This window comes from Sciurus carolinensis (genome assembly GCF_902686445.1).
Source record: "Sciurus carolinensis chromosome 14 unlocalized genomic scaffold, mSciCar1.2 scaffold_125_arrow_ctg1, whole genome shotgun sequence".
NCBI classification, from domain to species: Eukaryota; Metazoa; Chordata; class Mammalia; order Rodentia; family Sciuridae; genus Sciurus; species Sciurus carolinensis.
Genome location: NW_025920110.1, coordinates 1,402,719 through 1,474,807, shown reverse-complemented (window position 1 = coordinate 1,474,807; position 72,089 = coordinate 1,402,719). Strand labels below are relative to the sequence as shown.

General features: G+C 39.6%; 1 protein-coding gene and 1 pseudogene across 1 annotated transcript; both read left to right on the top strand.

Annotated features, from left to right (window-relative positions):
• The first annotated feature begins 15,605 nt into the window (after positions 1-15,605).
• LOC124973334 (WD repeat-containing protein 91-like) lies at positions 15,606-38,673 on the top strand (annotated as a pseudogene).
• A 12,990-nt stretch (positions 38,674-51,663) lies between these two features.
• Positions 51,664-52,904, top strand: LOC124973333 (cell cycle regulator of non-homologous end joining-like). The gene is made up of 2 exons (XM_047537309.1): positions 51,664-51,782; positions 52,727-52,904. Exons 1-2 carry the CDS (start codon positions 51,664-51,666, stop codon positions 52,902-52,904), a joined length of 297 nt encoding a protein of 98 aa, XP_047393265.1.
• The last annotated feature ends 19,185 nt before the right edge of the window (positions 52,905-72,089 follow it).

Here is a 72,089-nt window from a genome sequence, read left to right as displayed (position 1 = left end):
GAGTGCATTGTTGACACATTAAAAAAAAAAATCTTCACTACTCACATTGTGATCTCTACCTGCATATTTCAGAGAGAAAATCCTACATAGCTAAGTGAGTACACACCATACTCCTTTTCAAGTCCTACATACACACCTCAGCAAACCCTAAACAAACATCTCAGATCAACTTCAATGCTCACTGAAGAGCCCTCCCTACTTACTTCCAAAGTCTATACCTAGACACCTCAGAGTTCTCATGATTCTTTTTTGACTGGCCTCCCTAAACACCACAGAGATTCCCTCTACTATTCCCAAAGAAAACTCCCATCACAACTCAGTGTTCTCCTTAATCAAATTGTATGCATCTCTGTGAGCCCTTCCAACTAACAACAGTGGGCCCTCCCACATACATAAAGGAGACCTCCCACACCCTTCAGAAGGCCCTTTATACTTGCCTTAGAGAGACCTCATTGCACAATGAAAAGAAGACACTTTTCCACCTCAGGGAACCTTCCATATGACAAACACACTTCCCTACATATCACAGTAATCCATTTATAATTAAATCAAGAGACCTTTCTACACATTTGAAAGTGCTGTACTGTACATACTCACTTTAGGAACACTTTCTCCACACTTCTTTGAGAAACACCCAAACAATTCAGAAAGTCCTCCTTATCCTCTAAACCAATTGATAAATTAATCTCCTGGGTGAGTTTAACTGAGTGGTAACTTAAAGGAGGAAGGGTGTTACTCGAGGAGTTGTTTCATTGGAGGCAAGTGTTTGTGGTATATATTGTGCATCTGGTGAGTGAGTGTCTCTTTCTGTTTTGTTCATATTAGCCACTTCTCTGCACCACACACTTCTGCCATGATATTTAACCTCATCTCAATGCCCAAAGAATGGGCTAGCTTTCTATGGACTGAGATCTCTGAAACTGTGAACTCTCAAATAAAATTTTCCTCCTTTATAATTGCTCTGGTCAAGTCTTTTAGTCACAATGGAGAAAAAGTTGATGTATACACAGTCATAACCCTTTTCCTAGAATTGTTGATATAAAGTACAAAGAAGCACACTAAAAAAAACATTAAATAATGGTAAATACACATGCTCCAAATTTATTGTTTGTGACTATGTGTATATACACTGAATCAGAATGTTTCTGGCATTGATTAACCACAACATAGTGAATCCCCAGCCCTGCTACACAATAAAAGCAACATTTAGAGGATTCTTATAACATTTTCTGCCAGTTTTCTAAGCAAGGGTGTCTTGCTAAATTCATTTTGAGACTGTACCAACAGTGGGACAGAGTTTTAGTAGTAAAGTTTATAAATTCTAACAGTTGTGCTTGTCTAACAGAATTATCACTCTTCCTCTCCTGATCTCTAAGGACAGACACATAATGATCCCTTTCTTTGGATCCTATATTTCCCATAGTTTGTATCTGACTCTGACATACTCCCCTGACCTCCTTACCTTTGAGGATTTTTTTGACTTATAAGGTGCACCTCCAGTAGTGTCCCCTATTCTAATGGCTGAAGAAAGTTACCCTGTGTCTGGATCCATATGGGCCACCAACAGTCTTAACCAGTGCAACCAAAATCCCAGGTGTAGTCAGGGGGGAATGGGGATTGGGAAATATTCACAGACACAGACTTTGAAGATTGAGCTGGGATCAGATGGAGCTCTGCTCTCTGATGGAGATGCAGATCTAAAGAATTATGCCAGCAATCTTCATATCTATATATCTATATATCTATATATCTATATATCTATATATATAAAGACTATGCAACCATGATTCTTTTGTATTCAAGAAAGTTACAGAAACTAGGACATCCTATGTTGCTTTCCTTTATTTGCAAGCCACAGTTGCAAAGTGCAATGTGAGGAGATTTGTGTAGCTCTCAGGAAAGTCCATTGTTATAAATTACTATAAGTAGTCAGAAACTGGAGAAGTGGAGCTGGTGAAATATTGCACTTGTCTAGTATAAGAATTCCTTCCTTCCCAGGAGCTGTGTGCCTGAGATCAAGGTCCTAGCTGATAAAACTATTGAAGAGACCCTGCTTATAAAGGGCATTGCCACAACAGCTAAGCATCCTCTGCCCTTTCACAGAAACATTCCAAAGCACCCAGGCATGCCACAGTCATGAGGTCATCAGAGACCCTCAATCTCGATCATTGCTCTCCCATCCTCTGTCACTAATCTCCACACTCTAGTTCACAGGAGACAAGGAAAATCAGGAGACACTTCTAGTCTTCCCTCTGCCTCATACATTGGATGCAAGGTTACACTTCTCAGTAAACACCTCCCCAATTTTTAAAAAACAAATACTAGGTTTATTCTGCATCTGAACCTGGCTTGATTACCAGCAAGGGAATGGAAAATAAATCATCTCTGAAGAAAAACATAAATTATTACCCTATCTTATAGAAGAACTTGTTTTACAAAAATGGAAGAAAATGGTCAAACTGCTATGTTTAAGTTTTCTGAGTATCATGTTCAAAATGGCATATTACCTTATTTTTTGCTGCCTTCCTGATATCCACATGTAATGAAAGCTCCATCAGCTTTTGCCAAAACTGATTCAAAAGCAGAGGAAATCTTATCACTTTTAAATCAAAATTGCTGTAGGTCTTAAAAGATTGAGTTCTCTTTTTCTATACTCTGAAATTCTGTTCTTTGAGTTAGTTCCACATAAGGACTAAAGAAAAGGAGGATAAAGAAAGAAGAAAGGAAGGAAGGAAGGAAGGAAGGAAGGAAGGAAGGAAGGAAGGAAGGAAAGAAGGAAGGAAGGAAGGAAGAAAGGAAGGAAGAAATGAAGGAAGGAAGGAAGGAAGGAAGGAAGGAAGGAAGGAAGGAAGGAAGGAAGAGGGAGAGAAGGAAAGAAAAAGAAAGAAAGAAAGAAAGAAAGAAAAAGAAAGAAAGAAAGAAAGAAAGAAAGAGAAAGAAAGAGACAATGAAAGAAGAATCTGGATCAGCCAGGTGCAGCAGGCTTGAGAATGTCAGGTAATTCACTAATTTCCATGCATTTTTTATTCTTTCCAGATATTCACAGTAAGAAAAAATGAAAAGGATTCCATATGTACCTATTGTCCTTTCAAAAAGTCTCCTAAGGACTTCATGTTTTCCCAGAATTTTTTTCATATATGAGCTGACTCTAATCTGATCCAGTTGTGTAATATTTCATACTGTGTCATGTTTCAAAGCCTCTGTCTTCTGAGCTCCAAGTTGTTTTTGTGAATTCAGCTTTTGTCCTGCATCAGTTGGTCTTGTTTTGTGTCCTGGAGTTTCTTGCCTAATGTTTTCTTCTACTGTCTTTACTCAGAGTCCAATTATTCAAAAATTAACTCATAAATACACTGGAAAGGAAGAGATTCCTTTGGAAAAGATCTAAGGATGAAGAATATACAATGGTGAAAATGAGAGTAAATCCTTCACCTTGGAGAATGAGTAGCTCACATGAAACTTTGATTTTACTCTTCCCCATGACTGGTAGATTCTTGACCATATGTCTCCAACTGCACTGGTCCTATGCATGATTTGTAAATATTTGTGAGTCTTTTTTTATTTCTCAGTGGTTAAATATGATATTCTGTGCAATAAAAATCTGAAGCTATTTTGTTTCATAACTGGGAACTTAAAACTATAAATTCTTTGTTTTATATCAGTTTTGTGCATATGTGTGCATACCTGTTTATTGTATTTTGTATCTACACATATGCTTTTGTCTATATATATATTATGCATATGGTGCCAAAATTAGCATTTATATAAAAAATAAGCATTAATAAATTTACAATAAAATGAATCCAAATGCCTTTCAGTTTACATGACTAAAATTGGCTAAATAGATAAATGTAAGGATGTCTTTAAATTTACTTAACTATTCATTTCTCTAAATGGTCAAGAAATCAATATAGTGTTGATTTCTCTAAAATGGTTAAAGTTTAATATCTATTTCTTATAGAATGTATCTTCAGCAAAAATTAATGACTTAAAATATTAGGTAGATTAATCTAAAATCTTGGATGTCATGGATACCATAAGTTAAAATTAGATGAATTCGATTTAACAGAAATATAATAAGCATTTATAAAATTGCATGTTAAGGAGAAAAGTCAATACCAACAAATCTACAATGATGAATCAATATTCATGCATCTACCCTATCAAGTTAATATTAACAAATCTATATTGACAAGTTGATATTGACTAATCCATATTAATACACCTACACTGAAGTGTTGATTTTGATGAATCTACAATGAAGGGTCGATGTCAATGTATCTATCCAGAATAGTTAAAATTGATGAATCTATACAATGGGTTGATATGAATGAATTGACTTCAATGAGTCAATATTGATGAATCTTCATCAACAGATAGATAGTGATAAGTATACCCAGAAGAGTAGATATCAACAAATATAGCCCAATGGATCAATATCAATGAATCTACATTGATGAATCCTTATCAATAAATCAATATTTATGAATCTAGCCTACAAGTAGATATCTATGAATCTTCACCAATGAGTCAATAATGACAAAACAACCAAGTCAATTCTTTATCACCAAATCTACATAGGTTGATATTGATGAATCTACCCTAATGAGTTGATATTGATGAATCTACACTGAAGTACTGATATCAATGAATCTACATCAAACCATTAATATTGATGGATCTATTCTGATTGGTTGATACTGACAAGTCTGCCCTGACAGGTTGATATAAGCAAATCTACACTGGTGAGAAGGGTAGATATTAATGAATATACCCAGAAGAGTAGATATCAAAAAATATACCCCAATGGGTTGATATCAATGAATCTACATTGATGAACCTATACTAACAAATCAATATTGATGAATTTACCCCTATAATTTGATATCTACAAATCTCCATCAAAGAGTCAATATCAACAAATCTACTCAGAGACATCAATATCAACCAATGTTCATGGGTTAGTCAATATTGATCAATCTACATCATTATATTGATTTCAACAAAACAATATTGATGGATCTATGCATTTTAATTGATATAGGAGAATCTACCATGACTGGTTGATAATGATGAAGCAACCTCAACAACAGAACTGTACAGATTTGTGGATGTCAAGAATCTATCATGGTGAATCAACATTGATGAATGTACCCTGCTGAGTCAACACTGACAAATCTACATTGATGAATCAATATCAACCCATCAATATCAGCAAGTCTTCCCACTGAGTTGATATCAACAAATATACCCCAGAGTCAATATCAATGACTCTACATCAATGTGCCAGTATCAATAAATAAACCCCATAGAGTCAATATTGATGAATCTACCTCAATGTGTTGATATTAACAAATCTACCCCAGTGAATAGATTTTAATGAATCTAACCTGCTAAGTCATAATACATGAATCTACACTGATGATCCAATTCTCACAAATTTACACATGTGAGTAGATATTGACAAACATTCCCCATTAAGTCAATATTGACATATCTACTTTGAAGAGTTGATATCAGCAAATCAATATTGAACAATGTATCCCAAAAGTTGATATCAACAAAAATACACCAATGAATCGATATTGATGAATGTATGCTTATGGGTCAATATCAACAAATATATGCTGAAGAGTCCACATAGAGATTTCCTCACCAATGTGTCAATGTTGATGAATCTAAACTTTTGAGTCAATATTGATGAATCTGCAGCTTTAAGGTGACATTGATGAATTTACACCTTTGAGTCAATATCAGTGAATCTAGACCAATGGTTCAATATTAAAGAATCTACACTGATATGTTGATATTGGCAAACCTAACCAATTGAAACAATTTTGATGAATCTATCCCAATAGGTAGATATGAAAGAATCTACACCAATGATTCAATATTGATGAATCTACACCAAAAAGTCAATATCAACAAATGTACCTTTAGGTCAATAACAATGAGTCTCTCCAGAAGAGTGATATTGATGAATATACCCTCATGGTTCAATATAAATGAAGCTACATCTATGAATCAATACTGACTAATCAATATCTGATGAATCAACATGGATAGTTTAATATCAACAAATCTACACTGATGAGTCAATATAGATGAATCAATATCTACAGGTTGATGTCAATGAATCTACCCCATCAGGTTTATATTGAAGAATCTAACCCAAAGAATGGATATGGACAGATCTACACTGAAAAGTCAGTATCAATGAATCTGCTCCAACTGGTTGATATCAAAGAATCTACACCAATGAATCAATATCAATGAATCAACACCTATGATTGACATAAGTGAATATATAACATCAACTTGATATTGAAAGTTTTAACACAATGGATTGGTGTGGAGGAATCTACACAGACAAGTCAATTACAATAAATATGCACCAGTCAATATTGGCAAATATACTTCAAAGGGTCAATACAGATGAATTAACCTTCATGGATTGATATTGGTGATTGTACACCAATGGGTCAATATTGATGATCTACACTGACAAGTTGATATCCACAAATCTATCCAACAGGTTGGCATCAATGAATCTACATCATATCATTGATAATGACAAATTGATAATGAAAAATATACTGCAAAAGTCAGTATTTATGAATCTACATGCTTGTATCAATATTGACAAATCTACCCCAATGTGTTGATATGAACAAATCTAACCCATTGGGTCAATATTGACCAAACTACATTGATGGATTGATATTGTAAAATGTACCTTGACAGGTCAATATTGATGAATCTACCCCATAGGTTTAATATCAGCAAATCAACACAAATGGGTTGATATCTATAAATCTACATTGAAGAATCATATCAACAAATCTACCCTGATGAGTTGATATCTATGCATCTACAGTGATGAGTCAATAATGATGAATCTACATCAGTGAATCAATATCAACACATCGATATCAATGAATAAAACCAACAGGTTGATATGGATGAATCTATACTGATGTGTTGATATGGATAAATCTATCCCCTACAGTTGGATATTGATAAATCTACTACTGTGGGTCCATACCAATAAATCTATGCCATCAAGTCAATATTGATGAATCAACCCAAAGGGTCAAAATTGATGAGTCTATACTGGCAAGTGGATATTGATGAATCTACCCCCAATGAGTTGATTTTGACAAATCAAACCAATCAAATCAATTTTGAAAATCTAACCCATTGAGTTGATACCAACAAATCTATCCTCATTGGTAGATATTGATGAATCAACCCAAATGAGTACATTTCTGTGCAAAGTGGTGACAGGATGGGAGAGCAGTGATGAGATTGGGGGTCTCTGATGTCCTCATGACTGTGTCATGACTAACACCTGGGAATTTTTCTGTGCAAGGGCACAGGATGTTTAACTTCTGTGGTAAAACTCTGCATGAGGAGGCTCTGTGCAAGAGAACTTTCAGCTGTAACCTTGATCTCAGTCACAAATCTTCTGGGAATAGAGGAACTCTTATGCTTGACAATTGCAAAGTTTCACCAGTTCCATTACTACTGCTACTACCACAATGGGTTGATATGGATAAATGTATCATGATTATTAAATTATTAAATATCAATGAATCTTCCCCAGTGGATAGATATTATCAAATCTACAACAATGGGTTGATATTGATGAATATACCCAGAAGAGTTGATATTGAAAAATCTACATTTTCAGGTCAATGTCAAGGAAACTAAATTGACAAATCAATATTGATATATGAACATTGACAAATCCATCATGACTGGTTAATATTGACATATCTACCAATAAGGGTTGATATCAATTAATCTACGACAAGAAGATATTAATGAATTTACACTGACAGGTTGATATTGATCAATCTGCTCCTATGGGTTGATATTGGTGAATCAACAATGATGAGCAGATGTCACTGAATCAACACCAATGAGTAGATATCACCAAATCTATCCCATTGAGTCAATATTGACAAATGCACACTAACATGTTATGACAATATCAGTGTGAATCTACCCCTATGGTTGATAAAATCAAATCTACCTGACAAGTTGATATTGACAAATCTACCCTGTTGAGTTGATATTTATGAATATACCCATTGAATCTATATCTACTGATTTACACTGAAGAGTCAACATTGATGAATCCTTGCCTTCAAATCAATATCAACTAATCTATACTGATGGGTTGATATTAATGAATCTAATATTCATTTGATATCTTTAAATCTACCCTGTGTGATTGTTATTGATGAATTTACACTTGAGTCAATATCAACAAATCTATGTGAGGAATCAATATTAATGAGTCATCATCAATTTGATATCAACAAATCTTTATCATCAAGTCAATATCAATGAATCTACCCTAATGGGTCAATATTGACAAATCTACATTGATAGTTTGATATCAGTGAATCTACATCAATTAATCAATGTTGATGCATTGATATCGATGAGTCAATGTCTATAAATCTACACCAGTCTATATTGACATATCAATATCAACATATCTACACTAATGAGTTGATATCAACAACTCTACCCAGTCCAGTCAATATCAATGAATCTACCCTAATGGATCAATGTTGAGGTATCTATCTCAAAGAGTCAATATTGTCAAATCTATATTGAATAATAGAGATGAATCTGCACTGATGATTAAATATTGACAAATCTAACCTTTGAGTTGAATTTGATGAGTCTACAGTGATGTATCAAAACTGATGAATCTACACCAATTAATCTACATAGGTAATTCAATATTGATGGCTCTACCCCATAAAATCTATATCAATGAACCTACATCATCAAGTCAATGAACCCATCAATATCAAAGAATCTATGTTGAAGTGTCACTGTTGATGAATCTATGCTGAGTCCATTTTGATGAATCTACACAGATAGGTTGATATTGATGAATCTAACAAGAAAAGTCAATATTGAACAATCTATCTTGATGAGTTGATATGGACTAATCTACCCTGACAAGTCTATTTTGATGCACCACATCTACTCATTGGCATAAATTTGTAGATAACAACCATAAGAGTTACATTTGTTAATATCAACCCATCAGTGTAAACTCATAAATATCTACTAGTTAGTGTACATTCATTGATATTGACCTCTCATTGTAGATTTTTCAGTATCTTCTCTTCAGTGTAGATTCAGTGTTATTTACCAATTGGGAAAGATTGGTCTTATTGACCTATCATGAGAGATGTGATGATATCAACTCAACTGAGTGAATTCATCAATTTTGACTCATTGGTAGAGATTCATAGAAATTGACTCAACTGGTTACTTTCATTGATATTGATATGTTGATATTAATTTGTCAATGTTGATTCATTGATATTAACCCATCAGGGTAGATCCTTCAATATCAAGTCTTCTGTGCATATTCATCAATATCAACCTGTTGAAATAGATTCAGTATCAACACTTTGTTGTAGATTCATCAATATTGAATCATCATTATAGATTTGCCCATATTGACTCATAAAGCTTCATTTCTCAATATGAACTCTATTGGTTAGATTCATTAATATCAACTATCTGATTAGATTCATCAATATCAGCTTAACTGGTTCAATTTGTAAAAATGTACTCATTGAGGTAGATTTGTCTGTATCAACCAATGGGGTTAGACTTGTTGATAACACAAATTGAGTACAATTATTGTTTCTATGTTTGTACACAATGTAGACTCACACCAAGTGAGTAATCATACATGAACATAGCATAATAATGTCTCACCCACTATCTCTTTTCCCCAATCCCTCTCTTCTACATAATTCAAAGTACCTCCATTCTTCCTTTACCCCCATACTCCTCTTTTTATGTCTCATCATCCACTTATCAGATAAGACAATCAGCCATTGTTTTTTTTAGGATTGGCATATTTCACTTAGCATTATATCCTCTAACTCCATCCATTTACCAGTAAATGCCATAATTTTATTCTTTTTTATGACTGAGTAGTATTTCATTATGTATATATAACACAGTTTCTTTATCCATTCATCAATTGAAGAGAATCTACATTGGTTACTCAATCTAGCTAACATGGATTGAGCAGCTATAAACATTGATGTGACTGTGTCATTGTAGTATGCTGATTTTATGTCCTTTGGGTATAAACTGAGGAGTGTGCTGCTGAGAATAAAATGTATTTCCTCATTGATGGATAAAATATTCTATGTATGTGTGTTAGGTTAAATTATTGATTGTGTTATTGAGTTCCATGTTTTCTTCGTTCAGTTTTTGCTTGTAATATCTATCCAGTGGTGAGAGCAGTTTGTTGAAGTCACCCAGAATTATTCTGTTGTGGTCTATTTGGATCCTGGAATTGAGAAGAATTTCTTTGATATACATAGATGTTCTGTCATTTGGAACATAAATATTTACAATTGTTATGTCTTTCTGAATGACAGTTCCCTTCAGTGGTAAGAAATATTCTTCTTCATCCCTTCTGACTAACTTTGACTTGAAGTTCACTTTATGTGAGTAACCCCCACTTTTTCCTGAGTTCATGTGCATGGTATGTTTTTTCCATCCTTTCATCTTTAGTATGTGGATGTCTTTTTCTCTGAGATGAGTCTCTTGAAGGCAGCATATTGTTGAGTCTTTCTTTTTGATCCAATCTGCCAGTATATACCTTTTGATTGATGAGCTTAGCCCATTAACATTCAGGATTATTATTGAGATATGATTTGCATTTCTGAAAATTTTGGCTTATTTTTCATTTTTAATGTGGCTTGATTTTCCTTTTTTTGGCTTTACATTTAGGGTACTTTCTCCCTTTGCTGACTTAACTTGTTTTCATTTCTTACTCATGGAATATTTTGCTGAGAATGTTCTGTAGCACAGGTTTTCTATTTGCAAATTATTTTAAAATTTCTTTGTCATGGAAGGTTTTTATTTTATTATCAAATCTGAAAGTTAATTTTGCTGGGTATAATATTCTTTTTGTCAACCATGTTCTTTAAAAGCTTGAAGAAAGCTGTTCTAGGCACTTCTAGCATTTGGAGTCTGGAGTGAGAAATCTGATGATATTTGTTTTGGTTTGTATATATAATCTAATGATTTTCTCTTGGAACTTTTAAAATTCTGTCTTTATTTTAAAGTTAAGCATTTTCATTATAATATACCTTGGTGTGGATCTGTTCCAATTTTGTACATTTGGTATTCTCTAAGCCTCTTGTATTTGATTTTCCATTTCATTCTTTATGTTTGGGTAATTTTTGGATATTATTTCATTGAAAAGGTTATCCATTCCTTTGAGTTGTATCTCTGTGCCTTCCTCAATCCCAATAACTTTTAAATTTGGTGTTTTTATGGTATCTCATATTTCTTGGATATTCCATTCATGATTTCTTATCATCTTCTCTGTTTGGTCAACTTTATTTTCAAGATTAAATATTTTGTCTTCATTTTCTAAAGTTCTGTCTTCCAAGTGATCAACTCTGTTGGTGATGCTTTCCATTGAGTTTATTTGGTTTATTGTTGTCCTCATTTCAAGGATTTCTCTTTTTTTTTTCAGAAATTCTGTAAAGATTAATTGGGATCTAGCTATAAGGTTTAAGGGGAGAACTAATAATGAGGCAAACACTCCGATGGCAAAAAGAGCCAGTCCAGTTTTTTATCCATTCCAGGATCAAATTGAGTTACCTAGGTTACATAGAACAGTTAGATTTGCCCATGTGCAGATCACATAACATTCTTGCTTCTTAGGGTGCATTAGTGCCAAGGTTATTATAATAAGAAAATGATTCCAGGCCTCAAGGCAGAAAATTTGAGAGCATTTCTAAGCCATGTCAAACAGAGTGCCTTTTGTTCTGAGGATATTTCTCAACTCAAAGGACTTTTGCTCCTAGGAATATTGACTGAGCTGAAATCCCTATGACTCTGCTTTTTTAAGTGTCTTTTGAATAGACATGTCTTGTCTTCTCTTTAAGAAAGGTGGAGGGAGAAATCAAAGCAAACATTGGCAAATACACACAGCATAATAAAGCATGTATCAATAAACATTCTCCAATGAAAGCTGTTTGATCCTTTAAAAATTTGGCAGTCATCAAGTTAACCAACCAAATAAATACCAATCACCATCATCTTTTTACACCTTCATTACATTGTCTTTAAGATGATCCAATTCCTTTTGAATGTGGTTATTATTATCAGTTAAGTTAAAAACACACATATTGCTAAAATCTTGGCACCCTATATGATGTAAAAACAGCAAATAATCAATAGTAGCCCATTATCAAGAAGAGCTTGATGATACAAATTTCAGGAGAATAAACAATTTCTGCTAAGTATGGAGGCACCACCAACAGGGATACAATAACAGAGAAATAACATGATAATATCCAGCATAGAATTTTGGGTAAATTTGGCAAACAGAGCTGTTGCCAAGTTTTACAGAGTGAATTCTAAACCCATTTGGGCTAGCATTTGTTGAGCAGATATTGTTAAATGTTTTATATTTCTCCAAGTCACTATATGATTTGAAGACCAAGGGTCTCTGGGGCCTCTTGTTCTTATCAGAGGTTCCACCTTCAAATCAGGATTCTCTTCATCCAGGATCAAATGAAATTTGGGAATCAGATTGTGAAGTTTTTGATGCCAACTCTTGATGATTGTTGAGTCTCACACATCTGGCAGGAATACAGACAGGAACTGTAGGAGTAAGAACAGAAGCATATCCCCTCCCCCAAGTAATCAAAGGTGCATGGTCCCACCATATCAGGTCTTGTGAAAGTCATTGTTTTACATAAATCTTTGGTAGTGTTTCCTTAGGGGCAAGTGTCTGTCCAAGGCTGAGGACTAGCAATGTGTATTATCTTCAAAATGTATATTAAGGGCATTCATTGTGAAGACGGCAATATTGAGAGCATTCTTAACATGAGTGAGGCTAGGTCCCCCTTTTTTTACCCCAAATGTGTCAGCTTTATTCAATTTACAAGTTACACACAGAAATGCATACAAATGCACACAATTTTTCTATTTTACATAGAATCAAAATATTATAGTACTTTGTAACTTGATTTTCCCTTTGAACAATATATTACTTTTTTATTAACTATTTTTAAACTATATAATTTTAATGATTCCATAGTAAACCACTATATACTGGTATTATAATAATATTTGGTCATTCACTTATTGGTCTATTTCGGTTTCAAATTTATTACTACATAAATATGCTGCACTAAATATTCTGGTAGCTAACTCATGTGCAACTTTAATTCTTTTTTTTCTTTTGAAGATTCACAATATTTTATTAACAGCTACTATAAACAGTAAGATAACTCAATTAGATTACCAAGTACAAAATCAACATACAAAAATGAGTAGTTTACATATATTCAAACAATATTTAGAAAGATTTAATGGAAGAAAAATTTTCATGTGTAACACTAATAAAAATATATTAATATTTTTGTCAATAAAAATGTGAGACCTATTAAAATTAAAATTAAAATATCACTGAAGCCAAAAAAATAGACTTTCTACAAATAGGTGGGCCTTATTATTTTGTAAATTAAATTTTAATTCAACAAAACCTCAATGAAAGCTTCACAGTCTTAAGCTATATTGCCTGATGCTAAATTTAGTGAAAAAAATAGAAATGGGAACAACACTAAAACATATTCAGGCATTTCTTTTAAAGCTTAAATAATTTAAAAGTATCAAACTGATCTACTAGCAAAACAGAGTGCCCTTAAGTAAGTACACACAGATACACAAAGAAATTAAACTTATAAAGAGGACATCTTCTCAAATCACTGGGAAAAATAAGTATTCAATAAGTGTTATAGGGATAAATAAAATAATATCCCTGCCTCATTTTACATACCATGATAATTCCTGATATACAAAAGATATTTTTAAATAACACAATTGTTAAATATTAAGAACAAAACTGAATTTTTTTCTATACATATCTGTAATTACCATGAACTGTCTAACCTTGTGTGAGTCAAAATTCCCAAGTCATAAATTATTTCACTGTTACATTGTGTTACATAAAAATCAAATTTTTTATGGATAAAAGTGTCATAAAAAACTTTTTAAAAAGATGACTAATGGAGATATTTACAGTTCATACCACAAAGGGCTATCTTTCCTAACCTAACATGTAAATTGACAAAATCATAACCAATTTGAAATGGAAATTTTTGATTGATGAATTTAAGTCATTAAAATTCAGGATTATTATTAAGATAAGATTTCTATTTTCAGTCATTGTGGCTAATTTTGGGGTTTTAACTTGACTTCGCTTCTCCTTTGATTGACTTTTCCTTTAGGGTAGTTCTTTTCTTTGCTGAACTACATTGTTGGGTTTAATATCCTCCTTATGGAATATATTGCTGGGAATGTTCTGTAGTGCAGGCTTTCTATTTGTAAATTCTTTTAAATTTTGTTTATCATGGAAACATTTTATTTTGTCTTCAAACCTGAAAGTTACTTTTGCTGAGTATAAGATCCTTGGTTGGCAAAAATGATCTTTAAGACCTTGAAATATGTTGTTTCCAGATCTTCTAACTTTTGGGGTCTGGGCTGAGAAATCTAATGATAGGTCTTTTAAAGATATTCCATAGTCTTGGATGTTCCATTCACAATTTCTTATCATCTTTTCTGTTTGGTTAACATTATTTTCAATATTAATTTTTTATCTGTTGTTCTGTCTTCCAAGTGATTAGTTGGTCATGCTTTCCGTTCAGGTTTTTATTTGGTTTATTGTTTTCTGCATTTCAAGAATTTCTGTTTGTTTTTTTGTTGTTGTTTTTTTGAGTATCTCTATCTCTTTGTTGAAATGATTTTTTACCTCCTTCAGTTGCTTTTCCAACAGTTTATTGGAGTGATCTTTCAGTGCCCACCTTTGCTCTCTTATCTTATACTTTGCTTCACAAATCATTTTAATTAAGTGTATTCTGAACTCCTTCTCTGACATTTCTTCTACTCTGATGTCATTGGATTCTATTAATATAGAATCTTGGTTTGTTTGGAATACTTTCTTCCCTTGTTCTTTCATGTTGGTCATGTACCTTCCTCCCTAGCAGTGCAGATCTGGGATATAGAAGTTCCCCCCTATAAACTTAAAATGACCCTGAAGGTTTTCAAAACCTCTTCTTTAAGGGGGAGATAAACATTAGCAGCCCTCAGCACAGAAAATATGTAGTGCTATACCAAATACCCCCTATGAAGACATTAGCAGCATTGTCATAATAAACAGAGAAGATGAGTTTGATTATTACCTACAATATGTCAAATAGATTTGCAATGAGAGCTACAATTTCTAATGATAGAAAAAGAGGACGGGGAGGTGTGTAGGTGTAACTGTTAATGGGATAAAATAGAGGATATAGAAATACTAGATCATAGGAAGAGTGAAAGTGGAATCAAAAGAAGGTAATTGTTAGCATGAGAAAAGGAAGAAAGAGACTGAGGAAACAGGTAAACAAAAGAAAATAGAGTGAGAAAAATAAAAAAATAAAAACTTAAAATTTTTCAAAAGGAGAAAAATTCTACACTATATACTATTCATATAATATTCACACCTCCTGGTCTTCAGTAGCCTGATGAAAGATAGGTACCTGACAATGAGATTCCAGTCTCCGGCAGGTGTTCAGGGTGGTATTGCCCCACCTAAAGATGGTGGCTTCCACTTCCAGGATAATCTAAAATGCCTGCACTGGCTTCCAAATATGTTGGCAAATGAAGAGCTGCAGTGCAGGGCACAGGTGCCAAGTTTGGATTGGGCACATTCAGGTCAGTGGTCCTGGAGGTGTGGTGTGTTCAATCTGGCTGGGGGTCCTGTTGGTCCTGTTTGTTGTCCCAAAATGGTGGCATCCACATACAACCAAACCTGTGGGTACTGTGACAGTGGACTTCCAGGCAACAGTGGTCTGTGGGCAATCCTCTGGCAGTCTTCAGGCAGTCCATAGTCTAACAATGGATGATTGGCAGGTGGACATCAGGAGGTGGGTGATGGGTAGGTAAAAGGCAGTCAAGAGGCAGGCAAATAGGCAAATGGTGGGTGATAGGCAGCAGTCAGTGGGCAATCTACACTCAAAAGTAGACAATGTGCTGGCAGATATCAGGTGAAAACAGTGGACAAATGGGGTAAAGAGCAGGGGATCTATGAGCACCAGAGATTGCCTCACAGAGAAACAGATTTTCCTCTCCTTGAATCCTGAGATATGGAGCATCAAGGAATGCAACCTTCCTGTAATCCACAGTCTTGGATCTCTCAAGTCAATATTGGTGAATCTGCACCATAGAGTCAATTTCAGAAAATCTAACCAGTCAAGTTGATATTGACACATCTACCCCAATGGGTCAATTTTGACAAATAAATATTGAAGAATAAATATGGACAAACAATATCATACAATCTTCCCCAACATGGTAATATTGATGAATCTACACTGATGAGTGGATATTGATGAATCTACCCAATGTGTGGATATTGATAACTGTACCCCAACCAGTCAATATTGATTAATCTGCCCCTACAGGTCAACATTATTTAGTCTACACCTTTGAATCAATATCAATGTATCTACACTGATGGGTCAATGTTGATGAATCTAAACCTTAAAGTTGATTTTGATGAATCTACACCATTGGGTCAATATCTATGTATCTACCCTTCTGGGTTATTATTGATGAATCTTCACTAATTAGTTGATGTTGATGAATCTTCATCAATGAGTCAATATTGACATACCAAAATTGATTTACCTACAATGACAAATTCATATTGATGAATTTACCCAATCAAGTTGATATTGCCAAATCTACCCAATAGGTTATTATGGATGAATCTACACTGATGAATCAATATCAACAAACATACACAAGAGTCAATTTTGACAAATCTACTATGACTGGTCCATATTAATGATTCAACACTGATGGGTCAATGTCAATGAATATATCTCATCAAGTCGATATTGATGAATCTACCCCAATGGGTCAATATCAACAAATAAACACTGATGGGTCAATATCAGTGAATTGATACAAATTGCTTGATATTGATGAATCTTTACCAACATCAATATTGATGAATCTATACCAGCAGTTTGATATTGATGAATCTACTGTGTTGAGTTGATATCAACCAATCTATTATGAAGAATTGATATTGACAAACTGATATCAAACAATCAAACCTGATGTGTCAATACTGACAAATCTACAAAGATTAACTGATATCAATGAATACCCAGACAGGTTGATATTAACTAATGTACCCAGATCAGTTAATATCAATGAATCTACATTGTCAAATAGTTTTCAACAAGTTAATATTGATAAATATATCCCAGTGGGTCAGTATGAATGAAACTACTTGGATGGGTCCATATCAATAAATCAACCTGTACCAGTTGATACCAATGAATCTACAATGATTACTTGATTTCAACAAATCAATACTCATACATTTACACTGGGAAGTTGATATTCATGAATCTACATAGATGAGTTGACATCAATGATTCTACCCAGTTCAGTCAATAGCAGAGAATTCACAATGACTGCTTGATAAAATCTACCTCAAGGGTTGATATTGACAAATCTACATGGACTTGTGAATATTGAAGAATCTACCATGACTGCTTAATATTGGCAAATGTACACTGTTGAATTGATATTGACAAACCTATATAGATAAATTGACATCAAAACATGAAAATCAATGAACTTTTACAAGAAGTTGATATCAACTAACATACCCTGTAAAGTTGATATGGACAAAAATACCTTAACAGATTAATACCAACAAATCTACACTGGCAAGTAGATATCAAGAAATATAACCCAAAAAGTCATAATTGATGAATCTACAATGATGGGTTGACATCAACATATGTATACAGGTGAGAAGATACTGACAAATCTACCCCACCAATATTGACATATGTACATTGAAGAATTGATATTGACAAATCAACATCAATCAATCTACCCTGATGTGCATATAATGATGAATCTACACCTTCAAGATTATATCAATGAATGTACATTTTTGAGTCAATATTGACAAATCTAGACCCATGGGTCGTTACTAAAGAATCTACACTGATGAGTCAATGTTGATGGATATTCCCAATTGAGTCAATTTCAATGAATCTATCCTGATGAGTTGATATGAAAAAATCTACATCAATGATTCAACATCAGCAAATCTACAACAGAGAGTCAACATCAGGAAACCTACCCTACAGGTTGATATTAAAAAATCTGCCTGGCCGAGTCAATATTGATGAATGTATCCCAAGTGTTTGATACTGATGAAACTACATCTATTAATTGATACTGACAATTCAATATCTGATGAATCAACACTGACAGTTCAATATCAATGAATCTACACCAATAAGTTGATATGGATGAGTCAACACCTATGGGTTAATGTCAATGAATCTATGCCATCCAGTTGATATCAATGAATCTAACCCACTGAATTGATATGGACAAATCTGCACTGAAGAGTCAATATTGTTCAATCTACCCTGACAGATCAATATCAAAGGATCAAAGAATCATCAATATCAATGAATAAACACCTACAGTTGATATTGATGAATATACCTCAACAAGTCAATATCAATGAATCTAACCCAATGGATCATTATGGACAAAACTACAGAGACAAGTCAATATTGATGAATATGCACTGAAGAACCAATATTGATGAATCTATCCCAATGTGTTGATATAGACAAATCTATTCTGACCATTCAATATTGACAAATCTATATTGAAGGGCCAATATTGATGAATCTATCAAAAAGGGTAAATATCAATGAATATACTCAGAAGAGTTGATATTGAAGGATCTATCCCAATGGGTCTATATCAAAGAATCTACATTGTTGAATTGATATTGACATATCAATATTGATAAATCTATCCTGATGTATTGGTATCATTGAATATATGCCAATGAGTGAATATCAAGGAATCTTTTCTATTGAGTTTACAATGACAAATTGAAGTAACAGGTTGATATCAACAAATCTACTCTAAGCATCAATATTGTTCAATCTATCCTAATAGGTCAATATTGACAAATTTACCCTGTTGAGTCTATATCAATCAATCTATTCTGAAGACTCAATATATATTAACCTACCCCAAGAGGTCAATATTGAGGGAACTACCATGATGAATTAATATTGATGAATCTACCCCAATGTGTCATTATTGCTGAATCTATGCCAAGTAAATTTTCACAAATCTAAGCCATCAAATTTATATCAATGAATCAAACCACTCAAGTTAATATTGAGGAATCTATCAAGTTGGGTCGATAGAAACAAATCTATCTAGATGAATCATATTGATGAATCTACACCAAAGTGTCTATATCAAAAAATCTACCACAACTGGTAGATATCAATGAATCTCACCTACGGATCCATATAAATGAATCTACTCTTAAGTGTGAATATCAATGAATCTACACTGATGGTTGATATAGGTGAATCCTCACATCAAATCAAAATGGACAAATCTACCCCTTAGAGTTGATATTGAAAAATCTACCCCTTTGAATCAATATTGACCAATCTACCCTGAAGAGACAATATTGATGAATCTACCTAATAAGTGGATATGAATGAATATACCTGATGGGTGGATATCAATGAATCTACCCTGCTGAGCAGATACTGATGAATGTGCCTCTGTAGGTTGATATCTATGAATCTACCCTGATGTGTTGATATGGGCAAATCTACCCCAACTGGTCACTGTTGATGAATCTACATTGACCACTCAATATTATTGAATCTATGAATAACTCTGGATCTACATCTGAGTTCTACCTTTTGCCAGCCTGTGACCTTGTTCAGTTTCCACTACTGTCAATGGAGTAAAGAGCAGCCTCTTACATGGTTTTAGAGTGTTTAAATGAGAGAAAACCATACATCATAGTGCCTAGTACACAGTAGACTCTCATGAAACAAGGTTCATTATCCTTGACCTGGCCTGTTTCAAGGCAGATCTATGTCCTGAGTCCTGTCAGCCATGAAAAGGGTCCCTGTACCTTGGCAGGTCTTGTGAGGTGAGTGAAGTCCTCAGGAAGGGGCTGTCTAGGGAGTGGGAACCCCATTTTCCTGGGGAAAACTGAGCTCAACCCCCACAACTCAGAACTTTCCTCTGGACTATGTGACCACTGAGTCCCTTTTTGTGCTCCTGAGTGTGGGAGAGCACTTCCCAGCTGATGAATCCCCACTTGTTGACCACAGTGTTCAGAGAAGAAGCTGGAATCCAGTGACCCTGAGGCTGAGCCCTGTCCAGTTGTCCACATGGAACCAGTGGAGTCCCTGACACGGGTGTCTACAGCAGGCCCCGAGGAAGGTGACTGCCTAGAGCAGCACTTCATTGTGCTCTGGCAGGAGGAGTATGGGGAGCACCACTCTTCCATCATGCACTGCAGGTGAGGGGGCAGGGCCTCCAGGAAGTGCTGTGCAGCCTGGGTTCTCAGGCAGTGCATGTGAAGGTGTGGCAGCAGGAGGATGGCCCTTGAAGGACAGTGTTCCTCCCACAGGATCAGAGGAAGGTTGGACCACTGCCTTCTGGGGGTCCTCTTAGAGTTGCCATTGCAGTGGTAAGCCTTTCCACCCTTTCTAATAACGTTACTCTGAGGCTAGGAACAAAGTACTCTGCATTTTAGCCCCCAAGTCTCTTCAGTTATAATTTGCTTTATGTTTGTGTTTTTAGGAAAATATTTACCAAGTATACATTTTTACTTCAATATGGCTAAAAGCATGACTTTTCAAGAAAAACCCTCAGGCTGGGGAGATAGCTCAGCTGGTATAAGTGCTTGCCCCACAAGCACAAGGCCCTGAGTTTGATCCCCAGTATGGCAAAAAAAAAAAAAAAAAAAAAAAAAAAGAAAAAAGAAAAGAAAAACCCTCAAGGAGCATGATTTTCAGGGTGGAGGTGGTCTTCTTGTTTTGATAGCACTGACATTCTGGGGCTCTTGAAGAGAATGAGGCCAGGAGGTTGACATCACCCTTTCTCTCTTCCTCAGAGTGCACTGCTCAGAGAGGACGGTCTCCGGCTTAGATGTAGATGGGGTCATCAAAGTGTTGTCCTTCAACCCCATCATGCAGACCAAAGCATCTTCCTTTTCCAAGTCACTGCTGCTCTCTCTGGAATGGGTCAACAAAAGGATAGGATGGTGACACTTGACCAACAGAACCTGCTCTGCAGTCCAAGTTGAACAATTCCCCAGGACTTTTCACACTGCTGAGTTGAGGCCATCAAGCCAGATCCCCTTCCTCCTCTCCATCAAGGGGATGCAGAGACCTTACATCCATGACTGGTCTGACAGGTTTCTGTTTGCTGTGGCCAAGAAATTACTGGATTAACAATTGAAATGTGGCAAGCTGGTGGAAATGGAAGGCTTCCTCCTGTGCATGCTGGTGTGCCCCAGGAGATGATCCAGCTTCCTGTCCTCTCCCACCTTCCTTGTTTTTAACCACACTCCCAGTATGCTCCCTCCTACTGTGGAGAACCTTCCTGTCTAGGCCCCAAGGGCAGCAGTTGGTGCTGGTGAGGGGATGGTATTCATTACTGTGTCATCCACAGAAGGGTCCAAAGAGCAGTAATTTCTTTTTCTCTCTGTACATTAATATTTCAGATGAGGTTTGTAGTTAAATACAAAATTGGTTTACTATTTTTCTTTCATTCCATTTCACAGGGATCATACTATGCAGGATTCAGAGGCCTGTGCTGAGTTTGTGTAATTTTTGACAGCTGAAGGAATTATTCTCATGGGCCTAGGAACTCAGGGCTCTCCCTGAGTCATTTGCTAAGTGAATGTTGAGTTCACAATCTAGCCAGTATTTCTACAGATAACCTCAGACTTGGGCTGCTTCTGGTGCTTTCTTCTGATTGTATTTGTTATTATCATTGAAGTTCTTCAGAAACTAAGTCACATACTCAAGGAGGCAAGGATAGCCACTTTTATGTTTCTCTGGAGGTCTTTGGATACAGAATCAGAGCTCCCCTCTAAAAAGGCAAATGGGAAGTCACCCAGACCCCATGACTAGCCAGGGCCAGTACAAAGAGAGGTGACCTGTGGCCTGTGAGTGAGAAGGGACAGTAATAGCTGGGATTACAACCAGATAAAATAAGATCAGGGGTTCTGTGTAAGCAGACAGAATCTTTCCAGGCTTGTCTTAGGAGACACAACTCTCCCATTCCACAGATGCTGCATCAGTCTATTTTCTGGTGCTATAAAAACCCCCACCCCCATCCAAGCTGGATCCTTTTTAAAGGTGAATGCATCTGCTCTACTCAGGTCAGGGCCACCTTGACTGCCTCACAACATGGCAGATGGCATTGTGGTAGGAGAGTGTGCCAGAGGAAGAAATTACATGGCAAGACAGAAAGCTCAGGCTGGTTCAGGAGTCACGCCTTCTCTTTATAGCAACTCTGCAAAGGGAGATCTAACTCACTGCCCCAGTGAACTAATCAATTTCCTCTAAGCCTCACCTCTTAAAAGTCCCACCACCCCTCACATTGCCACACTGGGGACCAAGCCCCTAACACATGAGTACTCCAAAGACACAGTCAGACTATATTCAAACCATAGCAGATAACTTTTATGGATTTGCTTCTGTTCAAGGTTGGCTTTGTCATCTTAATTTGTAATTTTTCAGTGTGGTCCATTGTAGGCAGAATTCTCCCAATTGCCTGGATAAGTGCAGGAGGGTCTCATTCTGTGTAGTCCATCACCTCACAGGAGTGGGCCTGACCCCCTCTGGCAGTCTTCCCTGACTCACATACTCCTTCAAACCCCCACCTTCTCGTTCCAGCTCTTGCTGGACAGTGGTGTGGGAACCATACATCTTTATGACACAGAAGCCAAGAAGAATCTCTGTGAGATCAACATCAATGACGATATGTTCAGGTGAGCCAGAGGCTCCTTCCTCCTCACTGTCAAGGCCACGGCTTGCTGGCACATGCTCTGGGGGGCCAGGTGTTTCCTGAGACCAGTGTCCCACCTCCTGGAACAGGATTGGGCTCAGAGCGGAGGCTTGTCCTCCCGCTTGGGAAGGCAATCATCTGACCTGGCCCGCATGTATTGCAGAATTCTGTCTCTCATGTGCAGGCCCAGCGGGACCTCTTTCATCTGTTCAGCTGCAGCTCTGTGTCTCAATTCCCTGGTGGACTCCTTGGCACCAGACATTGACAGCAAGGGCATGAACCAGGTTCCAGGCAAGCTGCTACTGTGGGACACGAAGAGCATAAAGCAGCAGGTAAGGACCTGCCATGGGGCGGGTCTGTCCCCTCCCCCACACTCCCCCCCTCCGTTCTGGGCACACCAGGTGAAGGCACCCTGCCTGCGCCCCCTGTGGTGCTGGTGAGGCTCTGCCCCCCTCTTTGCTTTAGTCTCCTCAGATTGTTGATTTGTGAGAAAATATCTAAGTTTTAAGTGTTGCAAATTAAGTTACTCTGGATAGATCATTAGTGACTGAAGTTATTCAGAATTGTGCCATAGATTCAGAAGTCACCCAAAGCCAACTAGAGGACCTTGTGGTTTATATTTTAGGAGAGGATTCCTATTTCTGACTTCCTGTTAGAACTGTGTAAGAATTACACTAGCAGCTGACAGCAGTGAGGGCAGGTACATGCTCCCAAGAAGTGACGGCTGACAGCCAGGCTGAGCCAGCTCCTGGGTACTGGTACTGGCCTACCTCCCTGGAGCCAGGGGCCTGCCCACCACTGTTCCATCCTGCAGAACCAGCGCAGAGAAAGGAGACACCACTAATCTTAGTTTGACGAGATTTATTGCATCCTCCCTGTTTCTCTGTCTCCTGCCTTTTTCTTCTTCTTTCTCTCTCCCTGCCTCTCCTTCCCTCTCCCTCACTCCTAGCTTATCAGCCAATTATAGCCAAGTTTTCTCTCATGCAGGAGAGCATGAAGGGAAATGCCAGCATAACACTATATAAATCATGAGCTGTCCACGTGTGGCATGATTTTAGATAGCCAATCTTTGAGCCTGGTGTTAACACGTCATAATTGTCCAAGGAACTGGTAACAGCAAACAACCTTTAGGTACTCCCTCATTTTGGCGCCAGTGCCCCTTAGCTTCCTGCCAGGCAACATCTTGTACAAGACACACAGCCAGTGCATTTTGGCTCACTGCCAGATGCCATCTTGTCCAAGAGGGCCCTCAACAGCTCCTCCTTTATTTTTATTAAAAGAAAAAGATAGTGACTGTGCCTGTCTTACATGCCAGAGTCAGAATTTATCCTTACCTGTCATTGGGAGTCAAAGAACTGTTGGCATGCTTTGATCCCTGTCTTAGGTTGGTATAAAGTCCACCCTGTGCTTACCCATCTTTGACTACCAGTCCTGTAAGTGGGAGAGCCAAATCTGTGGATCAGAGCCTTGGTCCATGGCCATAAGGACTTGCCATACCACTAAGTCTTGCTGTCTTTGATGTCTCCTCAGAGACAACAGATATCTGAGTAGCAATAATAAAAGCAAGAACAACAATCCCATCATAGCAAAATTTCCCATCCATTATTTTCCAAATTGTAATGCTGATTGTAAAAAACTAATGGCTTCTGGCATACCCGGGACCTTGACCTGAGTACTATTTACCACAAATATAGAATTTCTTAATAGGGTAGTCAAATTAGTAAACACTTTAGTGCATGTCCCACTAAGTATGCTTCCAAACTGGGCAGATTTGCAGCAGCAATAATATTAGAATAGAGTATAGGGGTAACACATAATGCTTGGGAATGTACTAGACAGCCCATCTGTGCAGTAACAGTTAACATGTTCACTTATTCTTGTAGTAAGTCCACTCTTTGGTTTAGAATCAGGATTCCCATGGCAAGATGTGCATTGATGTTTTCCTGGACTGTCAATGCTTCGGCAGTGGCTTGTGACAGGTTGTTGAGCATGTGAGCAGTAGGAATAGCAGTTCCTAGGGCAAGTCTAGCAGCAGTGGCAGCAGCCACAGCAGCCGCTGCAGCAACAACGATGGCTATAATAGCTGAGATACCAAAATCTCTTTTGGCTCTCATGGGTAGGAAATTCCACTCACTATAATTTAAGGTCACTGGGACTAGAATAAATTTAGGAATCCTGGCAATCACAGCCAGAGGAAATAATAAAGAATTCAAACAACTAGATACATAACACTCTTGGTTAGTGCAGTTAAGGACCTCAGTATCATTTTCATTGTTATCAGTAATGTTAATATTAAACTTAGAACTCTTAGACAGAATGAACACAAATGGAGATGTGACACATACAGGAGTAGGGGAGAAAGATTGATTATAGGAAGTGAAATTGGCCTCACATCCTGTATAACTATAAACAGGTGTATTACTTCCCTCTATATAGGCTTGCTTTTGACTGCACCTTAGTTGAATGAGAGAGAGATTGCCTCCCTGTATCATACTCAGCAGACTAATGTCCATACAAGCAGATGCACCACAAAGAGACCACATGGAAAGAGGAGAATATTCATTGGTATGAAAATCAGTATTTACAATGACATACGTATATGATACCTTTGCCTTTCTCAATATTTCTTTAACAGTTCTCCAATCTATGGCAAATGGCCCAAAGGAAATTAAGGAGTCACCTTATAAACTGTAACATCCCCTTGACACCTATCACATTTAATAGGTAGAACATTGCTATAAGAAGTTGGTGTACATGTGGAACCCCATCTAGGCTGTTGTGTATAATTTGTACTACAAATGGCCTTGGTTACATTTAAATCAAGGGCATAAGGGTCCTTTCCATGCTGATATCCATAAGAAAGATTCCAATTGGAAGCAATCTGCACACAGGGCAAGGCACCATTGGTGGTTTCTGAGGTGGCTAACCAGAGGAAGCAAAGACTACCTCTTAACTTGAAGTTTAGACAAGTAATAAGTGGCTTAACAGTGGAATCAGTTTATAGGTAAGGGATACCTGGAAGTTCTGTACTAGGAAATAATTGAGGGAAAACTTGTGTGTTATGAGGAATAGGCAAAGGAATAGGGCATATTGATAGCAGTCCCCAGAATATATCCCCAAAAGTTTTAGGAAGAGTAAACAACAGTAGGCTTACCACCATCACCATCATTTTGTGTTTTGGTGCCATTTTCTTTCTTATGGATAGTTCTTACCAAGCACTACAGGACCCAGATATGTTGTTGTTGGACCTGAGGAAAAACACAAACAGATCCTCACCCCCAAATTAATACTGGATCAGGTCCTTTCCAGGACCCAGGCAAGATGTCTTTCCACATTGCTTGTGGATGTCCACCAGACTTTCAACTAAAATTCTGTTAGCTGCAACACAGCCCATAGCATCCAAATTTTAAAAATTGAGGGTGAATAAAGCAAGGTTAAGTCAGTTCTTGGGAGGGGCTAATGCCCCTATTCCACCTTTTTGTTTAGTTATGCAGACTTTCAATGTTTTATTAGCCCTTTCCATGATAGCTTGTCCTTGTGGATTGTAAGACAATCCTGTAGAATGATAGATATTAAATTTTGAGCAAAACTGTTGAAATGAAGAAGAAGTATATGCAGGCCCATTATCTGTTTTAAATGATTTTGGCCTTCCCATAGTAGCAAAGGCTTGAAGGCAATGACTGATTACATCTTTTGTCTTTTCCCCTGTATGGGCGGTAGCAAATATATATCCTGAGTAGGTATCTACAGTTACATGTACAAATCTTAAAGTACCAAATTCAGGGATATGGTTAACATCCATCTGCCATAGAAGATTTGGAAGGAGTCCTCTAGGATTGACTCCAAAGTGAGGAACAGATAAATGAGGCACACAGGCAGGACACTGTTTTACTATATTTCTGGCTTGTTCTTTCGTAATGTTATATTTTATTTTGAGAGTTGCAGCGTTGACATGAAAATCTTTATGGAAATTAATTGCTTTTTCTACAATATTAAATACATGAGGATCTCGAGTAGCTGAGTCTGCAGTAGAATTTCCTTTAGCTAAAGGCCCAGGTAAGCCTGAATGTGCTCTGATATGGCCTATATATAAAGGTTCTTTGAGAGTCCACAGAAGAGTTTGTACTTGATAAAAGCATTGTTGTAAGGTAGATTGAGCACTAATGGGTCCAGTTGTCTCAAGCTGTGGCACAAGCTGGGCAATATAGAGACTGTCAGTATAAATATTTAAAGGTTCCTCAGGAAATGTTTGTAAGGCAGCTATTACTGCTTCTAGTTCAGTTTTTTGAGCAGATTTATGAGAAGCAATAATAGTCTGTACTTTATCAGAAACTACTGTAGCTGTACTGGAGGAGGAGCCATCTGTAAAGATTGTTTTTGCTGCTGGGATAGGTTGAACCTTAACAACCTGAGGGAGAATAATAGGATGTCTTTTGAAGAAGCTGACAATAGGTGAACTTGACAAGTGATTATCAAATATGGCCATGGTGGAACAATAGACAATTACCCTATCTTCATTTTTGTTAACTAGTATTTCAATCTCTTTTGTCATATACGGGACAATAACTGAGGATGAACTCCAAAAACTCAAAGGGCTGTCTTAAGTCCTAATGCAACTATATTTGCCACCATCACATGATACAGGGAAACAACATTTTTGGGGGACACTGGCAAATGGATCCATATCAGGGGTCCAGTTTGCCACAATAGACCTGTAGGAGTATATTCAGAATCTAACACTATGAGGCTAAAAGACAATTATAGATCAACTCTATCACCATGAGCATTTTCTAAAGCTTGTTCTACTAAGTGTAAGGCTTTTCTACCTTCATGAGTTAAATTTCTGTGGGATGTAGGGTCTGAATCTCCTTGGAGAATATCAATCAAAGGCTTAAGTTGACCAGTGGTGATTCCCAAATTTGGCCTTATCCAATTTATAACACCTAATAATTTTTGGAAATCATTTATAGTCTTAAGCTTTTCCATGGCTAATTGAATTTTTTGTGGCCTAACACAGGTATCTAATTTTTGATGTCCTAGAAATGTAATAGGGCTGTGGGCTTGCACCTTTTCTGAGATCACATGTAATCCCCATTTTCCTAGGGTTTCAATAATATTGTCAAATACCCTTAATAAAGTCTCCTGTTCCCTATGAGCCAAAAGAATATCATCCATATAATGGAGACAATAAAGTTCTTTATAATTCTGTCTAATCTGTGATATAGCCTGGCCAACATATATTTGACACATAGTGGGACTATTTGTCATTCCCTGGGGAAGGACCACCCATTGGTATCTAGTATTAGGCCCTTCATTATTCAAAGAAGGAATGGAAAAGGCAAATTGAGGGCTATTCTTGGGATGCACAGGAATGGAAAAGAAACAATCTTTTATGCCTATAGAGATGATATGATAATGTTTTGGAATAGCAGCTAATGAAGGGAGACCCATTTGCACCAGGCCCATAATTTGCATACTGGAATTTATGGCTCTCAGATCTTGCAAGAGTCACCATTTTCCAGACTTCTTTTTCATGACAAAAATGGGTATATTCCAAGGGGAAGTGGAAGGAATTATATGGTTTTCCTTTAATTGTTGACTATTTCCTGGGCCGCCTCTATTTTTTCTCTAGTAATGGGCCACTGGGGGACCCAGATAGGATTATTGGTTTTCCATGTTATCTTTAATGGTTCAGTGGCCCCTCCAGAAAACCCAGTCCCTTCATCCCTGTTTGTCCTTCATCTTGAATGGGGCAGGTAACACCTTGTAAATTTTTGCCTAGTCCTTTTCCAGTCTTCCAGCACTAGATTTAGTCCCGATACTGATTCCAACATATTAATTTTAAATAGGGCTTTAGGACTGTATGTAACTAGTGCTTCCTTAAAATTTTTTACTGTTTTGAAATCTATAGGTTGGTGGAACCTTTGCCTATTTTGGTCCTTTAGCACATGGAAGAATTGTGGGACTGCTGAGATTTCCTTAATGAGGGTTTCTTCTCCCTGTGGTGAAAAACCCATCTGATTTATAGCACAAGCTAACTCCTCCCAAGGGTACTTTGGGGGATATGGGGGTGGAGGCTGCTTGGGGGAAGCTGCTGCCTCCAGGAAGGGATTGGTGTTCCTTCCTGACATAATTGGTGGGGGTGACAATGTCCCTGATGCTCTTTCTAATTCCTCCCTAGTAAGCTCCTCCTCCTCTTCTTCCTCTTTTTCAGAAATTACACTTAGTTGTTCCTTTATCTCTTCCAGACACATATTTCCTTCTTCTACTAAACTTTTTATTCTGCCTTTCTCAGATGTTAGACATTCCTTAATGAACTGCCACATGGGAAAAGTACCTCTAGGTAATGGGGATTGCTTTTCTGCTTTGATAAGATCCTTTTTTGATGCTCCCATTGTGGAATATTTAGGACTCCCTCTTCCAAAAACCAAGGACCAACCTTGGCCAGTGTGGTTACATATGCTGTTACAGTAGAACATTTTATGGCAGTCCCATTAGCCTTAAGCTCATCTTGTATGATTCTTATCATTTGATTTTTTGACACTTGTGACCCCATTCTGGAGTTATGTGACCTCCTTTACCAGGGTTATGTGACCTCCCTTTACCAGGTTTATATGACCTCCTTCTTGTACACTCTGACCAGAGATTTCCAGGAGGTTATCCCACAGTTTTCCTGTAACTTACCTTAATTTACTTACCTGGGAGGACGTAGAAGGAGAAAGAAAGCTCCCCATATGGGCCACCACTTTTTCCATCCAGTGGAACGAGAGCGGAGAAAGGAGACACCACTAATCTTTAGTTTGACGAGATTTATTGCATCCTCCCTGTTTCTCTGTCTCCTGCCTTTTTCTTCTTCTTTCTCTCTCCCTGCCTCTCCTCCCCTCTCCCTTGCTCCTAGCTTATCAGCCAATTATAGCCAAGTTTTCTCTCATGCAGGAGAGCATGAAGGGAAATGCCAGCATAACACTATATAAATCACGAGCTGTCCATGTGAGGCATGATTTTAGATAGTCAATCCTTGAGCCTGGTGTTAACACAACATAAGTCTCCAAGGAACTAGTAACAGCAAACGACCTTTAGGTACTCTCTCATTTTGCAGTCAGCACCCCTTGGCTCACTGCCAGGCACCATCTTGTCCAAGACAGACAGCCAGCACTCTTTGGCTCACTACCAGGTGCCATGTTGTCCAAGACAGCCCTCTACACACCACCCCAGAATATTAATGTGATGGGCTGGCAGATCTGGCTCCATGAGAATGTTATAGGCCAGACTCTAAGGGAAATGACTAAACAGACTCCATTTTGCTCTGAGAATCCATGTTATGTAGGAAATAATTTTCTCACATGGGAACACCCTACCTCTGTGCCCATCATTAGTTACTTAGTGTGACATGTTTAATAATATACAATGGCAACTCCTATGTAGTAACCAATGTACCATGTAAATGGTAATTGTGTGGATGTTTGCAACCATTCTTTAGTTTGTACCTAGATAAGGTCAAAGTTTGACCCACTTCCCCCTCTGTTGATGATCTCATGAAGTTAGTTTGTAATTTTGAATCATAGCAACAGACACTTATGATTGATGTGATTTTTGGTATGAAAACCCCTACAATCCTGTGGCTGGTGCTCTTCTTCCAATAGCCATTTTTGGGGGCATTATGTGAGACAGTCAGCTGGTCAGCTTGATAAAGACTCTCAAATTCAGACTTCTCAGTGGTGACCAGTCTATTCTTAAGTTGCACCCCATAACATTAACAGGTACCCACATTGTTAAAGGAGCCCTTGGGAGGGAAATGATGTTGAACTTACTTACTTAGAAAGCAGTGGTGTTTCTTATTAGAATAAATATTTTCAGTACTTAGAAGTAATTTTTCTTGTTTTGTTTTTCTGCAGTGCTAGGGACTTAACCCTGGGGGCTTGTACATGCTAGATGAGCTTTTTACTACATAGCTACACTCCCAGCACTTTTATTTTTATTTTATTTTTATTTTAAGACAGGTTCTTGCTGAGTTGCTGAGGCTAGCCTTGAACTTGTTGTCCTCCTGCCTCAGCCTCCTGGCAGGCACCATTGTGCCCAGCTGTTAGCATGATTTTTAATCCTATGTTCACTTGTGATTTTCAAATTTTTAATTAAATATTGTCTACATATAAAATAATATTGAAATCATAGATGTATGGTTTATTGAGAAGAAAGGCAATAAAATGAATGCCTAATTTAAAAGTAAAACATTAATAATACTCTTTGCCCTTTTCCAGTCTCCACCTTTCCTACTTCCAGAGAGAAACTTAAATTTTGGTTTGCCTTAAATTTAAAAAAATTAGTTTATCATATTAATATATATATTCATAAACAACACAGGCTTTGTTCTGTATGTTTTCTAACTTTATATGAATGGAATCATAGTATATGTATTTTTCTCAAACTTCTTATTCTACTTGAGAACTGATTCTCCTAACTCTGTGGTTTGGTTGTCTGGCTTCCTTTGTGGAAAGATAAGTTTGTTGTCAGTGGAACAGGCCTTCCATTGTTGGCTATCTTCTCTCTTGGGCTGCCTTTAAGATCTTCTTACCTGATATCTGAGTGTGGATTTTTAGATTTGAAGGTTTTTTTTTTTTTTTTTTTTTCTTCTTTCCTTAAGCTCCTGCTTGGGATTTGTTAGGTTTTTCTGAATCCAAGGATTTCATTAAATCTGGAAAATTCTTAGTCTTTGCTTTTCAGGTTTAGAGATCTCTGCTTATCTCTTGCCTTCTGGAACTCCAGTCAGATGTGTTGGCACTTCTCTTTTGTTGCCCTTGCTGCATTCATGGCGAGAATGCCCTCAGCTCTGTCAGTTTGCTCACTCTCTAGTCTGCTGTGCCTGATCTTTTAGTTAACCAATCTACTAGGATGCTAATTTCAGTTTCTGTGTTTCATTTTTAGAAGCACAGCTTCATTTTAAAAACCTGCTTTGTCATGCTTGGAGTCTCCTATTCTTGCCCATTATTTGGATTCCTCCTTTTATTTTATCAGATTTGTCACACCTCTGGTAACCCCATGTCTGAGGTCTCTGTGGACCTGATTCTTCTCTGCTGTTGCTGTGGCATTCACCTCTTTTTCCTTATTTTCCTCTGTCCTGTGAATTCCAACTGTAGTCTCATGTTTCTGGGACCTTTATTCTTGATAATATTTGAGAACTGGGGTGGAGATGCATTCACTTCTGCCAGGTTCCTGGGGACCCTACCAAATCCTGACAGCTTTAAAATAAATTCTCTGTTTAAGTTTTCACAGACTATTTAGGGACTTATGAATTTGGATTATAAATCCCTATCAGGGCAAGTTTGTGGGCTATGATTTGCAGAGAGGTGAGTTTTCTTATCCTGTTTTGTGAAGTAGGTTTATTAGTTCATTCTTGCACTGATGATAAAGCTCTGAGTCCCAGCCATGTATGGAGATTTCTTCCAACCTGACCTTGGGCAGGTCTTACACTTGGGACTTCTGAGTGCTTGATTGGCAATCAAAGTGAGAACTAGGGTCATATATATTTGATTGATGCCCCATAGTGAAAGCCAGCTTCAGAGTTCCCTTGTCCTCGGGAGTCTTGCCTTCCCCTCATTACTGGTATCAGAGGATGTCTTTATTTGCTAGCTCAGCACTGTGCACATGTATATCAATAACACCATATAGCATTCTGTCTTGTGTTTTTAGTCTCAGGAGGATAATTTAGGGCCCCTCAGTTCCATGTCATTTGGAATGTTAATCTTCATTAATTATTTTTTTTCATTTTTAATTTTGTTTTAATTATTTATACATGACAGTAGAATGCACTTTGATATGCAATGGAGTATGAGTTCTCATTCTTCTAGTTATACATGATGTAGAATCCCACCAGTCATATAGTTATATATGTTCACAGGGTAATATCTGATTCATTCTACTATCCTTCCTATTTCTATACCCCCTCCTCTTCCTTCAGTCCCCTCTACCTAATCTAAAGTAACTCTCTTCTTCCCTCTCCCACCCTCCTCCAATTATGAATTAGCATCCACATATCAGAGAAAGCATTTTTGGTTTTTTGGGATTGGCTTATGGGATTGGCTTATTTCACTTAGCATGATATTCTCCAGCTCCATCTATTTACCAGCAAATGCCATAATTTCATTCTCCTTTAAGACTGAGTAATATTACATGGTATATATACACCACAATTTTTTATCCATTCATCTGTTGAAGGGCATCTAGTTTGGTTCCATAGTTTAGCTATTGTGAAGCCTTTATTTTTAAAATTTTTTTAAATTGTAGGTGGACACAATACCTTTATTTTTATTTGTTTTATTTTTCTGTGATACTGAGGATCGAACTCAGTGCCTCACATGTGCTAGGCAAGTGCTCTACCACTGAGCTACAACCCAGCCCCAGCTATTGTGCTGCTGATTACTGGATTAACTGATAGGCCTAAGTTCCATGAGGTAGTTTTGTTAGCTCCTGTATTTTTAAGTGTTGCTGTGGGGAGACATTGGGGGAATGGAGCAGCTGCAGGACCTTTGCATGGTGGTCCTCTGTTAACTTAGGGCTGCCAGTCATGAAAGTCAGTCAATGAAGTGTTCTTTCCTACTGGCAATTTGACCTCTCAATAAGACTTAGCTAGAATGCACTCAAGTGATGTGTATATTGCTAAGATATAGATCATTTTATAAGTGAGCCAGCATGTATGGAAACCAGAATGTTTATGGGTCAGTGACTTTGCCTTTCAAAATAGTAGAAGAGGTCACAGCCCAGCACTTTGACAAACACTCAGGTAATTTTTTCCAGAAGAAGGTCTTTTAAGGGAGGAACTGGCAGAGGATCCAGTGGGGTGCTTGTGTCTGTGTCTGAGTTGGAATAGTCTGCTAATTGTGATTTTGTTTGGTTTTAACAGTTCCAGTTCTCCCTGGACCCAGAACCCATTACTATCAACTGTATGGCCTTCAATCACAATGGGAATCTGCTGGTCACAGGAGCAGCTGATGGTGTCATCTAGCTATTTGGTATGCAAGTGTGCTCAAGGTGATACTGGTCCCCTCCTTACATGACCTAGCTGGAGTAGATGCTGTTGCAAAACCCTGATTTCAAATCAATGAAGCTTAATCTCGATTGGAGTTTTTATAGAACACTCAGCACAATCCACTTGCATGTGGTTAATGTCAGCAGGCATGAGAGGGGTTGGGACTCAATGATAGTTTGGAGCTCTTGGATCCAACTATTGCCTGTTCAGGATATAGGACTCTTTTGTTGCCTGTTCAACTGTGGGTGGCTCATTCTCCTCTGTTCCCAGGGAGGCATCCCCAGGCTCTGGGATGAGTCAAGGTGATCTTATCTTTAGTGGATATCTGGGACTCCTGGGGGGGACACTGTAGAGGCCTTATAGAAAGGACTCCGGTGTCCAGGACCCCACCTGCCACCCCTCCTGCTGGGATTCCTAACCCTCACTTTTGACCCAGTGGAAGCTTCTTCTGCAGCTCAGAGGCAGCCTGGCCCTCTGGGCAGGGGTAGCTACCCTATGGGGTTTAGGAGCCCCATGGTCCTCAGAATAGCTATGCCCCCCAAAGCATCAGGGGAGAGGCTCCAGTGCTGCAGGAGGGTGCCTTCCGAGGTGCACAGTCGTAATGGCATCTGACATCCTCAGACATGCAGCAGTACGAGTGTGCCATGAACTGGAGGGCCCACTGGGAGGAGGTCTGTTCCGTGGAGTTCAGCTGTGATAAGAACGCTATGTACAGCATTAATGAGGATGGCAAGGTAGGCACCCTGGGGGTCAGCGAGTGCTGGGACACCATGACTGGCTGGCCTTGGGTCCGGCATGCTTTCTGCTATTGCCATGCCCTCTTTCTGCCTCAGTTTTGTCATCTGTAAAATAGGTAGTAATCCATTTCCTGGGCTCTTCATGTGGGTTTGATGAATAGAGTGGAAAAGGTAGTACCACAGGTGTCCTCCTCATAGCAAAGCGACTCAGCTCACCCAGATGGATCCATATTTGGAGCCAAGATATGATTTGATGAGCTTGGTAATTGGTGGCCTTGTAACCAGTCATGGATGTATGGAGTTTGCTGAGGGACTAGGGACAGCTTCCCAGAGGCAAATAGGCCTGAGCTGAGTTCAAAGAAGTTAAAAGGAAGCTACCCCTCCCCCTGAAAAAATGATAAGGAAATGCCCCATGTACCTTCCCTTTGTGGAAGGGTATGACAAGAAATAGGAACAGCAACAGTGGTGGAAAGGGAGCTGGGTGTGCACAGGTGGGAGAAAGACTCATCTGTCATATGCCTTCCTGTGACTTTAGGATTTTATATACTAATTACCTGTGTTTGTCATTGAAAACAGTAACTATAAGATGAGTTCTTTTTATTTTTGAGATAGGGTCTTGCTGTGTTGCCCAGGCTGATCTCAAATTTCTGTGCTCAAGTGAACCTCCCTAGTAGACAGGGCTCAAGATGTGCACTCCTGTGCCCAGCTTCAGTTATTCATTTGAAAACTAGAGGAAGGGATTTTTAAGATACAGTTTGACTTCTATATATCTGTTAGGATTCCCAGTGAAGAAATGGTCACATCAAGTAGCCTGTTCATAGGGTGGGTTTGGGAATTATACACACCACAATAAACAAAGATAGCTTTGTAACTTCACCATGCAGTGTCCAATTGATTGTACTGCTGAGAAACGGAAATAGATTTGGAATTTGTCCCCTGTGCTTTATTCCTAGTTGGGTTCAAATTCTCATAATAATGACAGTAGTCATTTACCTGCTTGAGAGACCAGAAATCCATGCAAAGCCACCTGCTGTCCCTTTTCCTCTCCTGGGCTCAGGCCAGAGTGAAAGAGAAGAGTTGGACTTTGACATGAGGTTGCTGTTTTTCTACATTTTCATCCTGTGAATAATTGTGTCAGAAGGAAATGGGACTTTGGGGTGTCCTGTAGATCCCCACCCCTTTTCTGCCTCTGTAAATGGAGAGGGTTTTTTGAAGCTGTCAAAACTGTTGGTGGAGGGAGGCAGTTTACTCTGGGCAGGCCCTGGGCTTCCACCCAGGCTTGTGCTGGGCCTGCCCCCACTGAGAAAGTACTCTGGTTGTGTATTTTATTTTCAGTTTATTCAGTGGAATATCCATAAGAGTGGCCTGAGGTGTCTGAGTACAGCCTCTCCTCTGATGCCATGGGCCCCTTTGTACTGTCTGGTTACAGTGGCTAAAAGCAGGCTCAAGTCCCCAGAGGCTGACTCTTTGCTTTTGACTCAGAGGGCAATTATATGCTGATGTGCTCTGCCACAGGGGAGTCATCTACAAGGTAACTGGGTGATGGAGTCACGGTGGGCAAGGGAGCACTTTCCTGGAGGTCTGGACCTGGCCGAGTGGATCATGGCCATCTGACCCACCCTGTATGGCAGTGAAGAAGCCCTGGACACAAGGCAGAATCTGAAGTTCTCTAGCTGCAGGCTGGGCCTGGGACTTCATGCTCATAGAGAAGGTGGGATGGGACAGAATGTGAGGCATCTGTCATCCTGTTTTAACAAGAATATGACCTCCTAACCCCATTCCTAGGGAATAATTGGTCATAGCAGACACTGAGGAGTAGCAAGAAGAGTTGGGGGGTGTTGAAAGGGGAAGCATGCCCCCCACAGAGAATGAGCTGGGTGGTTTAGTGTAGTTACTTTAGACAGGCATGGACTTCTTATTTCATGGGAGGACCATGGGTGAAGTACATCACAGTCCATATTTGAGGCAAATTTGAGGGTGTTATAACAACATGAGTTGTTCATGTCATATGTGTACCTCAGCTTACACATTTCTTTTAATTCTCAAGTCTGAGCTGCCATGTTTCATGTGCTTTCTTTGTATAAGTGTATGAAATTGCAATAACCTTCAATTTTACTAGTATTATCGGGTAGACCTCGTGATGAGGATTTGTGTTTGGCCTTGTCAGGTACCTAGTGAACTCAGTTCTTAGCCTCAGTGTTCATTCTTTAATCACCTGAGTGTGGTATTTAGTCTGTAGGCCTAAGAAGTCATACAAGGTGAAATATTCTCAGCAACTCTTGTTGCCACAGATAGGACAGCAGCTGTGTGGCAGGGTGGCAGGCCATGGACTCAGGACTGTGGAGTGTACCAGGGACATGTAAAATCTGATCTCTGCTCTCTTGGGGCTCACATTCAAATTAGAAAGAAACACTATGGGTGAAGGAACAGTGGTGTGGTGTTGAACAGTTCCAAGAGGTGGAATCTGAGTGGGGACTGACCCCTCAGGGAAGACCCTGGGGAGGTGGCAGGCTGTGAGTTGGAGGCTCTGGAAGGAGGGGGAGGAGGAGTTTGGTAGACTGGGAAGAAGGCAGGCTGTGGGCCCCATGTGGCAGCAGTGAGCAAGGAGTTCATGGCAGGGTAAGGGATGCTGCATGTGGGGACAGAGGAGGTTCTGGGGCAGAAGTCAGGTGACTTCTAGACAGACCTGTTGTGTACAGTGAAGTCAGGTTTCACCATCAGCAAGGTACCTCTTTTCTATAGAGGATGGTTCTTTTGTTTTTTCTTGCCCTCTCCTAAAAATTAGCTCCACAAGTTCTCAAAATGGTGCATCTCTCAGTGGAGATACTCATATAAAGCTTCCTGTTTTCAAGCCTCCTTTCATTCTCCAAAGGTTTAGTTGGTGTTTGGAGGACTGGACTTGGCCCTCTGTGGGGATCTGTGTGGATGTGTACAAGTTTTATTTTTGATCATGCAGCCTTTTCATTTGCCCAAATGAACTTTGATGATTTGTATTCAGACTCACTCTACAATTAATTAGTTGAAAGATTTCCCTGTGAAATTTTTGAAACACCAATACTGGCTTCCACTTACTTAAGGATTCTACTGAATATCGGGTCCCAGTTTTATAGTCTATAAGTAAGTTAATTGACACTTTTACAAATGCTTTCTCCATGATGGCCAAACACTTCATGCCTCTTCTCTGTTCAGCAATGAGTACTTCAGCTGCTTCAGTTTCCTGTTCTGTTAGTGGCTGACCTTCACACATCTGCCTGACTGCTGGAGAGTGGTGCTGGTGGGATGGAGGAGAGCTGCATTTATACATCCATCCAAGGCCTTCCTGTGCCAGGGACCTTCTGGATGCCATAGGCTGGCCTCGCTGCAGGAGAGAGCTAGACCTGCCCTCCTCGGCTTTTGTCCCCTGATGGGAAGCCAAACTTAAGTAAATAAGCAGATGCATGAGCAGATGTCTGCTAGTGACAAATGATGCTGTGAGAAAACACAGGCGGGTGCAGAAGGCACTGGCCCATGGCATATTCAAGGCAGCAGAGAAATTGGCATTTTTAAGGAACTTTGCAGGGACTTTTTTTCCACATGAGGTAGACCAACTATAGTCAGGAAAGTGAGACATTTTATGGTCCAGGAAGTTAATGGACTTTCTGGAAAGGTGGGTATGTGGCCTGAGCCACATCCTTGGGTTTGGGTGACTGCCCCAGGCTCAAGGCAGTTTGGCCACCAAAAGTGGATAAAATGGACATGTTAGTGAGTGAGGTCTGCGGACAGTTCATTCTCTATCCTGTCCTCTTATAGCTGGGTGGTGATGAGAAGTTTCTGGAGAACTGCTTGAGCCTGGGTGGTCACCAGGCCCCTGGGGTCATTGTGGACTGGAGCACTGCCATGGACTGTGGGACCTGCCTCACTGCCTCCATGGATGGCAAGATAAAGCTGACCACCCTCCTGGCCCATAAGATCTGAAGGACCTGCCTTGAGCAATGCCACAGAGCAGTATTGTTCCGGGGCTGAGGGAGAACAGGACACCCTACTTCCAGGTCCCTGCCAGTGTGGCAGAGCTTCAGGCAAAGATGGTCCAGGGGACTTAGGACTGTTCAGCTACAGTGACTAGAACAGGAGTCACAGGGAGCAGGTGGCATGTTCTTCCCAGAGAACAAAGTTGTGGTCTGTGTAAAGGCATCCTCAGACTGTGGAAGGAGAGTTCAGGAAGGAGAAATGGTGATGGCTGCTGTGTTGGCCAGGAGAAATTGACAGTATTTTGTATATATTGCTTATTTTTCTTTCTTTTTTTTTTTAAAGAATGCCTTGCAGTCACTTGGTGTCTCTTTCTAGGATGCATGTGTCACTTTTTCCCTGCCTTTGATTTCCCGACACCAACTCTTACTTGCCTCACTGACCATCCATTCACCTGGGCTTTGTGGACCCACAGCATGCTCTTCTGTTTTGTCTGGGCTCAAGGTGAGACCAGAATGTCTCTTTCTTCCCTGAGAGATGGTGACTTTTGTTACAGAATACTCTCTAGATGAGAGCAGGTACACTAGGCCTCCACAGCTGGTGGCCCAGCTCCATCTGGTGGTTGCTGTTCCTAGCTCCTCATTTGGTTGCTCATCTCATTCTTCCAACTTTATGCCCTTGAACTTGAACACTGCCAGCTGCCTTCACTGTGCTGGCAAATGGTGAGAGGGCCAACTCCCTGAGCATGCTACTGGAAGGACCCCTGGGTTTCAAGCCTGCCCACCTGAGACTGAGCAGAGCCTGGACCAGTGGTGACCATGCCCCAGCCTGGGCACCTTGAAGAGGAAGATCCTGTCACTGTGGTTGCTGAGGCTGGGCAATTGCAGAAGCCACCATGGATGGGTGGGCCTGAATCTGGGGCTCCTATGCTTCTCAGGGTGAACCATGTAGGGGGACCTGTTTCCACCAACTTCTTGAGAAAGTCATTTTATAGCTTCTTTGGGCTCCTGTCCAGTTCTGGGGGCAGGGCTGGAATGGCTGCTTTCTGCTGGGACTAAGGATCAAGTAGGTAGGCCCATATGCATGTGGCTTGGTTACAAAAAACACCAGAGACTTCATGGTAAGTACTTGTCCTGTTTTACCCACTTCCACCCCTAAAGTGAAGAAAACCAAGACTTCTCCATTGCCACATCCCCACCTTTGACACTGAAACAGCCATCTGATCCGTCTCATGTCAGGATTCTGGGGGACAGTATAAAGGGTCTTGAATTTCATCTGAGAGTTCATAGTTCAATTTTTCCTCTCCTCATCTCAAAGTCCCTGTCTTAAGACCCTTTCTCTCAATATGGTCCCCACAACTTGCTGAAATGGCTTTAAGGAATACAGCAACACAACACTCAAATCCCTGGTGCTCTTGCCCACACCCCTTCCAGGGAGAGTGCTCATCCTCAAAGCCCATTGGAAGCTCAATCTCTTCTTTAAACCCCTGCTCATTTCCACCCAAGGACCCAAGGTTCCCTGTTCTGTTATCTTTTGTGAAGGTTGAATAAAAGAAAACCATTGAGGCAGGCCCAGTCTGTCCTGAACCCGCCCATCTGCCAGGTGCTGACCACCTGCCTTGGCATGTGCTGAGGACCCTGCAGGTGTATTTCCCCATCTAGTTTCCTCCTACCTCTTCTCAGATACCTGTCAATGCTTCTACACAAGCTTCAGGCCAAAACTCAGCCCACATAGTGTGATATTCAAATACCTAGGAGCTCAACGTTTGGGAGTACAGTATGTATACAATGTGGACTGACTAAATTCAGTTAATTAACATTATATGTAGCTCACACACAAAAAAATACAATTTTATCTGTCAATTTAAAAATAAAAGATTTTAAAAACCCAAGTGCTTCAGGTGTTGACTCCAGTGCCTGCTGATCTCACAGCCAGGTTCCTTGCCAGTCAGGGCCTCTCCGTGCACCAAGATTCTTTACGGAGACCCACAGGCCTCATTTTCCAGCTGACCACCGAGAGAAGTTTTAAGGAGAGAAATGTTCAGGGGGTAGTTATACTGAGCAAGTATTTTCTGTTCCTTTAGACAGAAAGGGAAATGATACTTTTCCATTCCAGCCCTTTAGGTTTGTGCTGGCTCAGAGCCTGTAGGAGCCAGGACCCTTAAGGTCAGTGACTGATGCCTTAGCAGTGGCCAGGGAGAAGCCTGTACTCCCGGTGGTGGGTCCTGCAGAGCCTGGAGGCTGGTTTGGTTCAACCATGGTTAAGTTGATCCCTACAGTGGCTGGTCAGTTGGGGACTTGAAACCAGTGGTTTATGTTCTTATACCTGGATTTATTTAAAACTTCCACCCAGCCCACATTCCTAGTATTAAGGATTAGCATTCATGAAGAGTCTGGGAGGTCCTCTGGAGAAACTAAAGCACCATAGGGGAAGACAGAGCTCTTCCTGTTGCAGAGTGAAGGGGGCTCAGGCTCTGTGCAACCTGTTTCTAATTAGTAACTATGCTGCTATTAGCTGATCAGCTGTAAATCACATATCAATAACTGTCTCATTTCTCATTTGAGGACAGATGGTATCAGATCTGATCATCTTATCTCAAAATGCAGGGGAAGGCCTCCCCTGGGACTACTTGCCTTGAACTTTTCAGTCCTGTCTGACCTGGGAGGTTTTCAGGCCTCTTTTAGGCTATTTTGAAGTCACAAGTGTGATTCTATCCGAGGTTATCTATAAATGACTGTGGCGAGCCGCCACGCCGCCATGACAAGATGGCGCTGGTTTCCGCTAAAGCCTGAGGTGCATTCTAGGTAAACAAGCCCATTTTTGGTTATGCCAACTGTTGCATATGGGAGCGCCTATGAGCAAAGGCCATGTGGCAGGAGTAGATTGGTTATTGCAAGAGTATAAAGGTGTACGAATTCGGCTCAAGGAAGTAGAAGAAAATCCATGGTTATATAGTAATAAGGTCCTGATTAAACTGCTGAAGGAAGATTCCTGTGTCGTGCTTTCTTGCGGGTGAGGGACACGACAAGTGGTGCTGAAACCCAGGAATCAGAACTTTCAGTGGTCAGGGGGTGCACCGGTAAGTACCACAGGTAAGTGGGGTCCACACATAGTGGGACGCTCCTCTGTAGATAAAGAGAGAGCGGGGATCGACCTTGCATAGTCGATCAACAAAGAAAGATATTTTGTTTTCATTTTCATTCTGCTTGCTCTGAACGCTGCTTTCATTATGGGCAATTCTCCATCTAGTTCATTAATACAGCCTTTAGATTTTTTGTTGTGCTCCAAAGAGCTCAAGGTCAAACGCAGTACTTTACAAACATTCATTGAAAGAATTGATAAAGCAGCCCCATGGTTTGCTGTCTCCAGAAGCTTGACTCCTGCCAGTTGGGATAAGTTGGGAAGAGATTTGGATTTCCTTCAGGAGCAGGGACAATTGGAGAAAGGGGTGATACCGCTATGGAAATTAACAAAAGGATGTATTCTTGATGGTAGATGTCAGGAAGCTATTCACAAAGGACAGGAAGTTCTTGAACAACTACATGAGGAGAAGTCCGAGGATTCTATGAGTACTTCCAGTAAACATAGTGCAGGAGAGCAGGTTTATGGAGCTATTCCAAAGAGGAGACTATACCCAGATTTAAAAGCCCTTAGAACACCAGAAGAAACAGGGGAGTCAGAATCAGATGGTGATGAGGAAGTGAAAGAGCTAACGAAGCACTTATGGAAGGTGAGGTTAAAAGAAGGGGGAACTAAGAGGCAAAAAGATTTTAGACAGAAGGAATGTGAGGAAGAACAGGAACCAGCTCTAGCCTATGATCCTCTGCCATATGTGGGAGGGGTTCCAGGCACGGGTAGAACTTTTAACTCTGCAGCTTGGAGGGCTGCCCATGTAGAGTTGGGGTTTGCCTGTCCTGTATTCCAGGACAATAATGGGGGAAGATATCAGGAACCCATAGACTTTAAAACGATAAAAAGTATAGCAGAATCTGTCCACACTTATGGTGTGGATGCTGCTTTTACTATTGCCCAAATAGAGGGGCTTAATAGATTCTGCATGACCCCCTCGGACTGGGCCAGTTTAGTGAAAGCTTGTGTTTCCCTGGGTAAATATTTAGACTGGAGAGCCTTCGTCTTAGAGGGGGCCAATGAACAGGCTGCACGCAACCAAGCTATGGGCAAACCTGCCTGGGTTGTGGATATGCTTCTGGGGCAAGGTAGATTTGCCAATCAGCAAACAGGCTTCCCATTAGAGGTTCATGAACAAATTAATCAGATCTGCATTGTTGCCTGGAAAGCACTTCCTAATAAAGGAGAAGTGCGAGGTAACAACAAAAATTGTCCAAGGCTCCACAGAAGCTTTTTCAGATTTTGTGGCTAGACTGGTAGATGCAGCAGGGAAGATCTTCGGGGATGCTGATGTAGCTATGCCTTTAATCAAACAATTAGTATATGAACAATGTACAAGAGAATGCAGAAATGCTATTAATCCATTTAAAAGCAAAGGCATAGAGGGATGGATGAAAGCTTGTAGAGAAATAGGTGGCCCATTAACAAATGCAGGTTTAGTCGCTGCCTTCCTTCAACTTTCTAACAGGACTTCCTCTGGAAATAGGAAGTGTTACTCTTGTGGACAAGAAGGACATTTCAAGAGAGAGTGTCCTAGTAAACATAAGGCAGAAAGGACAAATAACGCTCCTCCAAATCACCTCCCGGGGGTGTGTCCTAGATGTAAGAAAGGAAAACATTGGGCTAATGAATGTAAGTCCGTGAAAGATATCCATGGCCAGTTTATTGAAAAGACTGATTCAAAAAACGGCTGGAAGGGCCCCCGTCCTCAGGGCCTGCAAATATATGGGGCCACAGAGGAAGTAACCAGGCCGGACGAGTATTGGCTGTCTCTGAGACACCCCAAGAGCCCAGGAGAGCCACTAAAGGTTCCGCAGGAGTTGACCTCTGTTCCACCACCAGACTCATTTTAACACCTAAAATGGGTGTTCAGGTGATTGACACTGATTTCAAAGGATCTCTCCCACAGGACACTGTAGGTTTGCTCATTGGGCGAGCCTCTTCAATCTTACAAGGTCTTCATGTCTTTCCTGGAGTGATTAACCCAGATGCGGTGGGTTCTGTTAAAGTCATGGTGGAAGCTCCAAAAGGCATTGTGTCCATCTCCCCTGGAGATCAGATTGCTCAGCTGCTCTTGCTGCCTAGCCTACATAAGCATTTAAAGCTGATGCCATTAATAGAACTAGTGAACAGATTGGGAGCACAAAAGGGAATAGTGCCTATTTAACTCTAGATTTGAACACACACCCTTTGTTAACTCTAAACGTTGAAGGTAAACCTATCCTGGGGTTAATGGATACAGGGGCATATCGTAGTATTATCTCTAAAAAAGATTGGGCTAGGGGGTGGCCAGTCCAGACTTCTGATCACTCACTCAGAGGGCTTGGATATGCTCAAGCTCCTCAAATTAGTTGTAGACCACTTTCCTGGCGAGACACTGAGGGGCATGCTGGACAGTTTATTCCCTATGTACTTGACCTCCTGTTTTCCTTATGGGGATGGGATATCCTGAGTGATATGGGATATCAGCTCAGTAATATTTACTCTCCAGAGTCTCGTCAACTGATGTTGAAAATGGGATTTAGACCTGATCTAGGATTAGGAAAAAACTTACAGGGGAAGAAGTGTCCGGTGCCAGCCAGGAAAGATACGGATGGAGAGAGTTTGGGTTTTTCATAGGGGCCACTGAGGCACAGATACCCATTACCTGGAAAACGGAGGAACCAGTATGGGTGTCTCAGTGGCCTTTACCCTCTATCAAGCTGGCTGCAGCACATGAATTAGTTCAAGAGCAGTTTGATTTAGGACATATTAGACCTTCCACATCTCCCTGGAATACTCCAATATTTGTTATCAAAAAGAAGTCTGGTAAATGGCATCTGTTACATGATTTAAGAGCAATTAATGCACAGATGCAGATAATGGGTCCAGTTCAGAGAGGCTACTTTCCACTATTCCAGATCACTGGAGAGTCATGTGTATAAATATTAAGGATTGATTCTTTTCTATTCCACTACATCCTCGAGACTCAGAGCGCTTTGCTTTCACCCTCCCAGCCTGCAATCATGAAAAACCTGATCTCCGATTTGAGTGGATAGTGTTGCCTCAAGGCATGGCTAACAGTCCTACTTTATGTCAGTTGTTTGTTGGTAAGACACTTGAACCACTCAGGAAGAAGTTTACAAGGTTAAAATGTATTCATTACATGGATGACATTTTATTAACAGCTGAGTCGGAAGAGCTGCTTTCTGAAATCTATTCTGAATTAATTTGGCTTTTAGAACTGCGAGGATTACATATTGCTCCAGAAAAGGTTCAAACAGGAAGCATAGTAGACTTTCTTGGAGCAAAAATTTCCTCACAAGGTATTGCTCCCCAGAAAATAACTATTAGGACTAAGGATCTTCACTCATTGAATGATTTCCAAAAACTGCTAGGGGACATAAATTGGATCAGGAGTTATCTGCATATTCCCAATGTTGATTTACTTCCCTTATATGACATCCTTAAAGGTGACCCTGATCTCTCTTCTCCTCGGAAATTAACTCTTGAGGCCAGATTGGCACTCCAGAAGGTTGAAAATCTATTCAAAATGCCAGTCTTACTAGATTACAAGAAGATAAGCCTGTGCAGCTTTGTGTATTGCTCACGCTCAGGCAACCAACTGGAGTTTTATGGCAAGAAGGTCCATTGTTGTGGATTCATCCACATGTTTCTCCTGGACGTTCTTTAGAACATTGCCCTGATGCTGTCGCCTCTTTAGCTCTACTTGGCATTCAGCAGAGTATTCAGTTTTTTGGCATTCTTCCAAACTCTATAATTACTCCCTATACAACCAAACAAATTCAAATACTCAGTGCTACTTTGGACAATTGGGCCATCTTGAGATGTTCCTTTCCAGGGGACATTGAAAATCATTTTCCCTCTCATCCACTCCTTGCATTTGTTAAGGAACATCTGATTATATTTCCTAAAATAACATCTACTGTTCCTTTGTTGAAGGCATCGAATATCTTTACTGATGGTTCTAAGACAGGTATAGGAGCCTATGTTATTGATAGTCAGTTCCCCATCCAACATCAATTTGAACCAGGAAACCCACAATGGGTGGAACTACAAATTGTCATTAAGGTTTTTGAGAGTTATCCTTTTCCTTTTAACCTGATATCAGATTCTAATTATGTAATAGGAGCACTTAAGGTGTTGGAAACTGTAGGTGCTATCAATCCTAACAACAAAGTTTCATCTTTATTTACTCAGTTACAAAATTTGATTTTGGGCCGTTCTGCACCCTTTTATCCTGTACATATAAGAGCTCATATGGCTCTCCCTGGACCTATTGTTAAGGGAAACGCAAGGGCATATGCCGCTACCCGCACAATTTGTTTTCTTTCTTCTCTTGACAGTGCTCGAGACTTTCATAATAAGTTTTATGTTAACTCCCAAACACTTCGTAAACGCTTCTCTATTCCTCGAGCAGAAGTGAGACAGATTGTTTTAGATTGTTCCCATTGTGTTCCATTTCATCATCTCCCTTCTCTTGGTGTTAACCCCCGAGGCTTGCGACCTCTTACGGTTTGGCAAATGGATGTAACTCATATTGCAGAGTTTGGTTCCCTAAAATATGTTCATGTCTCAGTAGATACCTTCTCTGGAGTTATGCATGCCTCTGCTTTGGCAGGAGAAAAAGGCCATCATGTCATCTCCCATTGCCTAGAGGCTTGGGCAGCCTGGGGCCTTCCATGCTCCTTGAAGACAGATAATGGGCCAGCGTACACTGGTCAACAATTCACCTCTTTCTGCTCCACTATGGGAGTGTAACTGACTCATGGCTTGCCTTACAACCCCCACGGTCAGGGAATCATGGAGAGAGCTCATAGAATGATTAAAGAACTTTTGCAAAGACAAAAAGGGGGAATAGGAGCAAGCCGTACTCCTAAAGAGCGTTTGTCTCTGGCTCTTTTTACCATTAATTTTTTAACTTTGGATGCACATGTTAATTCTGCGGCTGACAGACATTGTTCGCCGCCTGCTCCCCCTTCCTTAGGGAAGTGAAGTGGAAGGATGTGCTTTCAGGCCAGTGGTATGGACCTGATCCCGTGCTGATATGGGCACGAGGTTCTGTTTGTATTTTTCCACAGGATCGAACGGAACCGCTTTGGGTGCCTGAGCGACTCGTGCGTAGGATACCTGGGAGTCTGTTAGCCTTGTCTTCAGCTAAAGGTGTGAAGGAACAGAATGAAGAATCTACTGATCCTGTGGTGTCTGGTCCTGATGATCCAATGGGTCAGACAGAAGTCAGTTTCTAAGATAAGGCTTTGGGCGGTTACTCGGGCATGGCCGATACCCATGCCGATCCATGCTGATTCCAATATTTTGCCAACCCTTTTTGCCACCACTTGTGAGATGGAAATGCCATGTCATGATCCTGTCTACTGAAACCTCCATCTTTAATCTTACATCCTTTAATTTGACTGAAGTTTTTTGTTTCTCCCTTCATAGTAGCAGTCAACACTGTGTGCCTCTGCTCCTTAAAAATGTCACCTCCTGGGACAATCCCTTGCGACATAACAGCATATCCTTAAACATACTGACTTCTGCCCTCATGCAGGTTTCGCAGGAATTGCAGTCTGGATCTGGTGTGGGAAATAATAGTGGAGTGGTAAATATCACCACCCTGGTTACTGTGAGTACCGGTCATGTTCCATGGGCAAGGAAAAATGCGACAAATGCCACATGGTATCTTGCTTCATCCGTTTGTACCCCTTACAAAAGCTTCCCCCCAATATTTACTCATTGTCAAGACAGAAATTGGGATTATAAAGAGGTGGCTCCGGGATTCTCTATATCTCCATCCCTTAAGAAGTTTTCCTATAATTTCACAAAAAGTGGTACCTCTACCGGATCGGGGTGGCCCTTTTATCAGTGACTGATAGATAATCGGGCGGGAGCCACGGCTGACATCTCTGCTTTAGCCTGATTAAAAGGAGGCAATTTCTCTTTGCATAATGCAACAGGTACTGTCACGAAAGGTATACAGAGAGGACATCGACTAGGAAACTTGTTGCATAAGGAGCTATATAACGCTACTCTTCCCCCTGCTCCAGTATGTTTAACCCCCCCTTTTCTATTTCTATTATCAAACAGTTCGGAAGTAATTTTAAATTGTTCTAATGACAATATTACCTGCCTGCTTTCAGAGTTTTGGAATGGTAGTGAATCTGTTGCTGTGATTGTAAAGGTACCCACCTTTGTACCTGTCCCAGTGGAGGTCAATCCAGATAATTTTCCGTTGGTGGACCTCTTCAGAGAAAAGAGAGACTTTGGCATTACCACAGCCATAATAACTGCTATTGCTGTCTCTGCTGCTGCAGCCACTACCACTGCTCTAGCCATGACCAATCATGTTCAAACAGCACAAACCATTAATCAAGTCATACAGGAAACTGCACAGGTGCTAGAATCCCAGGACCACGTCAACAGACATATCTTATCAGGGATCTTGGCGGCGAATCAAAGAATTGATTTACTACAAGTACAGTTGGATGAACTTTTCAACATTGCACAAGTTGGATGCATTCGGAATCATAAACACATGTGTATAACTCCAGTAAGATATGAAGAAGCAAAGAATCAAAGCCACTTGATTTCCACCTTTCTTGCAGGCAACTGGTCCCTAGAAGCTGAGAAGATGATGAATCAACAATTATTGCAGATTGCGATTTTAAATGACACCCGTGTTGAGCCTGTTACTTTGAGTCAGTTTTCTAGCTGGCTCACCTCTGCCTTTAGTTATTTTAAAGAATGGGTTGGTGTGGGAATCTTTGGATGTATTTGTTTTGCAGGCACTTGCCTTTGCCTTTGGCTTATTTACAAGCTAAGAATGTGTCAAGCACATGAAAAGGTGGTGTTAATTCAGGCTGTGTTGGCCATTGAGCAAGGGGTGTCACCTTCTGTGTGGTTGGCTAATCTGGCATGGGAATAAGTGGCATTTTTAGTATATCTCTGTTAGAGTTAGAATTATCATTTATGCTAGGTGTCTGCAGGGTACTGTTGTAATTACTATGTACATTTCTTTGAGGACTGTGTATTTGCATCCTGGGGATTTCTTGTACTAATTAAAGCTTCAATTGTCTTGTAACTTCCACCTTTGATCTTGAGCTATAACAATGATGTTGGAGGAGAGAACTGTTACTGTGTGCCTTGTGTTCATTATGATGCCCCTGTATTCTGCAGCATTGGCAAGAAGGGTGATGTGTTTTCCTACCTCAGGCCTTTGCAGTTGCGTAAGCTGGATAAGCTCCCCCACGTTTGGTTTTCCATACCGCTATGTCTTCATGGACGCAGAATGTGAGGCAATGCACTGCACTTGAGAGTTTTATTTTGAACCTCAAGGAAGGCATGCCCTATTGCATGTGGGTTTGATGTCCACATCCCACCCTACGAAAAAAGGCATCGGCTTAGGTGATGTCAGGCCCAGAGAAGGTGCCACTCTGGGACTGACGTTCACTATCTGCCACTTTTGCACAGTAGGATAGGGCCTCTACCTTCACCTGTGTTCATAAAATAAAGAAGGGGAAGCTGTGGCGAGCCGCCACGCCGCCATGACAAGATGGCGCTGGTTTCCGCTAAAGCCTGAGGTGCATTCTAGGTAAACAAGCCCATTTTTGGTTATGCCAACTGTTGCATATGGGAGCGCCTATAAGCAAAGGCCAAGTAGCAGGAGTAGATTGGTTATTGCAAGAGTATAAAGGTGTACGAATTCGGCTCAAGGAAGTAGAAGAAAATCCATGGTTATATAGTAATAAGGTCCTGATTAAACTGCTGAAGGAAGATTCCTGTGTCGTGCTTTCTTGCGGGCGAGGGACACGACAATGACAATTGCAGCGCTCAGCGTCGCTGAATGCAGTTAACACACCTGGGCAGCTAGGTAGAGCCAATCTGAATATTAAACATTAGTAACTACTACATTACTTTATGATTGCACCGTGAACAGAGCCTTTGACTTCTCTCCCTGCACCTCCGTGATGTGTCACCACGTGGGGAGCACTGAACTTGGTTCCCCTGGGATCCTGGGAGGGGCAATCAAATGCAGAACCCCCTTCCCTTCGTCTAATTTTGGGTCCTGGGGCCTGGGAATCAGCATTTTGACTTTGTAAAAGCCGAGGCAGTCTTTCCTGCTTCTGCTGGCAAGAAGGGGGGCCGCGCTGGCTGCAGGGGGTGCAGCAGGCCTCCTCGCACGCTCCCTGGAGAACCTAGGGCCAGGGTCCAGGAGTCGGAAAGGGCGGGCGGCGTGGGGCCCACACAACCATCCGGAATCCTCCTCCAGGACTCGCCTGGAGTCCAAGAAGGAGGCTCCAGACCTCTGGACAGAGGCCTGGCAGTGCAGCAAGACAGCACCGGGGTCTTGGCGCGCTCCTCCAGAGTAGGCTGGCTCTGCCGGGCTGGCGCCGCCTGCGGATCAGAAGGAATCGCACGCCACCTCCCGGGTCTGGGCAGCCGCATTCCGCGTGGTACAGAGCCCCTGCGTGTACCTTCCTGTGCGTCTGCACCGCCTGGTAGGTGCGAGCGCAGGGGGCGGGTCCCCAAGAGCGAGATGAGAAGGGCTGACAGACCCCTGTCGTGCGTGATTTCTTTAAGGTCCACCAGGTCTGCCCCAGTGAGCAGCAAGCTGAACAGAACGTTCGTCCAGGGGACGCTGCCAACCTGAAGCAGGGTGGGCACAGGACTGGCTGTCTGCAAGACCTGGCAGAGATCCTGGATGGCTGATCTTTTTGAGCCTGTGCAAATGAACTAGGTCTCAGTTCCTTGTTTGTAAAGTGAAATTAATGATATTCATCTCCCGGTCTAATTTCTGCATACAGAGAACGTGGCACTGGGCACTCACTAGATGGCAGGAATGACTGCATCAACGTGCAAATTTCAACAGAAACTAAACTACATTGGCCAAGGTCTGTCCCCTAACCTATAGATTAGGATGCTGGCCTGCTCATTTTTTCTTAAATTGTAAAAAGCCATTTTGGACGGGCAATAAATTATCAAGTTATGATTCGGAGAGCTGTCTTATTCTTTGCTGACTACCCCTTTCTAGGCAAACTCTCAGTAAGATGTTCTTAGGAATACTTGGGTTGATTTCTAAGTGGAAAGTGATGACATAGTCTCTCAGTCACAGCTCTTTCAAGGTGGGGACTGATCTTAAGGTGGGAGGAGCTCCGGTGAAATCAACTGGGGATAGGGAAAAGGGAACCCAAGTTAGATCAGAGGTTGGTGGAGGTGGGGAGATCTTTATTCTGCAAATCTGGGGAGCCAAGCAGTTAAACTTCCTGAGCCCTCTAGCAGTTAAAATCTGATCAATCAGAAGAATCTGCATATTAGAGCTGGGAGGGTGTTGACCAATGAAGCCTTTCTGTGAATCAGAATTGTTCTTGTGACTCCCTCACTGTAGAGAAAGTGAGAAGCTGGACTTGGGGAAAATTTGAGAGAGATCATGGGAGATGTTTTGGGAATTGGCTGGACACCCTGAGTTCAGTAGCACCTGGGTGCAGTGGGTCCATGAATGCAGGGGCTACAGGGAAGTGCTTCTGGTTGGGTGGGTGGGGAGGTCTGCCTTTGGGTATTGGGGCAAGTCTCTGGGCTTGCCTTCCCAACCATCATCCTGCTTGCCACCACACCTTCTGTTGGATATGCTGAGAATGCCCCTGTCTCTGGGGCCCTGGTGACCCTCTGAGTTACCTCCAGTCTGCCCAGGCTGACTGGAAGTGTTTTAGCTTAGAATTTAACAGAATTTGTTCTTCTTTGTAGGCTTTAAAGATTGGTGCCCTTTTGGAAAAATGAGGCCTCTAAATCCTGGTGTGACAGGAGTAGGATTTGCTGTCCTGAATCAAGTCACTAAGCTCAGGTCCTGATTCCTCATTGGGGGAAACTACAGAGATGGAAACTTTAAAATCTGGGAGCAAAAAGAGGGTCCTTCCCTCCTGGATGACATCCCAGATGACTGAGAGGAGGGTGGTGCCAGTGAAGACCCCCAAGAGGAGGAGAATGGCTGCAGGGTCAGTGGCAGCAGGTAAGCCAACCTCTGGTCAGGGCACTCCTGGGGAAGCTCAGGAGTGAAGAGTGCCTCTTAGTGGCCTCAGGCCTGTGGAGTGGGCAGAGTGAGGTAGGTGGAATTTCCCTCCCAGTCTCTGGAGCTCTTAGGAAGGGAGCTGAGTAGTCCCCTCAGAGTTGGGTGCCCTCCTCTGGCCCTGTGTGGTTGAGGTCTCCAGTGCCAGAGCCTTGACTGTCAGTACACGTAGGGTGGGCTTGGGATACTAGCCAAGCTCTCCAAAATGCCAATTGTCAAAATATTAGTACCTACATTTACAACAGAAATTATAACCTCAAGTGGGCAAGTTCAATGGAGCCAGTCACTGGACTTCCTGAATGGTGCCTGCTTATCCTATGGACAGAGCTCTGGGGACAGATGGATGAACAGCAAGAAGTCAGAAACCATAGGTGGGTTAGTTGAATGATGGAAAAGTGGGGGAGGAGGGTCTTCAGGGGGCCAGCATCATGCAGGAGGGGACATCTCTGCCACTCTTAGACAGGCCCAGGTCCTCAGCATCCTCCCCTCTGGATCCTCCTTCTCTGCCCAGCCCCCCTTTGTGATTGTTGAAGGCTTTTTAAATGTGTTCATGCCTTCCAGTCTATTTCAGTCATTTTGGCCTGAAGGCCTGTATCTATGCTTGTCCACTATGTGTGTTTCAAGGTGTGACTCTCAGGAGCTGGCCTTGTCTCCAGTCCCAGCCTCTTATTGCAAGTTGGTGGAGGGTAGGAGGCCCTGTGCTTGCCACTGGGTGACCAGGAAGAATAAGTCATGTTCCTGCCCCAAGGAAGGCGCTGTTGTGCTCATCCCTGGTGGGAAGGCCAGGGATGCAATTCTCTTGATCTTATTTCCTTCTTCCTGTGAGCCTGGAGACCCTCTGTCCCCATTTGTGACTTCAAATCTTTGTTTCAGAACCCCTGCCATGAAGACTGTGTACTGCATGAATGAAGCAGAAATGATGGATGTAGCTCTGGGGATCCTGATTGAGGTAAAGTCAGCTGTGTCCCTTTCTGCTCTTATGACCAGAGACTTCAAGGACAGAAAGCAATCCAAGGTCCTTGGTTATTGTCAGGGATTCTGCTTCTGTTAGCTGGCTTCTTCCATGTGTTTCTTCCCTTGTTTTTCCCACATCCATGCTGACCCTGGCCTTCCACATGTGGGGTGAGCCTTTGGAACTATATACCTGGAACAGGTGTGTGTGAGGGACAGCATGCACCATGACTCTGTGTTGGTATGTGGCAGGGACACAAAATGTTCACCTGATTGTGTTCTCAGAAAGGTCTCAGTTGGCCAAGATCCTTCCCAACTTCTGCACCTCTCTTTAGCAGAATGCTGGAGAAGTCATTGGCTTCCTGAAGTAATAATCAGACCACCGTACAGTTGTATGTGCTGTTTTACACAGTGTATAAATCCAAAATATGGTAAATGATTGGATGATATTCTAAAATGCAATATTTATAATATAACACAAAACTGAAAAATAAACTAAATATCCAATAATAGGTGATAAGATGATAAATACTATGCTGCAAAAATAGTTGTATAACTAAAAAGACATAAATATTGAGTATTCTTTTTAAAAATGTGAAAACCATGCAAAAGACAGTAAAATATGTTATATAATTATAGCTTTCAATTTTGTATGTAACATTATGGAATCCCATTGCATTATTTTTGTACTTGTAAAATTAAGTGGATCAAGCAAAACAGTGAATAAAGAAGGACAATTCCTGAAAGATTAAAAGAAAGATCTGTGTACAGGCTGGCCTTCAAAAAGGAAGACTTTTCCTCTGAGGAAGAAAAAAGAAAATTTTCTTCAGAGAGAAAATTCAGAGGAACAGAGGTGCCTACTGCCATTCACCTAATGAGAGTGGTATAGGTGAAGGGTGATCTGAGGATCCAAAGAGAGTGCAGGAAGTCCAAGGAAAGTACTGGGTAGTGGAAGCAGAGGATGCATTTAAGGATTTAAAGGAGTTAGGGTCCCAGTGAGGTTGGATGGTGGTTATGACATACGTGCTGAGTGTCCATACTACAGTATTATTCAAAATAAATTAGATCCTATTCCACTGGAAGGACTAGACACAGGTTTGTATATACACAAACATCTAAAAATGCTTATTCAATGCAGAAGGCCAAGTGAGGTGGATTTGGTTCAATGAATGAAAATGGGCTGAATCACTGATCAAAGGAAATTATTTTCAGAATGCACAATATAGTAATGGATAACTATAACCTTAAACATACTGAAAGAATATATGTATATTGTTGGGATTCTTAATATGAGTCAACATTGTAAATATCCCTTTGTTAGTAAGGTTATTACTCCAGTCAGAAATGCATTCAGAACAGACTGAGATATAAAAATATATTTCTGCTGAATAAGGTGACACTCAAGTGCTTCTAGATACTTAGAGAAGCTCTCTAAAAAGAAAGGCCATGGCACCAAGTGATGGGTTTGAATGTCTACTCAAATGTCTGCTCTGCCTTATTGGGATAACTGATCTGTTAATTTCCTCATTTGTAAAATGAATAATAATACCTGCCTACTAGGGTGTTCATGAAGTCTAAATGGAACAATTTATATAGAGTACTCTACAACATTTATATACCAATTTTATTATCTTTTGAGACTTGCCACATATTACTTTGTATCATGGATATCTTTATAATTCTTATCCCTCTACTGGCTCATGGTGTAGCTCAATGATTTAGTTTCCTGGTTATTACCAGTAGCTCTCAATGGTTTCTTTCCATGGAGAAACTTTGAAAAAGTTAAATTGGATATTAAGAATATAAATTAGAGCAGGGGGAATAACTAGTGGTAGAGCAGTTGCATAACAGGTGGGAGGCCCGAGGTTCAAAGCCCAGCACCATAAAATAAAATGACATTAAAGAAATAAAGTAAAAGAATGAAAAAGACGAAAAGCATATACTCTTCTGAAGAAAAGATAATATACTCATTTAAATGTAAATTAAATAAAACAAAATACTGGACAAAGTTATAAAATCTAAGACCTAGTCTTTAGTACTTCAAAATAAGATTATAACAGAAACCCATGCACAATAACCTGGATGAGCAAAAAAATGTTTAAAATATTGATAAGGCACTCTAAAAACAAAATCTTCTGAAGGCAAAGCAGTACACAGGGCAGGATGGTGCACATCTGTAATGGTAACTATTTGGGAAGTTGGAATATGGCAAATTTGAGGACAGCATCAACAACTCAGTGAGACTATCTCAAACTAAACAATGAAAAGGGCCAGGCATGCAGTTCAGTGGTAAAGTGCCCCTGGGTTCAATCCCTGCTATGAAAATGTAATTTAAAAGGAAGAATTAGAAGTATACTTCAAACATCCTTTCTGAAAAGTTAATTCAACAGCACTGATTGCTTCTTTGTTATTTCTTTTTTAAGGTCTTTTTAAAAAATCTTATAGACTGCATTTTAATTTATTGTACACAAACAAATGGGGCACAACTTTTTGCTTATATGGTTGTACACAATATAGTTCACACCATTAGTGTAACTATATATGTACACAGAGCAATGATGTCTATCTCATTCCCCCATCTTTCATATTCCACCCCCTCTCATTTCCCTCTACATAATCTAAAGTTCCTCCATTTTTCTCTTACCCCCCACCCCCACCACTATTCTGTATTATCATCCACTGATCAGGGAAAACATTTGACCTTTGGTTTTTTGGGATTGGTTTATTTTATTTAGCATGATATTTTCTAATTCCATTCATTTAACTGCAAATGCCATAATTTTATTCTTCTTTATGGCTGAATAATATTCCATTGTGTATATATACCATAGAACTTTGTTATTTCCAGGAAAAGCCTCCTATATTACAGTAAAATCATCAAATAGCAGTCCTGAAAGATGTCTATGCAAGTTACAAGGTAAAGAATCTAGTGTCTAGGCAGGATGCAGTAGAACCGACCTGTAATCTTGGAGATTCTGGGAACTGAGGTAGGAGGATTACAAATTCAAGGCCATCCTTGGCAACTCACAGATAACCTGTCTGAACATGTTAAAATAAAAGAAATAGAAGTAGAGGTGTAGCTCAGTGGTAGAGAATTCCTGGGTTCAATCCCCAGTACCAAAACAAAAACTAACAATCACAAAAAAATACTAGGAATCTACTAAACACCAACAATGTAGATGTAATCTCAGTTCTCACAACAGTCATCGAAAGACTGTTATCCTCTCTTTACCATTGAGGACACTGAAGTTCAAGGAAGTTAAATAACTAACTCAAGGACACATAGCTAATGAATAGAGATTAGAATGCAAGACTCCCACTATGCCTGCCTATGAATAAAAAGGACCCAAAGAAGAAAGAACAGACATATCAGGAAAGTGGCAAATTACCAAACAATGTAAGAAGAAACAAGACTTCCACACACACAGCACAGTTTCTGATAGAGTAAAATATACTCATGATTTTAGAAATGGTGCATCTTTTAAGCAAATTTGAAAAATACAGGAAGACACATCAAAAATACTGGTATTGTGGGGAATGGTGGTGCATACCTGCAATCCCAATGACTTTGGGAGACTGAGGCAAGAGAATGACCAGTGCAAAGCAAGCCTCAGCAACTTAAATGAGGTCCTAAGAAACTTGGTGAGACCTGGTCCTACATGAAAAATAAAAAGGGCTGAATTGTGGCTTAGTGGTTAAGCACTCTTGGACTCAATCCCTGGTTCTAAAAAGGTAAGAAATTAAAAAAATAAAAACACTGGAATTGATAAATTCTGATATTAATAAGTTAGTTTCTTATTTCTTCTTAATTCTCATAAACCACAAGGTCTCAGTCTTTTAACATGTTAGTTCTGTTTAAAAAAAAATGTAAGCCCAATTCCTAAAGTAGCACTATCATATGAACAGAAGGGAGGTATGGTTAAGTGGAAGGTCTTACAGTTATCCAGTCTTAGTTTAAACAAGGAATCAAGTGAGACTGGAATTAAGTATCCTCCATTTCTATAATCCCATTATCAGACATGATGCCTCTGTATACAAAACTTTCTCATCTGCCTGCCAGCCTCCTACTAGTCATCAACAGAGGAAGCTAAAATAACACTTTCCAGGGAAGGTTTCCCCCTTGATCAACCACAGGAAAATATATCTAGCTAACTTGAAGCACAGTGTTCCTTCACTTTGTTTGGTCACAGTCCCTCTTTTAGAATATGATATAGGTAGACTGCTCCCTAGAAAAATGTGTGCTATGAAAAAAATTAAATATAATTTCAGTGGATTTTACAACTTCTAAGGATCCAGAATAGGAATTCTTGTTTTAGAGAAACCAATGAATACCACATATGTAGTCAGTAGCACATGAAAATGTGACTTTCTTTAGGACTTGCTGAAGATGTGCTCTTTCCTCCTTGTCCCCTGCATATGTTACACAGGAAAGAAATGGAGCAAATTTAAATCCAAGAAAAGAGGCAGATGAACCCAAATGCTGGAGTCATGAGATGGTGTGTGCATGTCATGAAAGTACTGCAATGTGCAGACACCATTTATTAGGTTCTGATACCAGAAAGAATACTGAGAGTCTGAATTGTTATCTAGAATAATGATTAAACCTCAGGGGAAGTTCTGTGGTAAGCAGGGAGAAGGATCAGGTCTAAGAGGGTCTTGTGCTAACTGAAAATGCAATGATGTTTCTCATTTTAGTTACTATGTTTCTATGGGAAGGATAGTTTCTCCTTTTGATAAGTAAAATTTATTTATGAAACATAAAGATGCAATTTATATGACAATAAGAGCACTAAGAAGGAGAGAGAAAACTATATTGAAGCAAAGCTTTGTATACTATTGAAATTGTTGGCATCAATCTGTACAAAATTATGTTAAGAGAAGATGTTTATTATAATCACTAGGGCAACCATTAAGAAAATACTTCAAAAATATATAAAAGAAAGAAAACAAGGACATCAATTGGTATGCAAGAGGATATCTATCTCAAAATCAGGCAGTAATGAATAAATAAAGGAACAAAAAAGTGAGTACTAGCCTTGAAATTGCAGAATGGTAACAGTGACACCCATTGGGTCCTCCTCCATCAGATCTTGTGTCTTAAACTACACTGTTTTGGTTCAAGCATTCTGGAATAAAAACATTGAATAAGATAAGATTTTGATTTATGCTATTTTATACATAATCTAGAAAAATATCAACATAAATAATACAAGTCCAGCTACATCTACTGTGTACCTTTCCACCTCTTCTTTCCACTTGTTCAAAACAGACAGAGTACAGAGAATCAGAAATGGTCCTTCATCATTTATCCTTTCTGCCAAATAAATGATGAGAGCAATCATCTGGAACAAAGCAAGAAGGCAGTTTTTATCACATTTTCCCATAAGAAACAGCAAAGTTCCCACAGCTGTGGGTTGAAAACACAAATTCTTATATATGACTTGCTTCATGAAGAAATTATGCAAAATCATTCACACATTAGGACACTAGTGCATTCCTAGAACAAAATCAGGTAAGCCTCAGTGAGCTTGCCAAGGGAATTGATGGTGTTTGATTAATTCAGGGGTCAACAAGCAATAAGGCTCAATATTTATGTAATTGAACCTCTAACACAAACAAAAGTCAGGAAAAACAGAAATCAATGAAACCAAGCCAACTGATGGAAAAGAGCAAGCATACTTGAAAACATCAAGCCAGAAGTGCTAAGATCTGACTATAAACAGGACTCACACATTGTGGCCTCTGTCAATGCCTTGATGAAAGTGCTTTCCTTCCTTCTCAACTGTCTCCCGCCTTCTGTGTTTTCTTTCTGTAAAAATTTTTAGAGTACCTTCTATTGGCTCAAGTTCTATGTGAACTTGATAAAAGCCCATTGGTCTTTTTAAGTTCATGCCTTATGATTATACTGAAGAGTGGAATTTGTTATGTCATATTTGTATATGCTATATCTAGAAAACACATTCAAATGGGGACAATAGAATTTATTATCATTCCATAAGAAGGGTATACAATATAACTTTGTAAAGTCAAATGAGCATACTTCAGGAGATGCCTGAAGGAACTTATAACCTAAAGTTGTTGTGATATACAAGAAAAAAGAATACTATCAATAAACAAAAACACTTGAAGAGCTTACATCCCCAAATACTGTGCTATTTCTGAGGAAGAAAATATGCCTTAAGGATCATATTCAAAATTCAGTGAAAACTATATGCTCAAAGATGTTCACATCAAAATTAACTTAATTAACCCCCCAAAAAGGGGGAACTCATGATTCCTCATCAATAGAACATTTAAGTAAATAATAAATTCTCCTGATGGCATTTTATGCAGCCTGTTGAAAATGATTGCAAATATAATAAAATGCAACATTACAGTGGCAGTGGTACATTAACAAATAGAAACCATATGAGCTATATGTGCACTATAATTTCATTGATATAAAACATACCTCGCTGCTTGCAGGTGTTTAGAGTGCTGTGATGATAGAGTGGCAGTTCACTTTTTTTACATGATCATATTAATTTTATAAAGGAATAATTTTCTTATGTAACTATTCCAGCCCAAAGTGTGCCAAGAGCAACTCAGTATTAAGTGACTTAACTGTATTAAAATCATTCTGTTTAGCATTCCCTGAGGATACAATTTAGAAAAAAGTTTACCTTTTATTACCAAAAATCAGATGTGTTTACAAAATAAATTTGGAGTCATTAGTGAATTCTATCAAACATCTGAAAAAGAAAGAGTAACAATTCTACATAACTGTTCCTGATAATTGAGGAGGAATACTTTTCAATTTTTTTCTATGAGGCAGGTTTACCCTAATACTAAAACCAGACAAAAACATATAAGAAAGGAAAAATGCAAACTATTATGTTTCATAATGTAGAGGAAAAAAAAATATAAACGCATTTTTACCAAAACAGATTGGGAGTTGGTATATATTTAAAGAATTTAAATTAGAGTTCAAAAAGCAAAAGACAAGTGGAATTTTCTGGCTCTCAATGAAGTCAGTAGGACAATTTCAATGACTGAGACAAAAGAGATTATAGGGAGGACACCTCCGGGAATCTGAGATTTGTTCTAGTTTCACATTTCTCAGTGCAGGAATAAACCAAGAATGTTTTCTTTGCCCAAGAAAGCTAAGAGGGATCACTGATAAATCTCAGGTGACCTTACCTCAAAGTCATATTGTGTTCTGAATAATGCCAAGATTGATGAGGTATACCTGGCCTAAGTAAAGTAACCTCCAACATATGGTCAGACAAGCCTCCATGTAGCACTGCTCTAGCTCAAACTTTACATATGTAAGGTGAGCATTGGAGGGGACGTTGAACTTCTAAGAAGATGATGACCCTTGCTCTTTCTCATCAGTGACCACTGGTGAAAATTTCTTGGGATTAGGAAGTTTTTATCTACCTAATTTCTGATCAGGCTGCCTGTGACATATAGCATAATTATTCCAGTATATCTTTGGAATCCTTAAGGTAAGTAATCTTTGTGTGATTAATCCAAGGGTTGTCATGACTGATTTTCCATTAATGCAAGCCCACATATCTCAACCTAGGGCAGTATTGCTGATTATTCTGACCAAAACATCAATTTAAACACACCATCTACTGATCAATGCACAAGAGGGCCACATCTGATTCTCCAGGTTTCTAGGCTTCATGTGCAACCCTTTTTTAAAAAAATTCTTTTAAAGTTTTCCATGGATCTTTATTTTATTTATTTATATGTGGTGCTGAGAACTGATCAAGGTGCCTCACACATCTAGGCAAGTGCTCTAACAGAGCTAAAACCCCAGTCCAATACCTCACCCCCTTTTAAGGCCATTAGATGGCTAAGTTGTATTTTGGAAAACAGTGTACTTCCTCTTCATTTCTCTATCAGAGTATAAAAATGGGAAGCAGCCCCACCCCAACCCACTCCCATTGATGAAGGGGTATTAAAATTAGAAGCAATACAGTTAAGTCCATAAAGTGTTACTAAGGAGGTTAGAGTCAATTTGATCCTTGGTCAAGTATACATGCTTTACAGAGAGAAAAATCCTAAGCCTGAGCCCATTAACTACACTTCTAACTCAAGTAATTAACTCTTCTCACAGATACATGCCAAAGCTCAGATAAAATAAGGGTAATGACACAATTGTTAACCACTCCCACAACTGGAAAAATAAATTCCAAGTTTGTGATCTCTTAATGAAAGTGAGGCATTTCACATCCTAGTATAAAAATAGATCTGTAGCTAACAGCTAAAGTTGTAATGAAATGTGAGGAGATATTTCAGTGGAGGTGAAAAGTGCTTATTCCACACTGGCATACCTGGCAGGTCTTAGCAAGACCTTAGCATCTCCCAGGATGCAGCCATTCTGACAAAGAAAGTGTTGGGCCAGCCAGTTGACTCCCTCCAGTTGATAAGGGCATAGATGAATTTCTAGAAAAAAAAATACAGCAAAACAAGAGAGTAGACATATATGTGGGCTAAGCTCTAAGATTTTGAATGAAGGACATGGCTTACATTCCCTTAATCTCAAACTTTACTGCCCATATAATTTATTGGGAAGTTTTATGTATAAAAACATCTGATTTCCAAATTACTTTATGTGCAGAGTTGGGTCACCAATCAAAGCCCTAAAATAGTCTGTCAGTGTTATATAGTCAGTGTTATTTGATAGATGAGAAACTCAGCTTGGGATTTGTTCTCTAATACCCAGCTCATACCATTGTCCTTTCCTGGAAATGAAGTGCTCCCTGTAATGATGCAACTTAACAAACAACACATGGATTGTTTATGTGATTGCTTAATGGCACCCATTTTAATTTGCCATTTGTTCTGTGCTGTTACTAAAGAAAAGGGGAATAGTAAACCACAATGACCCTGAATATTCCCTTTCTGTTCCCCAAAACCTACCAAAATTAAGGGAAGAATTAGAGCAAACCTGATCTCAAAAATCCAAATACATATTATCTTAAAGGACACTGGATTTCCCTCATGCACACTGGAAACTAAGGCAAGTTAATGTTATGTGTAAAAAGCTAATTTCTTGCATGTACACTGGGTCAGTTTCTCCTTGGAATGCTGGTCATACAAGCAAACTAATGCTGATGTCACTGCTTCTTCTGTCTAATACTTAAACCCCCCTGAATGGGAATGAACAAAGGACTGAGGACATTGGGGAAAAGATACATGTCACTCATTTGGCCTGTGCCACTAGGCAAAACACCACAAGAAAGAAAGGTACTGATTGGAGAAACACCATAAGGAACACAGTTGCTCTCAGTCAGTCTCTTGCCATGGAACTCTTCCTGGAGCTGCCATTAATCTGCTATAAGCTTTCCCCAGTGAACCATGTCTCCCAAGCCATCCTCAAGCACCTTCTCTGGCCTTTCCACAACCTAGCAAAACTGGGCTGTGGAGTGACACATGCTAAAGGGCAAAAAGAAAATAGGACTATATGCTTCAACAGAGAAGCAGAAATAAAAATGAAAATATATGAGCATCTATTTATCTATAAATAGTACAAAAGTAAAAGGTTGGAGTGGTAGATAAAGTGTGGCCTTCAAAGAGTTCATGTGTAGACCCTAAAATAAGTGAGTATGTTACTTTATTTGGCAAAAAAGACTCCACAGACAAAATTAACATTCAGGATCTTTTGATGGGAAGATTGTAATGAATTATCCTGGACTACCCAATCTAATCACATACATTTTAGTAAAGGGGGAACTTTACCAGTTGTGATTAGAAGGAGGTGACTATAGTGAAGTAGACTAGGTACCACCACCCAAAAGACCCTTGCCATAATTAAGCTTCTCCTCTTCTCAGATCAGTAGGATGTCTTGGTGTTTGAAGCTTCCTCTTTATTGAAAATGCCAGGTTTGCACACAAAAGGTGTGAGAGTCTGCAAGTTTATTGTACAAAAAGATAGTATCTGTTTTCTTGATAAAAACTTATGAAACCTGGTCTAGGGGATGGATCAGAAAGCAATAGTCATGTAAAACCTACAAATCCCTCCTCCCACTGGATATAAAGTTCAAAAATTTTTCCAAAATCTTTGTTCAGAGGAAGAATTCTTAGGCAAGAGCCACCCTGAACCCTGCAGTCAATGAACCTGCTTCCTGATAACTCCTCAGGTGTCCAGCCTTTTCTGTCTTACATCAACAAAAGGATCCAACATATGCATGTTGCAGGATCTAAAAAAGGAGGACAGAGACATTGGCATGTTTCTCATAATTACCTTTTTTGTTTAGTTTTTTGGAAGAGTGGCCACACCTGATCTGTTGGATATCCAGAGTTAGGCCTCTGTCCTAGGACTCCTGTAACAGAAATGGTGTGGCTCTTGACTATATCAAGTAAATGTCTGGGCTATAATTATATATATATTTATATGTATATATATATATATATATATATATATATAATTATAATTATAATATTCTAAATAGTTTTAAGGAATTATAAGTTACAATATTCAATATTTATGCCTTGGGCTACTTCTACTTTCTATTTCTTTCCCTACACTATCAGTTTATAAACACCAGTTGATAAATACCCCACTAATTTTCCTATATACTTCTTTTATTCTTTCTATCTCATCCTCTTCATCTTCAAACCTCTTGTCTACTCAATTTCATTAACTCATATCCACATGTAGGTTTCTCTGTTGCTGGATATCAAAGTGCACACACTGTTGATAGGCAAGCACTTAGCTATTTACACTTTAGTAGAGATACGCTGAACACACAAAGGCCAGTCCAAAAATTTGTACTTAGATTGGATAAACACTCTGCCAGACTCCTACTCTTCAAACATGCACCCTTTCCATACATCTACATCCATCACTCTACTAAGCAGAACACAGAACTGCATCTTTGGTTTCCTTCAGAGAACAACAAAACCTCACACTCCTGTGGTATTCAGTGCATAAGTATGAGCTGAATGAATGCTTGACTTCATACTTTGAAAAACATTGTTCACTAATCTAGAAACTGGGTGGACACAGACCATCTCGGATTTGTTGTCTCCTGCACCCAACACCCAGTAGCATGCTCTCACTAGCATTTCAATAAAATGATGAGTAAATGGTTATATTATTATTGAGCACAGTTCTGTCACTATGCTAAAGCACCACCACATTCCAGGTCTGATAAATAAGGACAAGGAGGTTGCGAGAGGCAGGGTGGAAGGTGGGCACTGCGGGTCGCTCTCCGCACTCTCCAGGCTTAGAAGACTAAAAGGAGGGCAGGTGGAACTGAAATCGACAACACGTGTGGTAAGGAGTCTACAAACTTTTACTTGTCTGCATTTGTCAAAATATATCTTTGAGGATGATTAACCAGTGGCAAATCATCAACTGTGCCTGCACAGTCAATGGAGAACAAATAAAAAGTGGGACATGTGTTTTCAGAGTTTTACCTAAGCAACTGCACAGGCCGGGCCTCCAAACCACCAAAACCTGAAGGACAATCACACAGCCTGGGGCGCCTGGATGCAGTCTCTGCTCTGAGACCTATGCTTCCTGCGCACCTTTGCAAGTTTCCTCTCCCACCGGCCTGGCCACCTAGATGGGGCCTAAGACCAGCTCCACCCTCCATGTGAGCAGCTCAGCCTTGGCACCTTCTGCACCCACCCACCACCGGCAGACCAAAGACCCTGGGCCAGCAGGAATGCTGCCCTCACGACCTGGCCAGCAAAAGGACAATGCCAGGAGTTGGCGGGTGTGAGCAGTTGTTCACCCCAGAGCCCACTTACCCTTCAGGGGCACTGGCATAAGTCCAGCTCTTCCACATCCGCACGCCTCAGGCTGCCCTTTACCTGTTGAGCTAATAGAAAGCACCAGACGTCGCCCTCCATTTGGACGAGAGAGACTCCGCCCACCGGCCCTGCGCACTTGGCCTTTCAACTGCGCCAGGAAGGACCTGGCAGGCACCGTGCAGACGTCAGGGTGTGCATGCTGTGGATGTCTCAGAGCTGGAGCTGCGAGTCAGTCTCACAGTTAATCCAGGAATCCCTGGGTAGATTGCTGGAATGGCTACTAGGTTCTCAGGAGCGGGCTCAATTCTGTTGACTCTAGTGATAAATTGGTTTAGACTCTGAAATCCCCTGACCTGTATCCTGTAGCTGTAGACCAGGTGAAAGCCTATGAATGTAGTGAATTGAAATCACCAGAGATGTTATGCCACCAAGGATGTTTCAAGGAAACCATTGGGAGTAGATTAACCAATGTGCTAACTTAAGGGTGACTCAACCTCGGTTTTGAGTGATTTTATGATGGCGCATACAACTAATACGAATATTATGATAATAACAAAATAATTGCATTTATTTATGTAGTTCTAGGTGCTACTCTAAGGAGTTTTCACATATTTTCTCATTTAACACTCACAAAAATCTATAAATAGGTCCTATTTACTATGACTTTGAATGGTAATTGGCAAAACAGGGAACACAAACTGTATTATTTTCTTGTTTTATTGTTTGTTCTATTTAGTTATACATGACATCAGAATGCATTTTGATTCATTGTACCAAATGGAGTACAACTTTTCATTGCTCTCTTTCTATACCATGTAGATTCACACCATTTGTGTAATCATACATGTACATTGGGTAATGATTTGTCTCATTGCATCATCTTTCCTTCCTGCTGCCCCCTCCATTCCTTCATTTCAATCTACACAATCTAAAGTTCCTCCATTTTCCTAAATCCCCCACACACATGTATCAGCATCCACTTATCAGAGAAAACATTTGGCCTTTGGTTTTTTGGTCTTGACATCTCATTTAGCCTTATATTCTCCAACTCCATCCATTTACCTACAAATGCATAATTTTATTCATCTTTTATTACTGAATAATATTCCATTGTGAATACATACCACAACTTCTTTATTCATTTATCTATTGAAGGGCATCTAGGCTGGTTCCACAATCTAGTTATTGTGAATTGAACTGCTATAAACATTGTCATGGCTGTGTCACTGTAGTACGCTGATTTTACAACCTTTGGTATAGGTCAAGGAGTGGGATAGCTGGGTCAAATGGTGGTTCCATTCCAAGTTTTTGAAGGAATCTCTATACTGCTTTCCATAGTGGCCACACCAATTTTCAAACCCACCAGCAATGTATGAATGTACCTTTTTCCCCACATTCTCACCAACATATGTTGTTTCTTGTATTCTTGATAATTATCATTCAGATTGGAGTGAGATGAATATTTAAGTAGTTTTGATTTGCATTTCTCTAATTGCTAGAGATTTTGAACATTTTTTCATGTATTTGTTGATCAATTGTATATCTTCTGTGAAGTGTCTGCTCAGTTTCTTAGCATATTTATTGATTGGGTTAATTTTTTTGGTGTTGAGTTTTTTGAGTTCTTTATGAATTCTGGAGATTAGTGATCTATCTGAAGTGTGTATGGTCTGTAGACTCTCTCTTCACATTATTGATTGTTTACTTTGCTGAGAAAAAGCTTTTTAGTTTGAATTCATCCCAGTTACTGATTCTTGTTTTAATTCTTGTACTTTTGGAGTATTGTTAAGAAAGTCTGGTCCCAAGCTGACATGATGAAGATTTGGTCCTACTGTCAGAAACTATAATTTTCTAAGTAACATGATCAGAATATTATTTCCTTGTAAGTTAATCTTGGTACTTCCATTTTAGAAGTGCACCCCCTTCAATAAATTCATTGTTAACTACAAAAGAGTTTAATTTAGGTTGCTTTTTCATAGAAACTCCAACAAAGTACAGTTCTATGAAGCTTATTTTGTATCTTGAGTCTTTGTGAATACTGTTTGAGCCACCTTCTTTATGTGCCAAGCACTCCTTATGATACTAGAGATAGAGGCTACTAATCTCATGGAGCTTATATTTGTGAAGGAAAAGACAAACAATAAAAATCCAGTAGTAATCAATGCTAAGATCAATGCTGAGACAAAAAAGCTGTGTCACAGCATATGGCCACATTGATTTTGTGCAGGACCTTTCCTGTTACCCAAGTCCTATGCCAGAGGCCTAATGCTGGGGGTCCTAACAAATCTGAAATGCCCAAATACAAATGGAAAAAATAATGGGGAAAAGAAAGAAGGAACTTTATTCAGTGTAGCTGTATTGTAAAGACAAGTGATGTCAAGTATCTCAGTCCTGTCTTTCAGGTTTGGTGTGAGCTTTGGCTTAAATAGAGAAAGAACTGGGGCAGGAGACAAGATGTATGTGTAACAAGCAGGCTTGGTCAAACTGTGGTGTGGTTTATCATTTTCTTGAGTTCTGATCACACCAATTCTTACTGGTGTTGAGGAAATTGCATTAGTTCCAGGGACAATTTCCTCTTGCTTCATAGATTATGTATCTATTAGATCTATGATACTGGAATGGGGGACAATTCAGTTCCCATGGAACTATAGTGCTCCTGCTGAAGGAGGGCAATCTCTTCATGGTTCATTTGCCTGCAAGACTCACTGTGGGAAATTTAGGGTAATGACTGAAGACTTCTAGGCACTACTCTAGGGCTATTGAACAGGACACAGTAAAAGCAGGCAGTTTGTGAAAAATACCTTAGTTTTTCTAAACTTAATGTCTTTGGCCTTGAAGGAAGCATATTATCAACTTTAAAGGAATACTCCTTTAATGATTAATATGCTTAATGATTAATATAAACTAGTATAGCCATTATGAAAATGCTATGGGCTCCTCAAAACAACAATAACAACAACTAGAAATAGAACTAGCATATGATCCAGAGTTGAGCAGGAATCCAACCCAAAGTTTAATAAGGTACTAAAAGAGAAACACTAAATGAAGATAGAAATGCCAAACTTTATACTGCTTTTATTTACCCATTGGGCATCTGCAAGTCCAAGAGAAGAGACAGGACTTTTAGCAAAGGCAGCCTAAGTCTCTGTTTTACTCCCCTATTTGGGTGTTTTCTCAAAACCTTATGATTTATATCCTTTGGTGACTTCTCTAGAATATCCTATGTTCTATGAAACTGCTACTGAGTGTTTTTTGCATCCTGTTCTCTGTTTGACTTATTTCCTCCCATCCAGATTCTCATGCACTATATTTATCTGCTACAGCAATAATATCAACCACCTGCCACTTCAACAAGAGGATGCTGATTATTTTTAACTTAAACATTTCAGAGATGGGGTCCTAGCTATAAGCTAAGTAGACCATTGATATATTGAGTCTGGCATTTAAAATATAGTTGAGAAAGGCTAGCTGAGAGATTCCAGGTGTGCAAGTCATGTAAAACATTTAGAAGTTTTACTCTGAATGCTGTATGAAATGAGCCTAAAGGGGAGAAGCAGAGACTTCAATTAGGAGGATATTGTGATAATCTGGGGAAAAAATGATAATATGGGGGTCAGCATGGTAGTAGTGGTATGGTGAGTAGATATATCGAACAGGTAATGCCTAGAAGATTCACAAATTGAGAATTGGTGAGAAATAGGAGAATAAAAGATGATTTCAAGGATTTGACATTAGCATGTGGTACAATGGATTTGCAATATGGAAGGAGGAAGACAGAACAAAGATTTTGGGGAACATCATGAGTTCATTTTTGTGCTGGCAAGTATGCAGACATAGGAGAACTCTCATACATTGCTGGTGGGAATGTAAATTAGTACAGCCATTATGAAAAACACTATGGGGCTCCTCAAAAAAAAACTAACAAAAACCAAAAATAGAACTACCATATGATCCAGAAACTCCATTACTGAGTGTATATCCAAAGGAAATGAAATCAGTATGTCAAAGAGATATCACTTCCATGGTTAGTACAGCACTATTTATAATAGCCAAGATATGGAATCAACCTAGGTGCCCTTTTGTGAATGAATGAATAAGAAAATGTGGCACATATATACAATGGAATATTTTTCAGCCCAAAAGGATGAAATTCTATCATTTAGAGCAACATGGATGAGCCTGTGGGACATTAAGTGAAATAAGTCATGCACAAAAAAACACTGCATATTTTCACTTCAATGTGGAAACTGAAAAAGTTGATGTCATAGAAGTGGAGAGTAGAATAATGATTACCAGAGTCTAGGAAGAGTGAGAAGAAGAGGGGAATGGAGAAAGGATGGTTAATGGGCACAGAGGTGCAGCTGGATAGGAGGAATAACTTCTAATGCTCTCTAGCACAATGGAGTTTTTATGGTTGATGATAATTGAATATTTCAAAATAGTATAGAGGATAGTGAATGTATCTAACACAATAAAATGATAAATATTTGAGGTGATCAATAAATCAATTACCTGATCTGATTATTTCACATTGTATACACATAATTAAATGTCACTGTATCCCATAGATATGTAAAATTATTATGTCCATTACAATTTGTAAAATATATGTATTGAAAGCTTTTTTCAAAAGGAATTTATGTTGAGGAAAAACAATTCAATTTTGGACAGAGTATAATGAGACAGTAATACAGATCCAAGTACAGGTTTTGTATAGTTAACTGGATAGACTATTCTAGAGTTCAGGGGAAAGGGTTAGAACTGAGCACAGATAAAGTAGTCATAATTTTAGGATGGAGCTTAAGTTATAATACCCCCAAGACCATGACTGGAACTATAAAAAAGACTAATCCTTGGTCAACTAATATTTAGAAATTGAGAAGAGGAGGCAGCATAAGAGACTAAGATCAGCCAGTGAAATAAATGAGAACTAAGAATATAATACTTCTTAAACCAAATGAAATAGGATTTCAAGAGTGATGGTCTGCATCAAATGCAATTAAGATGTGGAGTAAAGATAGGATAGAAAATAAACACTAAATTGTTCAACATTATGGTTTTCAATGGTCTTGGCAAGGAGTCCAGTGACTGACTGGAGTGATTAAATAAAGATAATGAGAGGAAAGAAGGTGGAGACAGCCTATCTCACCCCTTTTGAAGAGTTTTGATGTAAAAGGAAACAAAAAATTGGCAGCAGTAACTACCAGGTCAAGGGCAGTTTATTTTGTTTTAAGATGGTGATGTTAGAGCATATTGAATGCTGATGGAAATGATCCAGTGGAGATAAAACCTAATGATACTAGGGTAATGTTCTTGAGTGAGAGGAGGTGGGATCTAATAATGCACAAATAGAGGGGTTGGTCTAGACAGTAGAAGGCACAGTATGAAAACAGATTTTGTAGTGACAGCATCTGATCTCTCCTGACTCTATTGTCTAAATGAAATAAGAAAAAATGGCATCTGGTGAGCTTGTGTGGGAGGGGTGTTGGGGGTTTGAGGACAGAAAGATGTGAAATAGTTGTCTAGGAAAGTGGAGAGTAAAACCACGAGAGGAATATGGTACCTTTGCCAAGCAACAGTGAGGGCCACGTGAAGTTAATGGTCAGGAGACCAGGCAGCATGATGTGTGTTGGCTGCAGGTGGGGAAGTGTTAGAGAATTGAGTCTTGCCAGGGTTGGATATTTGCCAGATGAATAAAATAGAGAGTGATAATAAAGTTGGTCATATCCCCAGTGTCTAGAATAGAGGTGAACATGATAGATAAGGTCCCTGCACTTGTGGAGCTCAGGTTCTAGTGATGAAGAAATATAAAAAGTAAAGAAAGTACAAATAAACTGTCAGGTAGAATAGTACTAAGAAGGTAATGATATTGAGAATAGGACTGGGTAGCAGCTGAGTAGAGTGGGTTGAAGAGGATGTCACTAGAAAAATGGCATTCAAATTAAGGTATGAATAATGGGATGCCAACTTTGTAAAATCAGAGGAAGAAAGTTTAGATCAGAGGGATCACAAAGGCAAAGCCATCGAGACAATATTTGTAAGGGATAATAAATATATTTAAAAATTGGTGACAGAGCTGGGTACAATGGAGCACACCTGTAATCCCAGCTCCTTGGGAGGCTGAGATAGGAGGATGGCAAGTTCAGAGTAACCCTGGGAAACTTAGTGAGACTGTCTCAAAGTAAAAATGATTGTAAAATGAAATAAAAGGTATGTAAAATAAAAAGCTATGTAGCTCAATGGTAGAACAATTACCTAGAATGTGTGGGGCCCTGGGTTCAAACTCTACTGCTGAAAGAAAAAAAAATAGTGAAGATGCACTTGAAGGGATTTGGTCATTGATAAGCACATGGTTGAAGGTGAGAGAAACAGATTCCAGGAGGACTCCCACAGGTGTTTACACTGGGATATGGATATTTGTGCTACCACTGAGGGATTATAAAAGAGAAAATCTGGTTTGAGGGAGGAAAGATAATAAATTCACATTTAGGATGTATTGGATTTGTACCTAGAACAGTGTCTGGCCCATAGGTAGCACTTGAGAAAGTATTCTTAAATACTTGAGTAAGGTACCTTTGGAACAGTTTGAAAATATAGGATCTATGATTGTTACAACCTTGAGGAAAAGACAGGACATTTAACAAATGGGTAAACTAAGGCACAGAAAGTTTAGAAAACTTGTTCAATATTTTCTAATGAGTCAGTATTAACTGCCAGAACAAAGTCTAGCTCAATTCCTTTTTCATTCATTGCTCAGGCTATATAGTCATAATGCTTTTATTAATTGTTTTATTCTTCCACAAAAGGGAATGTCCCTCTGACAACAGCAACCCAGTAACATTAACAGTAACCAAATCATGTCTTTGATAGATCTCAGCATCAACCCCATCCAAAACAAGCACGATTAAAGCACAGGTTAGTGTACAGGTTATATTTGCTGTCCACTATGTCCTTGATGTACTGGGTTAAAATAGAATACTAATTGGCAGCATCTAGTGAGTCAGGTATGGAGCTTCAGTAAAACATGTGACCATAGGGAAACATGTTTCAGAGCTATCCTTGCATTCATGAACATGGACTTTTGGGCTAAGTTTAGGATTAGGTCAGTGCCCTACACTGAGTTGAAAGCAATTTGGGTTTACTTTCTCCCAAGCAAGGAAAAACTACACTTGATTTTGATGTAATTATATACCTCAGGCATCAGATTTATATAATAAATGTAAAACCTAGAGAGCCCAAGAGCCCGAGATGATATACCAATGAGACTGTGCATTTAAGTATAGCAGGAAGTGCTTTACAGAAATCTTGCCCAGTCACCTCTGAGAATTGTCACTCCTTTCAATACCAAAGTTAAGGGCATACACTAAAAATTATCAAAAATTTATTGAGAACACAGGTCAGAGATTGTGGATAGCTTTGCACTGAATCTTCTCTGAGTGTCTTTTGTTTGACAGAGCAGTTCTTATTTTCCTACTTCATTTGTATAAAGTACTGGAATTGAACTCAAGGTTTTATGTGTGTTAGGCAAGCACTC

What these genes read in the sequence shown, in the direction of transcription:
- LOC124973333 (XM_047537309.1), top strand. Translation starts at nt 51,664, where the DNA reads ATGGAAACTTTAAAATCTGGGAGCAAAAAGAGGGTCCTTCCCTCCTGG. An exon ending in AGGAGGAGAATGGCTGCAGG is followed by an intron (nt 51,783 to 52,726) that starts GTCAGTGGCAGC and finishes TCTTTGTTTCAG; the next exon opens with AACCCCTGCCATGAAGACTG.